This window comes from Solanum lycopersicum, chromosome 10 (assembly GCF_036512215.1).
Source record: "Solanum lycopersicum chromosome 10, SLM_r2.1".
NCBI classification, from domain to species: Eukaryota; Viridiplantae; Streptophyta; class Magnoliopsida; order Solanales; family Solanaceae; genus Solanum; species Solanum lycopersicum.
In genome coordinates this window covers 27336782-27408870 of record NC_090809.1, presented here as the reverse complement: position 1 = coordinate 27408870, position 72089 = coordinate 27336782, and the positions used below count along the sequence as shown (strand labels likewise).

The 72089-nt window shown below is 33.6% G+C and overlaps 3 protein-coding genes and 1 long non-coding RNA gene across 8 annotated transcripts in view; 1 reads left to right on the top strand and 3 right to left on the bottom strand.

The window, feature by feature from the left end:
• Nucleotides 1-26478: 26478 nt before the first annotated feature.
• On the bottom strand, nucleotides 26479-27277 carry LOC138338992 (uncharacterized). Its single transcript, XR_011211927.1, has 2 exons — nucleotides 27169-27277; nucleotides 26479-26733 (listed from the first exon to the last, which is right to left on the bottom strand). It is a non-coding gene; the product is annotated as an uncharacterized lncRNA (long non-coding RNA).
• Nucleotides 27278-29977: 2700 nt separating this feature from the next.
• Nucleotides 29978-42671, bottom strand: LOC101257613 (protein EI24 homolog). 4 transcript variants are annotated; one of them, XR_002028783.3, is made up of 13 exons: nucleotides 42472-42671; nucleotides 42336-42401; nucleotides 39543-39693; nucleotides 36841-36893; nucleotides 35856-35990; nucleotides 35660-35723; nucleotides 35463-35548; nucleotides 35305-35387; nucleotides 34763-34839; nucleotides 32952-33067; nucleotides 32445-32530; nucleotides 31841-32101; nucleotides 29978-30420 (listed from the first exon to the last, which is right to left on the bottom strand). XR_002028783.3 is itself a non-coding variant. In XM_004248788.5 (11 exons), exons 1-11 carry the CDS (start codon nucleotides 42582-42584, stop codon nucleotides 30354-30356), a joined length of 1011 nt encoding a protein of 336 aa, XP_004248836.1. In that variant the 5' UTR covers nucleotides 42585-42671; the 3' UTR covers nucleotides 29978-30353. The 4 variants fall into 4 exon arrangements, 1 of the variants encoding a protein (XP_004248836.1); XR_002028784.3 differs by lacking the exon at nucleotides 31841-32101; XR_011212158.1 differs by lacking the exons at nucleotides 31841-32101; nucleotides 32445-32530 and having other exon boundaries at nucleotides 32952-33886.
• Nucleotides 42672-51934: 9263 nt separating this feature from the next.
• Nucleotides 51935-55007, top strand: LOC138338783 (uncharacterized). The gene is made up of 5 exons (XM_069289870.1): nucleotides 51935-52133; nucleotides 52175-52272; nucleotides 52549-52781; nucleotides 53692-54103; nucleotides 54618-55007. Exons 1-5 carry the CDS (start codon nucleotides 51935-51937, stop codon nucleotides 55005-55007), a joined length of 1332 nt encoding a protein of 443 aa, XP_069145971.1.
• Nucleotides 55008-66535: 11528 nt separating this feature from the next.
• The window catches only part of LOC101257908 (probable ion channel POLLUX), an 8972-nt gene continuing 3418 nt past the window's right edge, over nucleotides 66536-72089 (bottom strand). The window contains exons 4-12 of one of the 2 annotated variants that reach the window (XR_003248353.2): nucleotides 72039-72089; nucleotides 71738-71797; nucleotides 71452-71655; nucleotides 70142-70390; nucleotides 69627-69725; nucleotides 68205-68399; nucleotides 67669-67745; nucleotides 67125-67391; nucleotides 66536-67029 (exon numbers count right to left, since the gene is read on the bottom strand). The exon at nucleotides 72039-72089 is cut by the window's right edge and continues 132 nt beyond it. Coding sequence is in view for 1 of the 2 variants with exons in the window: in XM_004248789.5 (XP_004248837.1) it covers nucleotides 66811-67029; nucleotides 67125-67391; nucleotides 67669-67761; nucleotides 68205-68399; nucleotides 69627-69725; nucleotides 70142-70390; nucleotides 71452-71655; nucleotides 71738-71797; nucleotides 72039-72089 (1437 nt within the window). In the remaining variant the exon portion in view is untranslated. Of the gene's footprint in view, nucleotides 67030-67124; nucleotides 67392-67668; nucleotides 67762-68204; nucleotides 68400-69626; nucleotides 69726-70141; nucleotides 70391-71451; nucleotides 71656-71737; nucleotides 71798-72038 lie in introns of both variants that reach the window. The other variant, XM_004248789.5, reaches the window with a different exon arrangement.

The window sequence follows — 72089 nt, the reverse complement described above, 5'->3', positions numbered from 1 at the left end:
GAAGGTTGAGAAACAAAGATGTCGCTTCAATCAAGGTTCTGTAGAGGAGTCAGTTTGCAAGGGGAGCTACTTGGGAAGTAGAAGACGCCATGAAATCCAAGTATCCTCACCTCATTCCTTACGATTCCACTCTAGCTTGCGGTAATAGTTCCTCTTCAGTTTTTCAGTCATTCATGCGTGAATTCAGTCTTACAATCATGTTCCCTCAATTTATACTTCCATTTTTAGTGTAATTGCATGTTCTTGGAACTCAATTCAGTCAAAAACTCAGTTCTCACTTTTAAGTGGTAGGGATTGCAACTCTTTCCCTTTATTTCAGCTAGTTAAGTTGTAATCCGAGGACGAATGTTCCCAAGGGGGAGATAATGTAACACCCCATATCCAAAACCAGACCAGACTTTAGTTTTTCAGAAATTGGTTGTGTAATCTATGGTCACAATCTATGGACCATAGTTTGATCGACAGCCGGTATTATGGGTCATGGTTCACCATTGTAGCCCCTCCCAAACATATATCAGAATAATAGTCTAAGTCTTGACCCAGGGACAGTGGTCTGTGTCCGTGGATCAAGACTCTTTTTACCCAGCCTCTGACATGAACTATGGACGACCAGCACGGGCCGTCGTTCGATCTACGGTCCGTCGGTCTAACCATAGGTCAAGGTTAGTTGCCAGTTAGGGGGAAATTGCTGGTAGGGTCAACTTCAAAATGGTCATAACTCTTAGAACAAAATGAATTAGTTGTCCTATGACCTATGATATGACAAATACTTGAATCATCTTTCCAAGGCCACTAAGTATGCTAAAATTCAATCTCCGAGTAAAATGTTATGCCTATTTTAGTGAAGGCCTATCGAGCAGACTCAAACGACGGACCGTCGATTGAACGACGGACCGTCGATTGAATGACGACCAATTAGTCAAAGTCCTCGATTTCTTCCATATAATTTATTTCATGGGTCTTTTTGTCTTTTCCTAGTTCATTTAACCCCTAATATACGTCGTTTAAACTTATCATGACATTTTAGTCAGTTTAAGCCTACAAACATAACTAACCTAAGTCAAATCATTAATCAAAACTTAGAAAATTAGAAGCAATAGAGGAGGAACGCATCAAGGTTTCATCAGTTTCAGCCTAAAAATCTAAAGATTTCTCTGTGGATTTCATTACCAGGCATATGGGATTTCACAAGTGGATTCCTTTCACCCATTAGGTCCCTAGTTTTTATCCAATTTCTTGATCCCTGTATCATGACTAGACTTAGGGTTTCTTGAATTTTAGAATTATTGGGTTCTTAGCTATTAGAATGATCCGAATCAGATTATTACATTAATATCTAGTTTATTGCATGAATTTCAGAACCCTAGCTATGTATTTATTTAGTTCGTGAATTAAATATGCTATATTAGATATTAAAGATGTTTAGTTATACATGCCTCAGTTATCAATGCATCATTATCAGATTAATTGTTGCATTTTCAGTTTGCATTATCTAGTATATACAAAAACTCAGTCATAATTAGTTAACTACTTAATTCATTAGGCGTAGCATAATACCTAGATGTACTAGGATTCAGTATACCCAAATAGTCCCAGGACTGCTAGCCAAGTAGGTTATAAGTCCCCTATGTGGGCATCAGTTTAGTGATCACTCCAACATGCCTTTATATGTAAGGGTATATTGGATCCTCTCGATAGGGGGTATACTCGGGCTCCACATTTAGCTCATGTAGTTTTATTAGCGGTCATTGGTATCTTCTATAGTTAAGTCAGATTCCATTGCATTGACCATTTATCAGTATATCTAGTATTCAGTTTCAGTATGTTATAAATTGGTCACTACATTCAGTTATCTCAGCATTCAGTATATCATTTTCATAATATATCATTGCTTTATTGTTTGTTCAGTTATGTATTATTTCAAATTTAGTTTATCCTACATGCTCAGTACCTTCCAAGTATTGACGCATACATGCGCTTTATCTTCTCGTGATGTAGGTTCATGTTCTCAGCATCCAGATCACGCTTAGATCGGTTCCCAATCTCTAGTTCAGCAGAATCAGTGGTGAGTTCTCATTCTCCGAGGACAATAATCATGAGTTTCTTTCCAGTATTTTAGTCCTTTAGTTTCAGATCTTGCTAGATTTAGTTGGGGTTTGTCCCAACATTTCTAGTCACTTAGAGGATTTTCAGACATAGTTAGTTTCAGCTTACTATTGAGTTAATATTTTCTTTGTATTAAACTCATCAGTTACAAATATCTCAGTTATAGTATATGGGTGTTTCCCATCTTTCTATTTTAATTATGAGTTAGCTTCCGCAAGAGTTTATTATCTTTAATGTGCCCATGATTATGCCAGCAGGGTTAGCTTGGAATCACTTGTGGTCCTAGGTCATGTGTCCGCGTCTCGAGTGTAGCTCATGCATGACAACCATGGATAAACTTCAATAATACTAACCTTCTTTTGAACTCAAAGCATCATAGCATTAAATGGCCTTCCCTTCTCATCTATGTGAATCACAAATCAACCCAATACCTTAGCGAAATCTCTTTTTACACCAGATTTTACAATTAGAATTGAACAACAATTTCTTTTTTCGAGCAAACTATCGAAATCATACCTAAAGTGCATGCATCAAGATATTTACCCACAACAATTGGTTCTTTCAAGCATCAATCAAAGATCTAGACTACGATTAAGTTTGCAAACTTAACCCATAAATTAATTTCATGCTAAAAAAACTCAAATACATGGATGAACAACAATAAATTAGACTAAGATACATGATCCATTAAATTAAATTAACACCCAAACTTATAATCACACCCACAGAATTGAGGTTTTAGAGAAGAATCATAAAATGGAAAGGAAGTATAGAAATTGTGGTTTTAACCATTAAAGATTTGAAACTAAACAATAATATTCAACATCCACTTTAGTTTGAACCCTCATTTGTCAATTACAAGATCATTCAAAATATAGAAAAAAACTAAGAATATTTCTGAAAGGGTAAAAGACTAATTAAAATCTCACAACAAGTCTCAAGTAAAATTATGATCAAATTGTTTTCTAAATCTGATACATTTTCTTTCTCCTTTGGAATATTTTAGTTTCCCATAAACTTGTCCAAAATTTCATGGGTGACTACTTCAGCGACATTAGTCAAGCCATCCTAAAAAGTTCGATGGATCGCTATTTTCTCTTTAACTTGCCCTTCTTTTGCTTCAGGCTTTAGGTGTTTGAATTTCTATTAGCAAACTTAGTTTAGTCTACCAACATGCCTGGAGCATTTTTAACTGTGAGCATTATCACATTGCTGCGGTATGGCCTATGACGCGATCCACCCTTGTGGTTAGGAGACCACCCGTAGAGTTTGTTCTCATTTCAATGTTTTTTACCTCTTTTTTATGTAATCATCCTTGTCTTTTTCATATCCTTTAAAGTAGCAAAACACTAAAATATCATTAGATAGGACAAAAATATGCATTGATTACACTAATTATTGAACTAAAATACCTCAAATGAGTGAAATCTACCACTCATAAATTTGACATATGATTTTCTCTCGAACCTTATACAAATATTATAATATTCACTTTATCTTGTATCTATTGATGGTACACTCTGCAAAATGTTGATTTATTAAATAATTATGAATTAAATTTATGGGAAGATGTTTAGTTGAATCTCTCAACCACATACATTTGGAACGTGATAAAGAATTTCATTTTAAAGGAATCATATGTAATACTCATAGATATAGAAATTATTTGAATTATAAAATAAAATTATCATTACTTTTGTAGGGAGAGTGTCCTAGTTTTAGAAAAGGAATGAATTCAGCTAACATGGAGTGCAATAGTCGTATTATTACCATGATTTCATTTTTTTTGTTGGATAAATTTTTTCTAATTACAAGGCTTGAAATATTTCTTCAATAATAAAAGTTTCTCTTTTGAGGTACAATAACATATTAGGCCTAAACACCTAGAATATATCCTAATGTCAAATTCCAAATTTCAAGCTACTCTCTTATTTATGTCACAAAAACTGTAATTCTTCCAGTATTGAGTCCAGTATAACACTTTCCTAAAGTCGCTACCATGGATTCTAAGGCATAATAATCGAAATACCATGTGAGGGGAGTTTACTTACCTTTATGGAGAATTCTGACAAAAAATTGATGAAAATCTCCCTAGGTCACCTCTACGCTTCCCCAAAACGTTCACACGTAAAATTGGTGCTTTTGGAGATTTTTTAAATTTATTTTTAGTGACTTATCTCGCCATAGAGACGTGATCGTATTATAGCATCATCCTTGTAGAGGAAATGCCTGCTATAGCGGGAAATAATTTGTCACTTTACTGGTATGTCACTCTTTATACAAGTGTGCATAAGAAAAAAACTCACAAATTCTTCCAAATAAGCATATTTCTCAACACACTTTAAAACCTTCATATTCCACTAATCCTTTCATGTCAATTTCGATATTAGGAGTTCTACTTATCCGAATTCACTTCTAAAAAGTACTAAATACTTCATGATGTCTTAGTAAAAAAGGTAAACAAACTCAACTCTGATTGATCACTCAATCCTTTCCTTGAAATACCCTAAACTTCATTTTGCTATGTGATTTTGACCAAGCCTAGCCTGGAATTTTCAACTTACGAATCCATAAGTATTCTTTTCCAATCTGTTTCATGATTAGCTCGCCTATAACAACCTGAATGGTTGTTGATACACTAAATTTAACCAAAGCCGAAACATAGTTTAATTGATATTAGGATTTTGATCATATTTTTATGTCAATAAGATGACGTTTGTAGGATTACAAATTATTGCTAGAGGTTTGGGATTACCCACAGCTTAGAAAATTTATAGTTCTTAGTTTTTAGGGTTAAATTGTAATTTTTAAAAAGGTTATTATGGAACAAGAAGACTCCCTCTCAAGAGATGCATTTATCAAAGATGTTTATTTTCTTTTACATTAATGTTCTTAAGTTTAAATTATATTAATTATTACTTACAATCAGTTATGAGTAGCTAACATCATAAATAAGGGTTAATAAACTTAAGGTAGTTATGATGATAATAGATTATATACATTAAAATCTTCACATAAAATTGTGATCATTGTGTATAAAGGTTCTGTTGTATATATTTAAAAATGGTTGCAAATATTACGAAATTGGCCGTATTATGACTTTCTTGATAAAAAAAACATGATTAGAAAAAAAGATTATTAACATGCATATGAGGCTACCAACCATCAGCTGATAACTTGAGCTCAAGAGACTATAGCTAACATGAGCTTTGGATGAATCAACAAATTTATTTGACACACAAGTGTTGATAAGAACTTAGGGTGATGATTTGTTGATTTGGTCGAGAGGCTTAAAGAGACTTAAAAATTTGTCAATTTTTCATAATGAACACACCTGAATCTTTTAATAGTACATTAATTATTTTAATTCCGATATCTTAGAACTATACTGCTAGTTTGTCTCTTATTATATATTAAATTCAACTAGTTAAAATAGATTCAGATTTATTTGGAAACTAGATTTGCTGCCCCTACAAACTCTTCTCTTGATGAACTGATTCGTTAACATTGGTATACTGAATTTACAGTGTCTTTCTAAACTCTTGAACTTAGGAGAGGCTTATTTTCAATCTTTTTAATTCTCTGAAAATTTCTAATTTTCAATAGCAGTTGGCAATTATAATTTTATTAGCAAGATATATAGATTTCTAAAAATCGACCTTTTTAATACGATTTAAGGGTGTGATTTGGATGACAGTTAACTATTTATACAAAAATAATTTTAGTTTTTTAGTGCTACTTTTCTTTTTAAAAGATAAAATTCAAAATAGGAAAAAAATTTATCTCACAGTGTTAAAAACTTTATATATATATATATATATATATATATAAAGTGTATTTCTACTAAATATCATATAAACATATGTTTAATAATTTATCAATAAATGATGTTCGCTTTAGTTCTAATTTTCTTTTAAAAAGTAAAAATTCGAAAGAGAAAAAAATTTATCAAACCGTGAATAAAGTGGATAACATCTGTAAAAAGGAAAAAAATAATAATTTTCATGTTTTGATCAAAGAATTCTCATAGTTGAATATTTTATAGACATATGTTTCATAATTATTGCAAAAATGATTTTAGCTTTTTTATTGCTAATTTTCTTTCTAAAACCAAAATTCAGAAAAGGAAAATCATTTATCTCATCGTATTTAGAAAAAAAACTATAGAAATTAACTAATTTTTCTATATTGACTATTATCTCTAAAAAGGAAAAAGCCTTAATAATTTTATGTTTTGACTGCTGAGTTGTCACTTTAATAAACTTATCTTTATAAGAGAACTGAATTCTACTAGTGTGAAAGTGGGCATTGCACTGACCTATAAATTCTTCATACAATCTTTAGAGCTAAATACCCAATCAAGTCTCGAATCTTTGTGTAGAAAAAGCCATATAGGTGAAGCTAACCTCTTCATAGGAAAAAAGCTTTATTGCTTGACCTCAAAATAATATTTTTGATATTGAATCATCTTCTATTTTGTTCTTTAGAATGTCAATTCATATGAAGTTTCTTCATTGTCCTTATTGTGACAAAATTGTTTGTGGTTATTCAGAACGAGTTTTTGACCAAAATGAACTGTTTTTAAAGTCAATTCACCAAAATAATACGTTTTTAATTTTTTTCACAAAACTAATATAAACGTACTTCATGGTAACGTTTTAGGATATTTTCATTATAAAAATTAAACGGACAAAAAGTTAACGGGTTGGCAACGTTAAACGCATAAACGTAACTTTGAGTAACGTTTTAGGTGTAAAACGTTACTCAAGAGTACGTTTTTGGAGAATCCAATCACGGGCCACTGACTCCAATCCTGCAAAGGCGGAGTCAAATCATTCAACTGTAAAACGTTACTATGAGTAACGTTTTACACCTAAAATGTTACTTTCAGTCCCGTTTCTTAAGAATCCAATCACGGGCCTTCGACTTCTGCAAATTTAGAATATATTTAGCTATAAAACGTTACTCACAGTGACGTTTTACCTTAAAAACATTGTTGTCAATTACAACACTCTGTTAAAGTCATATTCCTCCATTTTTCAAACTGACCAAAGTGACTATAAATAAATGTTGTTGTAATATTTTGCATGTTCAAATATAATTCAGCAAAATTTTTCCTTGTGTAGTCCATTTTAAAAATAATATTCACAAAATTTCATCAGGTATGAATTAAATAAGTGAAGTTTATCATTTGTTATGTTCTTATTATAGCTTTAAAATTATCTTTCTAATTTAATAATATTATTTTAAAAAATATTTTATCTTTATTTGTATGATTAAGATGACGAGCTTTGAACATAATGTGATGGTTGTTTTGTATTGGGTGGAGAAATAATTACGGATATGAACGGATTTAGGTATACTGAATGTGCTAGAACGATTATTAGCATGTTGACTTCAACTACCTATATTGAATTGGTTGGATTGTTGCATGAGAAAATAGGAACATATAGTGAAAATATTCATATGGATATTTCTGGAAAACATCCATGTTCAATTCAAGGTAACAATACAGAGTTCATTGAGTTTAAAATTGAGAATGACCAATCTTTGTTACAATTTCTTTTCATACCTCAAAAATTTGCGGATAAGATTGATATAAATGTTTTGGAGATGTATGTAAAGACTGTATCGACAGATCAAAATGTGTCATTTCAAGTTAGTGGTCATCATGGTTATCACATGAATTTGTTGGCTCAAAATTATGGCCTTACCACGATCAATCAACCTCATTTTGTAGAACTGATTGTTCAACAACCATTTCAACAATTGTTGATGCATGATCATCGATCATTTGGTGAAGTCTCAAGTAGTCAAATGCATATTGATATTAGTCACATGGAATATGAGGCTAGGTAAACAACAAATATTTATTTTATTAAATTTTAGTCTAACAATTTAATAAGATAATTTTATTGTCAGTATACACAAATTATCTCTTATAAATAGAAGAAATAATGTTTTAGAATATTTATTATCGCTTTTAAAACAAGATTGTATATTTATAATTTTGCTAGAATTTGACTAATATTTTTTTTACAGAGATATTGATATCAACGTTGATCTATATAATGATGTAAATGCTGAAATTAGTGATGAAAGTTCGGAGGAAGATGAACCTCCGAAAGATGGTGATGAAAGTGAACCTGATGAAGATATCGATGATATTAGAGATTTTTCTCAAAATGGTGTAAATCTTCATAATCATGATCAGGGTGTGTCTCATGACATACCCTATTTCAGGATATTAGAGAATGAGGAAGACATTTTCATGTCTACATGTGAATCTAAGATGGAATGTTGTTCAGTTTGGTCTGAGCAAGCAAAAAAAAGATTTAAAAAAAGGTATGCTTTTTAGTAGTAAAGAAAAGTTGAAAACGGCTGTAACGATTTGGAGTTTGCACAAAAATAAGGAGTTCAAGGTGGTAACATCTACCAAAAGTCTATGGGTTGTGAGATGTAAGTTTTATAATTTATTGGGTTGCATGTGGTTTCTTCGAGGACGACAAGTTGGAGATAAATTTTGGAAGATAGGAAAATATGTTGTAAACCATAGATGTGAGACTGAGGGGCTTTCTAGCGGCCACGCCAACCTAAATACCAATTTGATTGCATCACTACTTCTAAATCATATTAGAAAAAATCCTAAGTTCTTGGTGGTAGATGTCATTTCAAAGGTTCATGAAAATTTTGGTCACCAAGTGACATGTAGAAAAGCATGGCTTGGACGCCAACACGCATTTGAATTGGTGTATGGTGACTTTAAGAAATCATTTAGTGACCTATCTAAATTTTTTGTAGCTTTTCAACACTTTAACCATGGAACAATTGTGGAATGGAAACACGAAGAGTCTATGAGTTCATCGGAGGTAAAAACTTTTAAATTTGTATTTTGAGATTTCAAGCCATGCATTGATGGATTCCAAACATGTCGCCCAGTTATTTCAGTAGATGGAACTTATATTTATGGAAAATATGAGATCAAATTATTAATTGTTGTTGGAATTGAAGGAAATGACAACATTCTCCCTTTAGCGTTTGATATTATAGACAAAGAATCAAAAGAGGCATGGAAATGATTTTTTAAAAATTTGAGTGCACATGTGATAAAAAGTAGACAAAATGTATGTGTTATATCTGATAGGGCAAAAGGAATCTTAACTAGTTTGCGGGAGCTACGGCGATTTCAAGAGCCTCGAGTCTTCCATCGATTTTGCATAAGACATCTTAAGAGCAACTTTCAATCTAATTTCCAAACAAGGACCTCAGCAGATTGATGTGGAGGGCTGCTTCAGCCCATCAAGTAAGGAAGTTTGAGTCCATGATGTGGAAAATTAAAGAAGAAAATATCGAAGCACATGAATACCTCATGGAAATTTCCTTGGATAAATGGACTGTTAGCCATGATGATGGAAAAGGATGGGGAGTGTTGACAACAAATCTTTCAGAGTTATTCAATGGAGTGTTGAAAAAAGCACGAGGTTTGCCTGTCACTGCTATGATTAGACTTTCATTGGAGCAAACTATTGAACGGTATACCCGTAGGTCTCAAATAGCACACCAACTTGCAGAGCAAAATGAATTATGGACCGGGAGGTTCAAAATAAAGTGGGAGTAGAATTATGAAAGTTCAAAGAGGCACTTTGTTTTTTATTGGAATATACCCATAGGAGTATACGAGGTTAGATCTATACAAGTTGATGGTACTGGTGGTAATCCTCATTGTGTTTCACTAAATGAAAGAAAATGTGATTGTGGAAAATGAGTTAATCTGCACTTCCCGTGTTCACATGTCATGAAGGTAACTAATATAATGGGAAGGCTAGCTAGAAATTTTGTTAGCGAGCATTTCACAATAGCGAATTATGTTGCAACATATTCTGGGTCATTCTCACCAATTGGTCATGAGTCATATTGGTCATCTCCAAGTTTTACAATGAGAAGTAAAGAATTCTATCATCATCCTAATCGGCCAAAGGACAACTAGAATACATAATGAAATGGATCGTAGTTCTACAGTGTATGAGCGAGCTTGTGGATTATGCAGGCAGACAGTGTATAGATCTAACCTCGTAGCTCACTCATAATCCACAAGCTCGCTCATACATGATGAAATTTTGTGAATATTATTTTTAAAATGGACCACAAAGGAAAAATTTTGCTGAATTATATTTGAACATGCAAAATATTACAACAACATTTATTTATAGTCACTTTGGTTAGTTTGAAAAATGGAGGAATATGACTTTAACAGAGTGTTGTAATTGACAGCAACGTTTTTAAGGTAAAATGTCATTGTGAGTAACGTTTTATAGCTAAATATATTCTAAATTTGCAGAAGTCGGAGGCCCGTTATTGGAATCTTAAGAAACGGGACTGAAAGTAACATTTTAGGTGTAAAACGTTACTCATAGTAACATTTTACAGTTGAATGATTTGACTTTGCCTTTGCAGGATTGGAGTCAGTGGCCCGTGATTGGATTCTCCAAAACGTACTCTTGAGTAACGTTTTACACTTAAAACGTTACTCAAAGTTACGTTTATGCGTTTAACGTCGCCAACCCGTTAACTTTTTGTCCGTTGAATTTTTATAATGAAAATATCCTAAAACGTTACCATGAAGTACGTTTATACTAATTTTGTGAAAAAAATTTAAAACGTAATATTTTGGTGAATTAATTTTAAAAATAGCTCATTTTGGTCAAAAACTCTATCAAGAACTATTGACTCATTATTATGGTTACCACTCACTATTCAATTATGTTCAATCTCGTCAAATCAACCAATCAAATGAGATGTACGATGTTGAAGGTTCAGACATACTTAGAATTCAATCATCAAAATCTTCCGAATCAGACATATAAGAAAAAAAGTTGCTTCACAATCAATACAATCTCCACAGTTATTTCATCCCAGGTGGGCTGGCGCTAATGATAGTTATACAAATTTGCATGCAAACAAAGAACTACCACAGCCGCTACCGCTACCGCCGCTATCATCAGATAGTTGGAGTTAGAAATCTTTTTAAGTAAATTTTTTATGTTGTTTGAACTTAACTATTATTTTTTTATCTTCGACCTTTTTTATTTCTTTTAGAATGTCAACTAATCTATCGTTGGTCCATTGTCCTATATGTGATAAAAGTTTTCGCGGGTATCAAGTATTTATGGATCATGTTCTTTATCATCCTCTTGATGATGAAATAGAGATAAACACAGTACAAGGATCAAAAAGTCATCGTGAATTATTACAAACACCTTCAAAATTAGTCCAACATTCAACAACCATGTTGATGTCTACACCCACATCGTCATATGGTGCCCACTTGATTAGAGGTAACGATGATGCCAAAGTCATGCATAAAAAGCTTCAGCTACCAACACCACCCTCATATCGTGCCGGCTCAATAAGACGTAACATTGATGACACAGAACTAACTATAGATTTGCATGCAAACAAAGAACTACCACTGTTGCTACCGTTACAGCCACTATCATCAGATAGGTGAAGTTGTAATCTTTTCAAGTAAATATTTTATATTGTTTGAACTCAAATATTGATTTTTTCTATCTTTCGTCCTTTTCTATTTTTTTCAGAATGTTAAGTAATCTATCGTTGGTCCGTTGTCCTATTCGTGATAAAAGTGTTTGCAGGTATCAAGTATTTATGAATCATCTTCTTTCTCATCCTCTTGACGATTAAAGGGAGATAAACGTAGTACAAAGATCAAATAACCTAAGTGAATCATTACAAACACCTTCAGAATTATTCCAACATTCAAAAACCATGTTGATGTCTACATCCACATCCTCAGATGGTGCCCACTTGATTAGAGGTAATGATGATGACAAAGTAATGCATCAAAATCTTCAGCTACCAACACCACCCTCATATCGTGTAGGCTCAATAAGACGTAACAATTATGACAGAGATGTTAAGAAAAATCAACAACTACTACCACTGCTACCACCATATCGTTCTCTCACACGCATGGGAAATGATAATAACATAGACGTGCAAGCCGATCAGTTACAACGAAATACTTCAAGCAAAAATAAGGAACTACAAACGAGATTTGAATTCAATAGTTATTGATCAAAATGAAACCCCTCATGTGTATTTGAAGGACCACATATAAGAGAGATAATTTCCTATTTTCGATTGATATGATCCATGTTGATTCAAATTCAAACGACACATTTGTGATGATGAAACTAGTGAGGTGGACTATGCTTAATGCTTCAAGGACAATAATATCCATGTCTAAGCATTTGTGTATTTTTATTTTATCCGTAAATTGTTTGAACTGTTAATTATTTGAATATTCTTGTTAATGTTTTCTCCTTACTCACAAAGTTGTATTCCCCTTGAAAATTTTACTATGGTATTTCTTGCAGCCGTTGGTTTATTTTCTGTGTTTTATCACTCTTAACTAAAAACCTAATGCCCTCTCCTCTACATTGGTACCATTCACTCCAAAATTTCACTCTAGAATTTTATGCGTAAGATGGTATATTTTTCTAATATAGAAAAAAAATAATCAAGTAAATTCACATGAATGTCTATGAATGTTACTTTATATAATCATAACTAAAATAAAAGATATACTTGCATTGAACGAAATTGAGTTATAATTTAGCAAATGGCATGAATATTAATGATATTGTTTCAAAATGAAATATTTCATTTTTTTTATGAAGGAACACAAATGACTTACCCTAGGTATTTATTATGTAAACTATTATTATAATCATAGTTCTAAATTAAACTTTATGTATGAACTTAAATGTATTATTAAGTAATAACTAGCATTACAAAATACATGACTTTCCAATTGAATTTGAACCCATAAAAGATTGTCGTGTCAGAAACTTCTGTGATGGACATAAATATTTACTTTTCATATAATTTTTAAATATTTTGTTATACATTTTCATAGTTTTTATCTTTTAATATATTATCAAGCTTAAAATTTAGAATTCTGAAAGGTCCAATAAAGTTTTTAGTTCATAGATGTTAGTAATTTTTATAAAGTTTAAATCATAATCAAATTAATACTAATGCAAAAAAAATCAATTCAACACTAATAATGAAAATAATATTGAATTTTTTTTTATTTTTACATTAGTTTAGACAATCAAAATATAAAATCTAATTTTAATTTTCTTTAAAATTTAGTCATGTAGCTAGTACTTTTAAATTATGATCATTTGCATCATTAATTATTAATTTGCAATAATTTTTTATGCAATTTCATTATTATTTTTTTGTTGGATATTTTAGTGTCATTAATCATATCATATTTTGTGTAATTTTGTTAATAAACCGCTTAGATAGTTGTATTTTGGTAGGATTACCAAAATATTTGAAGTACAAGTAATTATATGTTTGTATGAATACTTTAATGGAAGAACCAAAAAATCCAAATGTAACGACGGGGTTCCGCCGTTATAAAAAAAGCCAATTAGGAAAAAGTTTGGGTTGAAAGACTTTTTAGTAAAAACTTGAAATTTCCCAACCTAGTCCATATTTGGATGAAATCGGAGTCATTAAGGTGTAGATGAATTTGGAAACAATCGGGTGATTTAATTATGATTTTTGTTACATGAGTAGATAGATAAATCATTAAGGAACTGGTACGACTTTACGAGTTTAAATTTGGGCGAGTAAAACTCCCAGAATTGATCTTAGCATGAACGGGTATTTTCTGAGTGTTGTTAGTTGAAGTTGTGTTGAGAAATGAGGGCATTGGATTTATCATAATAGCTCACTTTTCCGTGCAAGTCGTTTTGGCAGTAATTTCTGTCTCCAGGGCAGGGCCGTTGTAGCGGGGAGGGGGCTGCTATGGCAGACCGGGTGCGACTTAATGTCATAAATAAATCTCTAAAATATTTTATTCTGCAATTTTTGAATTTGACAGCTAAGGAACGAACCTATGTCTTTTGTTAATAGTTTTCCATATTTCTTAAGGCTAAAGGTAAGATTTTAAGTCCGTAAATACATTTTTTGATCCGTAGAACGTAGTCTAATGGGTAATTATCAATGAGAGAGGGTTTTGATCTTGAATTTATGATAGAAACATCCCTAATTGGGAGATTGGTATCATGGGTTTGGTCTAGGGCTCATAGAATTGCTAGTAATTTGGGTAATTAGAGATCTTTATTGATTCCCGTGTTATTATGATTGTTTTTACACCAAGAACAAGAGAACCAAATTCGGAAAGGAGAGGATCAAGTTTATTAAGGTTTCAAGCTGGACTCAAGGTAGGTGATGATTGTGATTCTATGATTGTGTGATGTTTATTTATCTTCCGTCATAAGGATACATGTAAGTATGTGAATATTGTATTATTGATCACATTAATTTAAATGAGGAAATATAAATGATGAAAGTCATGAACCATCACTTGATTGTATGATTATGAGAATATACTGTGTGATTGTGATTGTGTCTTGTTGAGTTGATCGGTGTTGAATTCAGACACACTAACTTGGATCGGTTGCCACATACAAACATAATTATGGAATCAATTTCCATGTTCCGGCATAAACATTTGGATCGGGTACCACATTTTGGTATGCTAATTGTTTGGGTTTGAGTTACATGAGAGGACCAATAAGTTGACATAATTGTGTATCTTGAGTAATGTGAAATTGCACCTTGTTCATAAATGTTGATAAAATTGTATATGTTTGATATATACATGTGATATATTGTAGTATTGGCTTATGTATGTGATACGCTCAAATTATACTTTCCTAAATAAGTATAAGCAGTCGTATAAACTAAAGAACTGAATTGTTAGGTTTGGGTCGGTCCCTCGAGGAAACTGGTTTAGACTTAACTTTAAGCTACGATTACGTCTATTTAGTCAAGTCCTTTCCTAAAACAATTAATTAAAGGTGGGGGGGGGGGAGTTTGTAAAACAAAAATGTTTAATTATTTCTAAGTATGACAAATAGCAAGTTTATAACTTTGGTGTTTATCAAGTGATGAGAGAAACTAGGGGTGTAAGTGTTCCCCATAGGTTCATAACGAGGTAATCCTAGCTATAACAATTTTTTTCCTACTGTCTTGCATGAAAAGTGGTAAGTTATGTATCCCTAATTCCTTGGTCCGGCAACTACAGAATTTCACTTTGTACCTTAGTCTGGCTACGTGTGTCTACTTTACATAACCTTACCTTTACCTCATATTAAACATCATATTCGATGTATGGCTAAGTTACTACTTCGAACCAATTGAAACTAACCTATTAGATAGCTTATACTAAATCTATGATGATAACTCTTTTCCTATCAACTACCTCCTTGGTCCGGCAAGTAGAAATAGGGAAAGTTCTAACGCGTGCACTCGTTAAAAAGACTTCTAAACGAAAAAAATACATGCAAGAAACTATTCTAGAATTGTTATTATCTAGTTTTACCTTGTCAATTACTCATGGTCCCCACGTCCCTAGTTGTAGATTTAGTTACCCATGCTTAAAAATACACAATTCATAGTTATTAAACAAGAATTCATGTACTTACTTTGACAAGTTTGAAGAAAATCCAGACATAACATTTGAATTAATGAAAATATCTTGAGAATTGATTCCGGAAACTTGAAGTAATTCCCAAAATCAAAAGTTCAACTTTCAATAACAAAAGTATGAAAAATAATAAAAAGTATAACCCTAAAAATGACGGTTTTAATCCTATTTATAATAATGAAGTCCTAAATTAAAAGGAGTTCTAAATAAGGAAAGTCTGTCCAGAAACGTGTCTTCAATCGACGACACCACTGACTGTCCATCAATGGAACGACGGACTGTCGACTGCCTCCATCGTTTCACACTTAGCATCTTCTTCAAGCCTCCAAATCGCACCTTCTCTGATCTAATCGACGAACCAACAGCACTGTCCGTTGATGTATATATGGTCCATCGGTGCATATCGTCGTTCCATACTTTGCAACTTCTTCAGCCTTCATCCTGGCATATTTTCTGATCCAATCAATGAACCAACATCATGATCTGTCGATAAATCTATGGTCCGTCGATGCCTCTGTTGTTCCATACTTAGTTTTTCTTCAACTTTGGTTTAGGGAAAGACGGGCCGTCGATGGCTTCTTGGGTCACCTCTTCTGCACAAACTTTTGCATTTCTATTTTGGATTACTTTCTTGCAAAACACAGATAAAAACCATTAAAATTACTACAAAAAGGCCCTAGACGCGCACTAAACTTAAGAAAAAAACATTGGAAGTACCGTGAAACCACTATATATCAGTATGTTGCACTGATGAAAAGTTATGACGGTTACCGAAAGTTGCGATTTTTATGAAAAGTTGTGACTTTTATGAACACTTGTGACTTTTATGAAAAGGTGTTCCCTTTACCAAGGGTTGTAACTGTTAGTGAAAAATTACAATATAACAAAGCTACAAGATTACAATTGAATATAAAATGAAGAAATAAAACTCTTCAAGATGAGGCGCGAATATCTCGTTCTCTTTAAGGAGATTTAAGCCTACTGCAACAAATGTTTTTTACCGGTCCAGCACTAGTTCTTCTTGACTTTTCCCCTCCATTATATAACAACCTTAACACAAAGTATAATTCAACAACCTGGACAAGAGTTGAGTCCAAAAATTCACAAAAAGAACACCTCCCTTCGACTAATTAGAACTCTTTTTTTACTAACTTTTTTACTCTATAGTTTTGTTGAAAGTAAACCAAATGAAGACCATCATAAATTATACTGGAAGAAGTCTTCCAAGCAATGAATAGGAAGATAACGGGGTAGCAAATAGATAAAAGATAAATGGTCTAGACGTTACATATGTGACATAGGTTACAAAGAATAATGGAGGATTAAAAAGTGATATAATGAAGATTGAATGGGGGAGAAGTTTTGGCCACCAACAGCAAAAAGAGTAGTGACATATATGCACTAATTTTAGGTGTAATATGCGACAAAAAATATTCTCATTAACATTAGCACATGATGAGAAGTCAACCAATTAGCACATGATGAAAAGTCAACCAACAACAACATTTTAGAATATCAAAATGTCACTTACACTATCAATACCCCACTTATTTAATATTAAACAAAAGAGTATATCAGATGAACTTCATTAATCCTCCACTTAGTGAAACAATAACTTTTATTGCAGAATCCTAGTGATCTCAGACTTGAACTATGACTACTTAAGTTAAATAAAATACTACTTCTCACCAATAATAATCAAAGTGTTAACATATGCTTTAAAGTCATCACGTTATGGCCTTGTGATATCTCGGTTTTATGAGTGCTTTTGATAATAAGCCCAATTCTCATAGGAAGCAACCTATTTCCACACTCACATATGTGATATCTATCGAGAATGCTCTTGTAAGTTTAACATTCCACTCATACGGGCTACAAATTTTCATTAAGAGTTTTGTAAACTCAACCTTCACACATAACTATAAGAAATAATGCACTCACATCATAGGGAGAAAATAAAGAAATAGTGCATTTTTCATAACAAGTTATCATATGAATAGTTTTTCCCTTTTAAACCTAGTTATTGGATCTTTAGTCCCTAGGTTGGGTGTCCTCATATATGACTCAAGGATTTATAGATTTTGGTCTCATCCCCCTCGATGTGCTCCAAACCTCTTCTCTTGTTAAGACCTTAGTAAGTGAATCTGCAAGATTATCACAAGATTTGACATATTCAACATTAATGATAACATTTTCCAAATACGATCTTATATTACAGTGTTTCTGATATGAACTACGAACTGCCTGTTTATCTAAGTTTCTTTTTAAAGAGGATAAAATATATAAGCAGTGTTTATCTATCACAGCTATTGGCAGCAACTATTAGGAAGTTATCTACTATAGTAACTATTTCTGTGTTAGGAGCTATCTTTATGTTTAGTATAAATATATGTATCTAGTAAAGATTCTGTAAGAAGAAGAAAAGTAATATTAAAGTTTTATTTTCATCTTGGTTTCTATGAGTTAGGTATTAGAGCAAATCGATCCAATGTGCTCAATACTAGATCTTCTACTTCTCAAGAAAAAACTTCCAATATTGAAACTCTTGCCCAACAGTGATTTATCATAGCATCAAAACTAAATATTATTGGTTTGTTGCCAGCCGAAGTGGCTACATTGAAAGCCCAAAACGGTTGCACCCAAGAAGGGGATACCTTTCACCACACTCGTATTGGAGAATAATATGTTTGGCGAAAAGAAGAAGAAGACATTTATAACTAAATGTGGCCAAAAGGTCCTTCTTGGAGGCCACACACAAAGATGGAATTTCCTAGATTCGAAGGTGGGTGACTCAGGAGATGGATTTTGAAAGCATAAAAATATTTCTGCTACTATCAAACTCCAGAGGAACACAAATTTGATACCACAACGATATATCTGGAAGGTGATGTTCTTGATCTCTTCTCTTGGATAAATTGTGAGCGTACATTGATTTATTGGGAAGAGATTGTTAAAGCATTGCGGGAAAATTATGGTCCTGTAAAGTTTCAAAATCCTGATGAGCATCTTCGTAGTATTCAACAAAAAGGTTCTATACAAGAGTATCGTCAAGAACTTGACAAATTTTCTTCTAGGGTAACAAAATGGCCAGATCATTCTCTTTAGGGGTGTTCTTGAATGGGCTGAAAGAGGAAATTAAATTTGATGTTAGGATTCACAAGCCCAAAATAGTTTATAGATCCATAAGTTTGGTACTCGAGTTTGAAAATAAATTAGGCATAATTTGCAGCAATGGAGAGTCTAATTGGACCCTAACCAGTAGATCTACTATACAAAACTCATTGCACTCTTCTATTAACACCCAGAACAATATTAAATCTTCACTTCAAAATCAACAGAACAATGCTTCTCCTAATCCATCCACTTCCCAACCTCTTTGAATACAAACATGGGAAACTGAGAAAAGAAATCTAATAGCACAAGCCCTTTGTTATCGTTGCCATGACAAATTTTCACTCGATCATAAAGGTAAATTTGTGAAATTGTCTCTCGTGGAGCTTACATGTGGATATCTATTGGAAGATGTTGATTGGGTTAATGCAAAAGACTATTGGCGACTCTTAAGAAACTGACATTGTTGAAATTTCATTCCATTCCATTTTAGGTCAGTCAGTTGGTTCTACAATGAAACTTCAAGGTGAAATCAACCATAAAAAAGGTTTTAGTACTTGTGAATAGTGGTCCTACACATAATTTTAAGGTTGAATCGATTGTAGAGAAGCATAAGCTCCCAGTACACATAGGTCAAACATTTGGCGTGCAAATAGGGAATGAGAAATTATTCGCTGCAATCAAGTTTGCCAAAATCTTCAAATTCAATTGCCATGTTTTACCATCACTCGGGATTATTATCATTTTGCACTAGAAGGGGTTGATTTTGTTTTTGATATCAACTAATTAGTTTCTCTCAATGCTATTCAAGCTAATTGGAAGGATATGTTCATAATCTCAATTGTAAGGAGAAACGTTAGAAGCTGCAAGGGATGACATCGGTTAGTTCAATGGGTTTACTATCACCTTGAAGAAGCTAGTTGGGAGATCTATTATCTCATTGTAGATTAGGCTCCTTTTTTTTGCCTTAAGGAAAAGGCAACTTTTCAGAGGGGATGCACTAATACAAATTACGAACTACCTATTTATATTAGTTTCTTTTTAAAGAGGATAAAATATATAAGCAGTATTTATCTATAAAAGTTATTGGCAACAGTTATTAGGCAGTTATCTACAAAAATAACTACTTTTGTATTAGGAGCTATCTTTATGTTTACTATAAATATATGTATCTAGAAAAGATTCTGTAAGAAGAAGAAAAGTATTACATTTGTCTTATGTTTGGAGAGTTTTCCACTCCATATAGACTTAGTTATTGGTTGATGAAGTGTTTAAGATTCTTGCACTTAATTTAATCAAGTAATGTTTTATTTTCATCTTGGTTTCTATTAGTTTCCTCCTTATATGTCTAAATTTACTGTTGTAACAACGGTTTTAAACTCTACCAATCGCAGCAGTGCTATCACAATGAATTAAAATAAGAGGAATTGATTTTTCAGTATATAAGGTATTTGAAATAACAAATCTCTTAACCAATTTGTTTCCTCACTAGCTAAAGCTAAAGCTATTAGTTCAGCCTTCATGGTAGAGTTAGCATTTATGGTTTGCTTTTTTGATGTCTTACAAATAGCACCACCACCAAAGAAAAAAACATAACCAACGGTAGAATAGGAATCAAGTAATAAAGTGTTCCAATCCGCATCACAAAAGTCTTCATGTACATCAGGATATTTTTATAGCATGCCAATGTTCATTACCTAGCTTTCTTGTAAACATGTCAAGTAGTCCTACTACGTAAACAATATCAAGGCTAGTGTATTTAGTCATATATATCAAACTTTTGATTATGCTAGCATATTCCTTTTGATTTATTACACCATTTTCACTTTCAGCAGAAAATATGTGAACACTAGACTCAAAAGGAGTTCTAACATGCTTGAAATCATGAAATTTATAATTTTTTCAAAAAAAATTCAACATAATGTGAATGGTCAAGAAACATTCATCACATGTTCTTGTTATTCCAAAAATAAAATTTGTCTCACCAAGATTTTTCATATCAAAATGGCTTCTAAGAATACTTTTAGTTTCATCAATAACATTCATGGTAGAGCCAAAGATCAATAAATCATCAACATATAGGCAGATAATCACATGTGAATTATTCCAAGACTTATGATATATGCACTTATCACACTCATTTGTTTAAAACTACTTTCAATTATGGAGGAATCAAACTTTCATGTCGTTACTTAGGTGCATATTTCAAGCCATATAGGTATTTAGTAAGTTTACATATTTTCCTTTCTTGGTCTACTTCAACAAAACACTCGGATTAATCCATGTAAAGTTTTAAATTTCGGTCTCCATTTTAAAAAGCAGTTTTACATTCATTTGATGAGTTTGCAAATGAAAAATTGCAGTCATAGCAATTTAAAGTCTTATAAATGTAATTCTTGTTACCGGTGAAAAAGTATCAAAGAATTCTACGTTTTCTAGTTATTTAAAATCTTATACAACAAGTATAGACTTATATTTATCAATGGATCCATTTGGTTTCAATTTTTTCATACCACTCATTTGCAACCAATTGTGCTACGACCCGTGGTAAATCAACTCTCTTCCAAATTTTATTAGAAATTAAAGATTTAATTTCATCATTTACTACCTCTTTCCAAAAAATAAAGTCATGTGAAGACAAAACTTCGTTCGAAGTGAGAGCGTCATCTCCAATACTAAACACATAAAAATCAAAACCAAAATCTTTTCCTACTCTTGCTCTTTGGCTTCTTGTTAACTCAAAATTCTAAACTTCTTTATCTTTCAAAGTAGAAGTAGAATAACTAGATAGTGACAAAATATTTTGTTCAAACCTTTGACCCCTACTATTTTTAAAATCAAATGAAAATTTATTTTCATGAAAAATAGTGTCACCAGATTCTATTATAACATTATCTTCAAGATTAAAAAATTTAAAGGTTCTATTTGAAGCATAACCAAAGAAAACAATCTTGGGATCCATTAGCCTCATAAAGGATAGACAAACTCAAACTCTTAGATATCCCAAACTTGGATTGTAACCTTTCATAGTTCAAAAGGTATCAGTTTTGACTTTTTCTAAGGCAAAAGATTCAACACATAACAAGCAGTTAAAATAGTTTAACCCCAAAAATTTAATGGTGCATGTGACTCAAGCATGATATTACTCAATTCAATCAAAGCTCTATTTTCCTTTCCTCTACACCATTAGATGAAGGAGAATAAGGAGAAATAGTTTCATGAACTACACCGAATGATCTAACAAAATAATTAAACTCATTTAACTATATTTACGGTCTCTATAACTTCTAATTCTTTTTATTTTTCTTCCAAACTGATTTTCAACCTCATGGAGATAATTTTAAAATTTTCAAAAGCATCACTTTTATTTTTCATCAAGTAAATGTATGTAAACTTTGAAAAATTATCAGAAAGTGATAAAATATCTATTATCCACGAGTTAAAATTTCGCCAAATTCATAAATATCAGTATGAATTAATTTTAACTAATCATTTTTTCTTTCAACTTGAAAATGAGATCTTTTAGTGATTTTGGCTTTACTACAAGTCTCACACTTTTCAAAATTCTTTTTAACTATTGAGATTAATCCTAATCTACTCATGGTTCCAATAATGATCGTTAATATGACACAAATAAGCATGTCAAAAATTGGTAGTTAAAGCATATACGAAGAAGTGGAAATTTTATTGATTTCGACATGTTTTTTTTACATCTCATCACAAGCATACCACTTTCCCATAGAAATACACTTCTTCACAATTATATATTGATTAGATTCAATAATCTGTTTAAAGACTTCTTTATTAAGAAAAAAACTAGAGGTCAATTTTTTTTCTCATGGGAGGAGTATAAAGTAGATCTTTCAAAGTTAATGCCCTTCCAGAAGTAAAGTACAATTCGACATCTCTCGTTCCAAGCATTTAAGTTATGTAAGAATCACAAAGAATGATAGTTTTGGGCTCCTCAAAATGAGTACATTTTTTAAATCAAACATGTATGTTTGCGGCAGAATCAATCCTCAATCCATCAACAATCTCAAACATGTTTATGTCTGCAATCACCTCCACAAAAGGTTCTTCAGTAATGATTGTTTGAGGATTAGGACCAAGTTTCCGAAATCTATAAAATCGAGCAATATGTAAACTCTTGTCACAAACAAAGTACAGTCCATTTTATTGAACTTGTTCATTTTGTTCTTAGTTATCTTCACTATTATTTTCTAGAATTTTTTCTTCTTAGTCTTCAAAGAAGTATTTTGGTGAGATTCAAGAGTAGCATATTTGAAGTAATAAAACTTACCTTCATTGTGATGTTGATCTCTTTTGTTTGTTAAATTGCATCTTGGCCCCTTGACTCTTCTTCCATGTGAAATTTCATTATCAAGGCTTCAAGGGAGGTCTCTTTTTGTTTGTGACGCATAATTTTTTTAAATTCCTTCCAAGAAGGTGTAAGTTTATCTAATATACCACAAACAATAAGGTTGTCTCCAATTTTTATCTCCTCATACCTAAGCTCTCCAACAATCATTATAAAATCTTGAGTTTGGTCTACCACTTATTTGTTATCCACCATTTGAAAATATAAAAATCTACTAGCCGCATAATTTTTCGCTCCAACCTCTTTGGTATCTTACTCTGCAATAATTTTCAAATTTTCTTTGTACTATAGTAAGTTCTATCATAATAATCATAAAAATTATAAGATAGACAATTAAGAATATAATATTGGCACTTATAGGAATCATCATCGTACTTTTTTATTTTTTCTAAATGAGAAATAGTTTCATCATCATTAATAGAGGTGATGTCTTCTTTATTAGAATTTTTTTTTAGTTTACACATAAGGACATTAAGAAGACTTAAGTAGAAAAGTACTTACCCTTCATCTCTTGAAATGGTTATCATTGAAACGGAATGGCTTGTTAAGGTCTCTCATCTTGACATTCGCGAATTTTTCAATTGTAGTCATGGTGATCTCATTAAAATTGTTACTAAAAAAATTAAAATATAACAACGCTACAAGATTACAATTGAAAATAAAATAAAGTATATAGTCTCTTCAGACTAAGTCGCAGATATTTCACTCTCTTTACGGAAATTCAAGTCCACTGCAGCAAATATTTTTCATCGGTCATGTAGTCCTTCTTGATTCGTCCCCTCCAGGATACCATAGCCTTAACACAAAGTAACTCAACATCTCGAAAGAAGAGTTGAGTCCAAATTTTTATAAAAGAACACCTCCCTTCAACTAATAAAAACTCTTTTCTTGACTAATTCTTTCGCTCTATATTTTTCTTATGTGTAAACCAAATGAAAAACACCATTATGTATAGTAGAAGAAGTCTTATGAGCAATGAATAGAAAGATAATGGGGTAATAAATAGTGAAGAAAAATAGTCTAGAGGTTACATATGTTACATAGGTTACAAAGATTAATGGAGGAATAAAGAGTGAGATAACGAAGATTGAATGGGGTAGAAGTGATGGATACAAACGGCTAAACCATGTTGTCAATTCTGCCAGAAAGAGAGTAGTAATAAATATGCACTAACGTTAGGTGTAATATGTTGCAATCAATATTCTCGTGAACATTAGCACTCGATGAGAAGTCAACCAACCGCAATATTTTAGAGCATTTTAGTATATTAAAATGTCACTTACACTAACAATAATTTTTTTAAAGAGTTGTGACATTTTCGATAAGGCACAATAAATATTTGTTCATTCTTTGTTTTCTATAAATAGAGGGATCTTCTCTCATTTTAAAACAACGAAAATTCTGAACTTCTTCTTCATTTACACAATTAAATAATATTTTTTATATCAATATGATGCTAAATAGAATCATTAATTATATCCTTAGAGGATCTATTCCTTTAAACTTTGCGTACTATTGGGGAAAAAAATTTCAAGGGGACAATGTACACTCGACGAGCTCGACTTTTTCCTTTATGTTTCATTCTATTATTACAAATCCTTGTATGTTTTATACTTTGTTGTTTATGTTTCTGTAAAGTTATTGTTATAAGTATTTGTTGGTACAAATTATAACACACGTTAATTGAATATTCATGTTTTCTCTACTGAAATTGTAGTTTCAAATTGAACTTCATCACACTCAGGTATGTTGATTTTTTAAAAGCACCCGAATAAACTTAATAGTTTTATGTGATATTTTCCCAACAAGTATAATAATAAGTTGAGTTATTGTCCTATATGATACATTCTCCCTTTAATTTTTTATTTTAATAATTATTTATGATACATTTTAATGGGAAACTTTAAAATTATATGTGTAAAGCAAACGGCATGGCAGAACTTTCTACACATTAAAATTAGAATATTTGTTCATTTTTTCAGTCTTTTAAAATTTATTTATCCCTTCTCCAAGGATTATTTATAAATTTCGTAATATTAAATTCCTATGCAAGGTGCGGGTGATTTTATCATACATAGTTGATTTCCGTATTATATTAGTCATGTACTCTCTTGTTGAGTTCCCTATGAGTTGGAAAGAATTTTGAGACTTATCTTTTGTTCTTATGTTGTATTCTCTTTATGTGATATTCATAATATCATGCTTATGTCAACTAGATTATTTAGAGCCTAATGGGGTCCTATCTGTCATGTCACACAAATTCTATAGAAAATGAAGATAGTTATTAAAATATTTGTGATAGATAGTTGTTGCAACAACTATGATAATTTCTAGAGAAATTACAATAGTTGTTTAAGCATCTAAAGCAATTGCTTAAATTGTTAGAACAACTTAAACAATTGCTTGAGCCGTTGCAACAATAATTGATTTATTATAGCAACTTCTGCATAGTTGCTGCTGGAACTTCGACAATTGTTTTATTTTATTTTTTTGTTAGAAAATAAGGTGGAATAGGAACTTGTGAAGGAGATAGTACATGTGACAGAGGAGAAGATTGGTGGTAATGGTGGAAGAAGAGGTAATGATTGTTATGCTTATGGTGAAGGAGGAGAAGGAGGAAGAGGCGGTGGTAGAAGAGGAAAAAATGTGGTGGAGAAGGAGGAGATGATGGTAGTGTCAATGATGGCGTAAGTAGAAAAGGATAGGAATAATGGTAGCGGCAGAGAGGGAGAGGGAGAGGTGGTAAGTATGAGAAAATAGTATCTTTGTGTAAATAATGAAATTAGTGTTATTAACATTAATTTTCTAATTTTTACCTTTACTCAAATAATTAACTTGTACAACGTTTTCTTAGTTTTGAAATTTTTTTGTCACATTTAAACACATTTCTCGAGTTCCTCTAGAAACTTGGGTTATTTGTTGCGCAGACAGATGAAGCGTTTGAGCACAGGAGTTACTGGATTTGTTGACTTATCATCTATTTACATTAAAATAGTAGTAAATTTGGATTGGTTTTCTCAAGGAGCATCATTCAATACGGATGAAAAAATTGCTAGGTGTTTTCGGAGGATTTTGGATCCATTTTTCTTCTTTTTCCATCATTATGGCCCTAGCGTTCTGTCTCCCTTCATTTTTGTTTTGTAGTTTCAATTCTACCTGAGCTTCATCTAATTTTCATCCCCAATTTAAAATTGTCGATCACAATTAATATGGTTAATTATGTTCTTTTCAGTTGCAACTAAGATTTGACGAAATAATAAACAAGACAAAACTATATATATACACACACATACATATATACACACGCATACATACTTGAAAGAAAGGTATGATGTAAGAATGAATGGAACAATTCTTACGGAAATGATTGATTGATATTTTATTGATAACTCAATATTTTTTATAAAAAGGGAGAGTTCGAAATATTGAAGCTAACAATTGTAAACACAAACACAACTTAATGGGCCTTGATTTCCACCAGTGCAAACTCCATTTCCATTATGTTTTTGTAAACATTCACTTTGACACTCAGCCATGGTGCATTCACTGGCCTTCAAAGTTTCAGAACATCTTTGTTGGGTTTTCACTTGTGTACTTGTCATTGCAACTACATCAAAAAAAAAAAAAGATACTAAAAATTATGTGTTAGGTATAACTTTTGATGCGAAAACACCATAACAATGTTTCAACCTTACAAGTGAAGAATTAAGATTTATATGCATATATTGTCATGGTTTTTGAAATCCATGATAGCAATGAGTAAAACTTCATTGCAAATTCTGAAATTTCATCCAAAAAACTATGATGGAATTTCACTTTCTCTATTTTTATGATAAAGTCATGAATTCCCAAAAGAAAGAGAGACTATTTTTAATGGTTTTTTTAATTTGTTGCTATTTTTCAACTAAATTCTAAAAATTGTCATTTTAAAAATTTTATCAAAAATATTAGCACTGTTATCTTTTATCATAAACACAACCATAAAAATAGAAAAAACAATTTGGATAATAATTAAATTTTTTTAAAAAGAAAAAAAACAAACCTGAAATGATGCGAAAGAAGAAAATGATAAGAGTTCAAAAACTTGGCCATATTGCTTATAGAATTTGATAAACTCAAATGTTTAAAGAAATTTCTAGAGTTGTGTGTTTTGGTAGAGGAAGGTTAAAAGGGCTTTTATAGTGTGAATTTTCTAGATCTATAATATACAAATTATTGGACAATTGAAATAAAAGAAATCATTAATGAAATACAATTACATTAATCAACTTTCAAGATTATGATGTTGCTTCCATAAATGCTCTATTATTAATGCATAAAAATGAGCATTTTTGTTCCTTTTCTTCTTCTTTTTTTTTATGTTCAGCTAAAAATTGTTCAGATTATAGATTTTTCAATTATATTAGTGCAAAACTTTTTTAAAAGAAATTAAAATATCATCATTTTGAGGTGAAAATATTGAATAATATATTTTTTAAAATATTACATTATATTTAAAAAGAAATATAAATATTAGATATTTAATTAATTGCATTATATGTGAATAATATGCTCATTATAAAATAATACATATAATGTTAAATAATGAAATAGAGAGATTAATAGTAGTTCTCCCAATTTGAAGAACTTTATTCACCCCTCTATAAGTAGTAGTAATTTTTTATGAAGAAAAGTCTTTCTTTATAGTAAATAATGAAATAGAGAGGTGAATAGTAGTTCTCCCAATTTGAAGAACTTTATTCACCCCTCTATAAGTAGTAGTAATTTTTTATGAAGAAAAGTCTTTCTTTATGTATAGTAAAAGTTCTTTTAAAATTATATTTAAGCAATCATATCATATATTTATATAAAAGGGAATCCTAGGCCCGCCTACGTGGCGTCACCACAAGCTAGAATCTCCTTTTAAATTTTGATTATTTTCAAAAATAATCTTCCCCTTTCATGAAGAGATGTGGCTTTTATGAATAGCTATGACTTTTATGAAGAGTTGCGATTTTTATGAATAGTGACTCAAAAATAGTTCTCTTTTCATGATAAGATGTGACTTTTATGAAAATTGACTTTTATGAAGAGTTACAATTTTTATGACGAATTACAACTTGTAGGAATATGGCCATAATGCTTTTGTGAACGAATACTCTAGAAAGGATAGTGTGAACGTTCTAGAAATTTCATATTGCTTATAGAACTTGGCCATAATGCTTTTGTGCCTTATCGATGAGTTTTCACCTTTTCGATAAGGCACAAAAGTATTCTTTCACACTATCCTTTCTTGAGGGATTTCCTCTCGTTTTAAAATAACGAGAATTCTGAACTGTTACTTCTTGTTTTTTTTCTGCACAATTAAATATTCAAGTATTTTGCTCGTGTTGAATGACTCAGAAACCATTGTTTCTCTATCAATATAAAAAAATCGGTCCATCTTGAAAGGATCTATTCCATTAAACCTCGAGTATCATAGTGCCGGCCACGACCAGGGTGTAGGCTCGGAGCGTGATAGAAGAGTTGTGACTTTTACATCAAAAATTTTTACTTATGTAAAAAGTTGTGACTTTTATAAAACGTAATATAAATATATTGTAAAGATTAATAACAATATCATGAACTTGATAAATGTCGTTGAAATTCTTGATTGCCAAAGATAAATAAATAATAATGTTTTAATTGAAACAAGTAATAGAAAGTATAATTGCGGTAAGGAAATTATTTTTCACTCATAAGCAGGGAGATTATTTTTCTTCTTTCATTATATTAATTACAAAAAATAAATAACAATCTTTAAATACGTGATGAATATTTTTAAGTATAGCAGCAAAAGAATTCATGACCCCATCTCTACTTTGGAGTGTGGTTTGAAGTTCTGTAAAGGGAATAGTGTTAAATAACATATACTTGAAGATAGGCGTGTATAAAATTGAATCGAAAATTGAGTTAAATTGGAAAAAGTTGACTAGTAGTTTAGTTTGACTTGGTTTGATATTGGAAAAAAAAATCCGACTATATATGGATTGGATTGGTTTTAACAAAAAAAAATAATTCGAGACCAAACCAACCCGACATTATATATGCAATTTTAAAATTTTATTGTATACATAAAAATATCTGATTTGATATAATTTTAGAATATTTCTTATAGATTTCATAGTTTTTATCTTTTATTATACTATTTCATGTTTAAAATTTAGAATTCGAAATGATCTAATAGAGATTATAGTACATACATATTGATAATTATAATAAAACTTTAATCAAAATCAAATTAATACTACTGTAAAAATGAAATCAATTCAACGCTAATAATGACAATAATATTGAATATATATTCTTTAATTTTACATTGGTTTAGACGATTAAAATATGTCATTTAATTTTAATTTTCCTTGAATATTTAGTAATGTAATCAATATTTATTAAACTTATTTTAGTATGACTTAGTACTTTTAAGTTATGGTTATTTTAGTTATGACTTTACAACATTTATTTTCTATGATAATTTCATTATTATTTTTTGATAAATATTTTTGTATCATCAATACTCATCTCATATTGTTATTTACTTAAAAAAAACACATTAGATAATTGTATTTTGGTTGGACTAAAGAAATATTTGGAGCACAAATTAATTATATGTTAGTATGCAAACTTAACCGAAAAAATCCAAAAATCTGAAAAAATTAGAGGTTTATTAGTTTGATTTGATTTATAAATTTAAAAGTTCGACAAAATGGTTTGATTTGGTATTTGAAAAACCCGACCAACCCAAGGTTGAAAAATCCGAATTTTATTAATTTGGTTTGATATAAAAACTTAATCAACCTGGTCATGTACACCCTACTTGAGGATAAGTAATATATGAGAATAATATGATTAAACCATAAATTAAAGTGTTCGTGTGACAAAAAATTAATCAGCTATGACAAAATTAATAACTTAATACATAGAGATATGTTCATATGAAAGAATGACCAAACCAGTTACAAATTACTCTGTACATAAGATACAGAAGGAATCACCATAAGTTGCTATCTTCCATTTGTGATAGCAGCAAATCTGGATTTACTTCTTCCTCTCTTCCCAAAAAAATGATAACGAGCACATGTTCATATTGTGATCGTGGATAAATTAGGAACATCGTTGACCCATACAAATATAAATTTCATAAATAAGATACAGAGGTTATGCATGGATATGGAGCGTTGGGAGTAGATCAGACATGTTCATTCTATTTTAGAGTGCCTTGTTCACATTAATTTGCTGGTGCGATTTTGAAGAAAATAATTTTAAGACTCGCATTCTGCAAAAGAAGACAACAAACAGAATTAGTTTTAACACATAAAGAGGTAACCAGTATGACTCGGGCTGAAAGCAGAATAGCTGGCATGAGAAAATTATGACTCTAGCGTTCCTATGCTTGCTTGTAACTTGTAAGTACAGTTGTTTCTCGAATTCCAGAAAGAAGAAGGTTCGAGTATTCACTTTCAGATCAACTCTTCAGAGATGGAAGATAGGGAGCATCCTGCCCTTGCAGAAGAAGAAAAAAGGGCAGAAATGTGGATTGCAGGATTTTTGGTCAAACATTGTAACCATGTCTCAGCCTGCTACTTCATCCACCAATTCTCACTCTCACAATACTCACAAGAATACACTACTAAACAATGCCTTCAAGATACGTGCAATGCCTTCACTACTAAGCAATGGTGGAACATCAAGGTCGGAAACTCTCAATGGAAAGATTTCTTTTGGGCGAAATATTGCCAAAGAATAAAACCAGTAAGATCAAGGTATGGTGTTCTGGTCAATCTCAAGCTTGGAATGCAATTTGTAAAATCAAGAGCCAAGTAGATACGTGTATCTTTTGGAAGATTGGTAAGGGTGATATCGATGCTGGGTATGATAATTGGTCAGAATTAGGCCCATTGTGGAAATATCTTCCTCCTGGTAGTAAACCAAGAATGCTAAAGCTCAAAGATGCTATTCTAGACAACCATAGAAATTGGGATGGCTGGGATATTTATCTACCTGATTATGTTAGAATCAAGATCAACTCCATGATAATTGTTATTAGGGAAGATATCCTTTATAGAGCAATTTGGACTATGAACACAAGAGGAATTTTCACTATTGCTTCTGCTTGGCAACTTTTAAGCCAAAAAAAGCAAAAAAATTGGATTGATTCAATGACTTGGCAAAAAGCTGTCCCCTCAAAATGAACTTTATCGTTTGGAGGGCTTTGAGAGATGGGCTCCCCACTGATGCTAGAGTAGTTAAAATGGGAATCACTATTAAAACTACTTGTTGCTGTAGGATCTCTACTTTTGAATCTACTGACCATCTTTTTTGCAGGGGAAATTATGCTCTAGATGTCTGGAAAGTCATTTGTGGTACATTTGGAATTCCTTCCAAGGACATACTCCTCAGACAACTCTTAATCAATTGGTGGAGACAAAATACGTCTAATCCAGTGTATAGTATCATTGTCAAATATCTCCCTGCTCTTACCATATGGGAGATTTGGAAATCAAGATGTGAGGCCAAGTATGGCTCACAAAAGATAAATGTGAACAAATCCATTTCTCAGATTGCTTTCAATATTTCCCAACTAGTAAACCACTTCTTAGGCTCTAATAAGATGAAAGCTAGTTGGGAGGAGGTCTTAAAAATCATTTCAAGCAATGTTTACTTTTAAGAAATTACTTTCATCAAGTGGAACAAACCTTCTCTCTTTTTTGTTAAACTTAACACTGATGGTAGTTGCAGGAACGGTAGCTGTGGAGGAGGAGGTATTGTGAGAGACCACGAAGGCAAACTCATCATAGCTTTCTCATTGGAATTAGGACAAGGCACTAACAACTGGGCGGAAGCAGTAGCTTTACACTTTGGAATGTCGTGGTGCAAAAACAATGGCTACCAAAATGTGCAGGCAGAGAGTGATACCAAGTTGTTGGTGGATTGCATCAAGAAGAAGTCTACACCACCTTGGACAATAGCAAATGAAGTCAAAAGGCTGCAGGACCTATTAAATCCAAGTGAATACTCTATAACACATTGCTATAGGGAGATTAATCAAGTGGCCGACAAGCTAGCTTCTCTCAGTCACAAGTACAACACCAACATTTTATACTCTAAGACTGGTGAACTCCCCTCCCAAATCAAAGGGCTCATAACAACTGATTGTTGGAGTCTTCCGATTATAAGAGTCTCCAACAGAATGAAGAAGGATTTTACTTTCAATCCGCCGTGACAAATTCATATATAGGATCCTCCCATATATGTGTATAATGGGATTAGTCACACTAAATACCTACCTTAGGCATTTACCTTTTCATCTCAACTGTAATAGGTAGATCATCCCATATTCCACACGGAGGGAAGAATTGGACTGTGTTTCTTCTGCCTCAAATCAACTGTTATGGTGTGTTTTGGAAGATGAATAAAATTGTTAGTAAAAAAAAAACTCACAAAAAGAAACAGAGAAAACTTTTCCATACAAACCACCCCATTCAGGCAATCCCTCTGACGCCTTTAACTTTCCCACAACATTTTACCTTTTCCTCAGGACCACTGGCCTTCAACCACTATAAACCCACCTTGACTGCAACAATACTGCTGTAACTGATTTAGGAGCTTAATTATATGGAGCTCTGGCATTGGTATTGGTGATTTGAGAAATATTGGTATGGAATGTCTTCCAACAAGATGATGATGACAAGATTACCAAAATTCAATAATGACACCCAATCGACATATATTATAGTTTAAAAGTTACAACATCAATACTAACAAGAATATCCAAAACATCCAAAAGGCAAAATCCAGAAAACTTACGACATGTAATCGGCAATGAAAAATATTGGTACCCTTCCTAATTCAGCACCTCTCCATTTTCTTCTAGGTAAGGCAACAATTTTGTCAGCTTCCGAGCCTGTTGCGGTCAAAACAAACTACGGGAGATAACAGTTAGCATGAGACAAGAACCTACAGGGACAAGCATAACCATCATAGCTGATACTAACTTAAATTGTATGAATCAAAGAAACATGAAACCATGAGCAGATAATTTTCTCAAGAATGTACATATGCAAGCTAATTTGTGGCGATTTAGAATCATAACATGAATTATATTCATATTAGCCCTGAAGTATTGCATCCTTCTATAAGCTACATTCATATACAGACGGCAAGAGAATTCAAGCATAGTGAAAGCCAAAACACAAGCATAACCATCATAGCTGATACTAACTTAAATCATATGTATCAAAGAAACATGAAACTAGTAACAGAGAGTTTTCTCAAGCATGTACATATGCAAGATAATTTGTGGCTCAGTTAGAATCATAAAATGAATACCCCCTCCCAAGTGTTTAAGTATATTTTGGAACCAGTCTCTCCCGTATCACTATTGGAAAGAGGAAAAACGCATTATTAGGAAAGGGGATGCAACAAAGCTTCGACCATTTATCTAAATCTAGCCTGTTGGGATACAACAGGCTTATAATGAGCATGAATTTAATGCACTATGAGACAAGAAAAATACTTGAAAAAGAAGCTTAAAAGAAAACATTTACATCAACTTCATGTTAAGAAACACTTTTAAGAATTGCAGAGGTATGTTCCTAAGCAAAATTTATTAGGTGACTCAAAAAGGCTTCCTTTCTTCCTATGCAGTACATCACATCCAGCTCAAAAGTGTCAAGCCCACAAATGATCTGTCACGTCAAAGTTCATGAAGTGCAACCTTGTAAATGAGCTACCTCTTCAACCTATTCGAGAAATCTGTTAGAATAGGAGTAGTGACAAGAATAGTATATGAAATCCTACTAGGGAAGGGAAGGGAAGGGAAGGGAATGTCCTATTTGTAAATGGAATGTAATGTAGTGTCCTAGTTGGAAAAGGAGTCTACTGTAGTGTCTATAAATAGTGTATCAATGTGATAGTATATAATAATATTTCTCTTATAATTCTCATATGGCAACAGAGACTATGATCTTGGTAGAGAATTTTTTTTAAAAAAAAAGTTCCAGCAGCTGATGGGAGGTTATAACTCATATAGCCGCTCATCTAGCCAACGATTATGTTAGCAAAAGTTGGGGCACATAATTAAAAAAATTCGGATAACTGAGAAATCATCAAAGAGCAGTGGCGTACAGTTTGAAACCCCATGGTTAATGGGCCTGCCTCTCTACTCTTCTCCATTTAAGAAATTGTAGAGTTCAAAACCTAATTTAAGAAATTATTCCAAAACTAGAACTTGTCATATGATCCATATTTCTGCATGTTTCGCAATTGAAACTATCTTCAGACAGCTAACCAAAAGCTATGACCCTCAACAAGTACTATAAGAAGCAATTTTGGATGCACTTTTTCCTGTGTGTTGGGAGTTCTCTAGCAGTTCTTCAAAATTTCCATTTTTTATTCCTTTCCCAGTCAAAAGTAAAGCACACAAGGATTTTGCGTTCATCACCTCCTATGATGACATGATGCAGTAAGATTCATGCAAAAAGGTAGAAAGTTGCGAGCAGATACAGAAAGAGTAAAAATAACAAATAACAGCTTACAATTTTAATCATCATCATGCAAACCTTGTTATAAGCAAAAGAATTAGACAAGAAATAACAGGAATTGGAACTTGTATTTACCAGTGGAAACAGTATAGCCAGAAACCCACAGCTCACTAGTGGAGAGAAAAGAAACATTGCCAGTACACATGGATTTCCTGGATAGTTAAAAGATATATTAACTTTTGCAAGAAAGATGATCCATGTAACTTAAAAGAAAATTCTGAAAATGTTCAGCACTACTTGGTGTTGAAACGGAAAAATGTCACAGAAGATCTAAGAAAAAAATAGAAACTCTAAACGACAATGTGACAGCAGGACCACTCAAATTGTTGATTTGACTCAGGAGAACTTCTCTTTTTAAATGTTTACTAATGATATAAACAGGAGCTGACAACTATCAGAATGTTATTCGACACCAAAAGGTCAATTTTGTGTTAATGAGTTCACAAGCAATTAAGTCCCAGATACCAATCTCAGGAAAATAATGTAAAAATTTGGGAATGACAAAGAGCGCTCATGAGGTTTCTAAGAGACTAAGACAACTACATCATATCTTTGAACATAAACTGATAAAACAAACCATTGCAAAGAATAGAAATCGATATAAAGAAATATAGTACCAAAACCAGCAAAAAATGCCCAGTTTGATTCAAAGAAGTCCAGCCTCTTGTCTAAGCTTAGTCCAGACAGATTCCACTTATACCTGGAAAGATATGCAATTTTTAATGAACATCCATATCAACTTACTAGCAATATCAAGCTAAAAAGAAGCACTTACTCAAAACAATAGTATGCATACAACCATGACAGAAGCATAAAATTTAGAGCTTTTCCTATGTAGGGGATAAATCCAGTAACATAAACCTGCACAGTATTGAGAACCAATGGACTTTGAAGTTAGAAATTGAGGAGACGGATAAGCAAGGACATGTAAAGCAGTTCACCTCATTCGAAAAGAGAAAAAAAAAGGATCACCTCCATCAAGAAGAAAGTCAGCAAGAGGACCGAATAAAGCTGCTCCGCTATACTGATCATAACCCTGCATAAGATAAACAGCAAAATAGAACTCTCACAACTGTGAAGACACATAGCTCTGTATGGAACATATTGTTTTAAGCAAGAAAATATTGCTGTAGTGTACAACATTAACCAGAGAAAAACAGAACAATACCCTTCAAGATCAGTTGATTTTTCCCTTTGAACGGTGTTTTGCGAAGTTTGGGGCTCCTTTTGATCAGATAACTTTGTATCATGATCCCCATAATTCTCCAAAGCAAAAAACCCATATTTAGCAATATCATTGTACCTGAGTTAAAACACCGGAGGAATAAATCGTTTCAAACATAGAAGATCTAGACAGTGTCCTAAGTAAGAATGTATGCATTGTAAACATGGATGTTGATGTACGCTAACCTTGGTCGTGATCACATATTTATACCTTTACATGCTCAAGTAAGAATGTATGCATAGTAAACATGGATGTTCATGTATGCTTACCATGGTCGTGATCGCATATTTTTATACCTTTACATGCTCAATCACGAATCTTGGTTTGTTCTTTTTTGCTAAAGGATATTCTACATATTGATCGCTTACCCTTCAAGAGTCCTTTATTTTAGGTTAGATACTAGTATTTTCATGTAGCTATCAACGGTGAGTTTATAGAAATCCTATTTGTGTCGCAACACAAATTATTTACTATTGAAATAAATTGGATTTAAATAGAATATGATGGACACAGAGGGTTCATATAACTGACTCCACTATCTTAAATTGAAGATAGATTGATTATTGACACTACTATAACCCCTCCCAGACACTAAGGCAATCTTAAGTGCAACTTTAGAGACCTTGACATGCAGGGGCGTCTATAGTTTCTGTGTATTTGTATTTAAAAATCACTTAATATATATGAATAATTTATCAAGAACCTAGTGAACCGTCTTTTCTAGAATCAAGAACCCACAAACTCAATGTAATATCCTGACTCTGCCTCTATTGAAGGCTAAATACGCCTAAGATAAATCTCAATGTGATATACGTTCTCTAAATATTTTGGTAGTATTGACCCAAAATGAAAAGGCTATATATATATATATATATATATATATATATATATATATATATATATATGAAAAGGTAAAGGAAACTATTACCAGATATTGCTGAGAATAAGGCTGAATATGTACAAGGGGTAAAACCACAAAACCTGAAAGTTACGATGAAACAGAGATATTAGGCAAACACCAGTGCATAATACAGATGAAACACTGAACACGATTTTTTGTATAAATTAGCTAGCCATATTAGGCAAACACCAGTGAGTAATGAGACCTTCGTCTTCTTCAGCAGCTTGTCATGATTATTAGCATATTAGCATTAACTTTGGTTTTACGCCCCCCACCCCACCACCACCCCTTACCCACCCTCAGCATGTAGAGATGAACACTTGAAAATGGAAAAGTAACACACCTGAGTTAACTCATTTGATATTGACTTCTAATTTTCACCTTTATTCCCCACTATCATGTTAATTTATTTTTTTCAATCTATTTATAATCATTATAACATATTCTATTTAGGCTATTCAGAGTACAAGTAAATGTTATTGCCCATAGATCAATTCTGAAGCGTGAAATTTTTAATGAATGACTACAAAAGGTGTGCAAATAAGGAAGATGTGGGAACTCAATCCCATGTCAGAAAACTGCAATATTTTAAATATCTATCAAATTAGTAAAGAAAAAAATAGAATAACACGACTCACCCTAATTATTTATATTTTTAAGGGAAAAATCCATTTTTCTGTTCTAACTCGACATATGTCAATTTCTCAAAGCATAGTCAGTTTCAAATAGGGATAATTTTTGTTCAAATAATTTACGCCTAAACCCAAAAAAAGAACAAAAATATAAGTTAGGTGTCTTCCCCTCCCTCAAACACACCTCATCTTCATCCCTACATCCCATAATAATTGTTTAGATTGTATACAAATATTTTGAAAATAATATTTTTTACTTACCAAACACAATATTTTTCAAGAAATCATTTTTCATGGCAAAGCATATATATTCCATCATACCGAACACATAATTAATCATAAGTCAAACACCCCATATTTTAAAATATTCAAGTGTCATATATGTACATGGGTAACTCTTTGTTTTATTGTTGCTACGTATAATGTTGATAATAATAACATGTTATTCTTCTCATTAGAGAACATCAAGTACATGTAAAAGGTCTATCAACCTTCAATAAAATTCTAAATAATATACTAATAATAAGAAGTATTTTCATGTATCTCAAATTACTAAAAAAAACTTTCTAATCCATTTTTCCATTCATGAAAAGTACTCATATATATCATTTTCGTGATCTTAAGATAATTGACAAGTATTAATGTAAGTCTATTTCATGTTTTTATAACCTTGAAAATAATTTCACATCCGTTAAGCTACCAAATTGTATATCAACTGAATGTTTTTATATCAATTGAATGTTTTTATTTGGTCAAACGAATAAAAAAGTATCCTCAAGCATATGTTACTCCTAATCATGGATATAATTTAATATATACAATATGAGATCATCAAACAATAAGTATATACCATAATAAATGTAGTTTCTCATTTTATAAATCACATAGTGCAGAAAAATTAAAGAATGAGTAGAAAAAGTAGACTCCAATTTAGTGTCACTTTCTCATTGATATGGCTTTGGTATTGTATTCTGCCAACCTGTAGTCAATATTATTATTATGATAAATGATATTCCACCAATATCACGCAAAATCAGCATGAAAACTTAAAAATTCTTATTTTTAACATGTATGTGATGGTTAATGCATTGAAGTGTTTGTGCCTCTTCATTTTCTTCTTTTGTTTGCACAGATCATGGATTTAATATAATTTGCTTTGTAAATCCTGTTTCTCTCAACATATTAATATCTAGAGGGTTTAAATTTTATTATACTAAATAGATCCTCCATCTGGAAGAAATTTGAGTCCTATTTGTCTATGTATTTTTTTTTCCAAGAAAGGGCACTTTTTCATGTCTTTGAATTATCCGTATGGTGTGGTTGTGACGACGTACCAAACCTCTGGAGAGCCTAACAGGTTTGGTTAATCATGAAGAGTTGTGATTTGTGATGGTAATTTTCTTGGGGTTTTAATTAGAATATTTGGGACGATTAAGGTATTTAATTATTTATAAGGGTGTTTAGGTAATATAACTTCTAAGTAGGTAGTTCATGCTTTTAATATAACAAAAAATATTTACACCTCCGCAGCTGCTATAAGCCATTAGAGGACTGATCAAGACTTGTATCCGGATTCAGTCTTCCTTCACTGGAGTGGAGCTCCAACAATATACTGCTATTAAAATGTTTAGATTTCCCAAAGAAAATACACCGTAAATTTCGTCTTTGAACTCAAACCGCATCCATCTAAATTCTGTAGTGAAATTTAGTACGTAAAGGATGTCAATTTAATCTAATCCAGTTCACACTTGGGTAGCACAGATATCAGTAAAGAGTTCTTCATTCCTCTAAGCACAGATTTGGGTTTTGTTAAGCTTCTGGTAAATTTAATTAGCATGTCTACACAACTAGTTGCGTGGACTCTTGACTTTTGATGCCACACCCGTCTCGGATTCTTCAAAGATACACTACTTTTGGCGAATCCGACACGTACCGGTTGGCATATTTGAAGAGTCCGAGCAACATAGTTAACAAAAGTAGGCAACTACATTTTCAATTTTTTCATAGAAAAAATGATCTAAAACGGAAAAAGAATCCATGTTGATCACGTGATTAATGAAGAGGTCACTAGGCTCACATTGAGAAGAGTATACTCACATATATAAGTTGTACAAGTCCAACGCGTAAGAATCGATAAAACTCCAAAATACTGCTAAATGAACATGGCTGTTGTGAATTGATTAGTCGGCTATGACCAGGTAATATCCATTCCAATGCAGGGATGATAACTGATTTCAGAACAAAGATACTGCAAATGGAAAATATATTATATATCTCAAGGTTAACACTAAATTGTGCATCTTAAATTGATTTTTATAAGCCAGCATAAAAACTATAACATGATGAAAGAAAACAATGTCATTCATTCTCATATCAGAGCATACTCAAAATGTCAGGGTTGATGCACATTGAGTTAAGTGGTGTCGTCCGACACCGCTTTGTCGAAAATTTCATCAAATGTACCTATGTACATAATTCGTGGGGGAAACATATATAATATTGAATGATACCATTTGACAAGTGTATATTCCAAGATCCAGCGTACAAGCTGTTTTGTTACTTCAGAGAGGTGATATTCGAACCTCCCACGTGAATTTCTTCAGAACTCCATGACCTTATCCCCTTCTTTCAACTAAAGGCATGTAAACTTTTGTCTCCATGATTTTCTTCTTCTTTTGCCTAATTCTTGAAGTTCAAAGGGAAGTGTGATTTTCTCATGTTTCTCCTGCTGTGTTAGAGGCCTATTTTCAGCAATACTGTCAATTACAGCAAAGCTCCCCAAAATTATTATTTATTTAGTTTTGGGAGAGGTACGATATACTATTAATCTTTTAGCACAAGGGTAGTAGTGAACCCATATTTACAGTTCCAGAAAATTACCAAACATAAAAGCCTGTTTGGATTGACTTATAAGCCAAAAGTCATAATTTAGAACTGGCTTATTTTTTCTTATTTTGTCTCAACTACAAGTGCTTATAAAAACTTATTTTATGTTATTCAAACACTAAAAACTGCTTAAAAGCATCTAAAATAAGTCAATCCGAACAGGTTCATAATCCATTCTTTTTTCAATTCTACCAAATATCTCCTTATTCCCCAAGCCTTGATATCCCTTTTTAAACATTCTGCACTAAAATGTAGTCAAGACTGCCATTTTACATTATAACTCTAGTATTCTACTTTATCAATAAAACCATCTACTTGTTAACACATATTGTAAATTTGAAAGATGATGTGATTGTCTCCCAATTTATATTCAGCAAGATGGGCCTGTGATCTAATAAAACTTAGAGCAGGGTGATTAGTTTTATTCTTCTGAAGGCTTCACTCCACTCCCCTGATCTGAGAAATTTGTCAATGCGAGAGGCTTGGTCAATGTTCCCATCCCTTGACCACATGTATCTTGCCCCTTACTATGGTGAGTCTACCAAGGATGGCTCGTATTAGATTACAGAACATCAACATTACCCATGACCTACAACTGCAATTTTTCCTTCACCTCCAGACCTTGTTACATTAAAATCTCCACCTATTACCCATGGGATATCCCATAAGCTTTTCACCGCTGGTAAATTGAAATCCATAAGTCCTTCGCTTATTGTTATTATGTGGACCATAAATACCTGTGAAAATTTTTCTCCATAAAGCCTTCCAGTACTACACACATCAAACAGAATAGGCGGCATACTAATAGTCGACGCCCTTCCATGAACTTTTTCCTGTAATACTAGAATGTAACCTTAACTACACAAGCTCAATCTGCCCATTTGTTCCCGCATATATTTTTTATTATTGTTTCTGTCGATTCTTTCCACGTATGCCTGTTGAAAACACCAGATATCCGCCTTCAATTTATGCATGATTAATTTGATAACTCTGCACTTATTACTAACATTAAGGCCCCTTACATTTACAGATCCCTTCTTTGCAACCCAACTTCCTTCCATATAACAAAATTATGATTCTCAAAGATAATTCCACTGAACAATTAAGTACTTGAGAAACAGTTTACCTGTCGTCATGCAATGTTTATAATATTTTCAAATATCTAGGTGACATAAGTGCATTTGAAACCTAATATATAGTATTGTCACCACATAGAATCATCAAGACCTTTTGATTTCTCCCCTTGCATTTGTACATTGCAAGCACACAACTTTTCTAAGAGGAAACCTTTTTTTATCATTATCATGTTTGTGAGCATCATATTTCAGTCAATCAGCAAATTAGATTGAGTGGGCTATTCAAATAGAGTGTATCGATCGAAATCAACTTCATTATAATATAAACCCTGGTAGCAAACTACTAATATATTTTACTAAAACTCACGTATGGACATGCATAATACTTTTAATGAATAGTCAATAGTGAAGCTCTTTAGAAACTTGCATAAAATCATTGTATAATTATTATCAGGAAACCCAACTTTTTGGTTTTTCAATAATAATGGTGTCGGGGTATTCCACGGGTACCTCACAGTCAATGGTGGAGCTAGAATTTTCATAAGGGGTGTCAATGGTTGTAGTAACAAATATAATTATGAGGCTAGCAAGGCTTGAACACGTCACTTAAAGAATTTTCACAACACCTTAATTACTAGACTAAGCCTTTGTGTCAACAGATGTCAATATTTGTGTATATATATATATGTATGTATATATATTAAACCAAAATTTGACCTATGTAATTTTCCGGCTAATAGTGTACCCTTGGGCAAGCATGGCCCTGCCTTTGCTAACAGTTACCAAACTTTTTGGTCTCTGTGGGGGGTCTGAATCAGAATCTCCCTTGGTCTTCCTTATTGATAGACCACTAGAAAGCTAGCATTGAATTAATAACCGATTCCCAACCCAAAACAAGAGTACAATTTGAGAGAGAGCGAGAAAGAACCTTCCTAAGAAGATGAATCCATTCAACAAAAAACACTGACCGGTACGGATGGCAAGCTGTTTTGACCTACAAAATAAGCACAAGGAAAATCAAAACAATGAATAGATACGATTGAGTAATTGAAAAGGGATCGTACCTGAGAGAGTAGATGATCACACGATGGAGACAGCAAGCTTCTCTTACGCCGTTCACCCACTGCACCAACGCTTGCTTTGACTGGTTTTGAACTCTCTCCACTAATGGGCCCATGCTTTCCAATCACACGAGACGAGTCCCCAACTGATCTCACCAACCATTAGCAAGTTTTGTTATATATATAACTACAAGACCAATTTTACCTTGTATAATTATATTATAAAACTTACTAATATAAAAAAATATACCGTCAAATTAACAATTTCCCCCGTATCAATTACTAGTAACCAGTAAAGGGGCCAACAATATTTTGTTAAATATGTAAAATATAAATTTATTTCATTATTAAAATGGTCATAATTTTATTGGTCAAAATTACTATCTAGAGGTTAAAGGGTCAAAAGAAAGTTAACCTTTCACTTAAGTTGCATAAATTATAATGGTTAAAAAAAAAAAAAAAACTCTTAAACTTGTATGTGTTGGTAATCTATTTCTTATTATAGCATCCAGTGTAGTACCACTTATATAAAAAAAAACTTATTTTATAAAATTAATTACTAAAGGTATTTGATAAGTTTTTTTTATCTTTTTCATGTCAATTAGACTTTATTTTTTAGCCTCTTTTTTTTTTTGGTTGGATAGATATTTTAAGTTATTAATTATTGTAATTTATTGTACTTGTTATGTAATTCTTAAATAACATATGTTATTTTTCATATTCCAATTTATATGACGTTGACAGAATTTTAAGGGTTCCCGATCTTTTTATATGTCTTTAAAATATTTTTAAGTTGTCAATTTTTGAGATTTATAGTAAGTTTATTTCATTTTCAAATAACATATGTTATTTATGTTATTTGAGGCATGATAGAATTTTGAGAATCAACTAGATTTTTATGTCTATTAAATATTTCAAATTATCAATTATTGTAATTTGTAGTATTATTTAAGTCAAGCCCAGTGGCTATCCCCTGAACATAAGCACGGGACCTAGGATCACGAGTTACCCCAAGCTAACCCTGAGTTGACATATCATAAGCATACTTACACAACTGAACAAAAGATACTATGTTGAAGCTTAAAACATGAGATAAGCTGAACCAATGGGGGATACACAATAAGTTTGAATATATAAATATTGAGCAAGAGTTTGAGATACTGAACTATAACTTAAACAACAAAGTTGATTATATCTATGTCTGATATAAGCCTCTATCTGACTAAAGATTTTGGAACATGCCCCAGCTAACTCTAGCAAAACTGAAATTAAAATGAAAAGTCTGAATGTAAAAGAACATGTCTATCATCATCAAAGAATGAGAAATCGCCATTAATACTGTTGAATATGGATCGGGGACCAATGTACACGTGATATGAACGTTGAGGACCTGAACCTACATTACGAAAAGATATAGCATTGAGTATGCATCAATACTTGAAAGGTATTGAGCATGCATGATAGGATAATGTTGAACAAACATATAATTGAACAAAGCATATTGTTCAATAGTATAATCTGAACATGATAAAGATACTGAGATATACTGAAAATGAGCTAAACTGAATGCAATGACCAAGTGCATAACATGCTGAGACTAGCTAATGAAAATGTAATTGGTAACCTGATAAATACACTAGAATCTCACTGTGAGAGCTACTATTAACCGACCTTAAATCACGTGAGCTAAACGTGGAGTCGAATGTATACGCCCCATTGAAAGGACCCAATATACCTTGCTAGGGATATACATGCATGACTAGCATGAATACTAAAATGATTCCCAACATAAAGGACTTATAAACCTACGGGGGCACGTATTTTTTGGAGTATAAGAGTGACTGACCCTAGTCCAACTCGGTGTTAAGCCTACTCTCAATAGGAATTGTTTTCAATACAAAATAACTGAAATATATTGGATAGCTCAATATTCTGACATGCTAACTAGAAATGCAACATTAAAGTGTTGATAATTAAACATTTGAAAACTGAGACATGTTTATCTGTTTATCTGTCCTAGCTAGTGTAATTCATGAACTAAACAAATCTACATCACTAGGGTTTTAAATTTCATGCAAGGAACTAAGCAACATTGTTGAGAGAACATGATAATCTGATTAAGAATACACTATAACAATTACATGAAATTCTAGAAGCCCTATGTCTAAGCAATATTCAGGGAATCAAGATTCTGACTGAAATCTAGAAACTTAGTGGATGAAAGGAATCCATTAGTAAAGTCCCACATACCTAGTGACAATATTCATGGAGAAATCTTTTGATTTTGGGTCTGGAATTGGAGAAACGTTGGTGTGTTCTTGAGAAAGCTGTCACCTGATTTTTCCTTTTTGCTTTAAGTCTGATGATTTTTTGGTGAATGAATCGCTTAGGGTAAGTTCTGACTAAGTTACTAGGCTCAAACTGATCAAAATCATGTAGTTTAGGGGTTAAACGATGTTGTTTAAGTGTTCAACGCATAGTGAAAAAGACCAAACAACCCCTGACTTAAATCTTTCAAGGCGAACCACAACTTCAGTAAATGGATCTTCTTCTAAACTTGAAATTGATTATTGATTATGATTAATCGCGATTTCCTATGACTAATTAAGTATAGATTGTTGAGTAATTGATGTTGATTAATGGTGATTTCGTTTGATTCATGTCCTTTCCCCAATGCCCCCAAATCTTGGATCTTTCTCATAAATTGGTGGGAATTGATGAATGTATTGATTAATAGACTTGTTTAATCTATCTAATTCGTTCATGGACGGCCTAGGGTAATGTATTGTTTGGACTAGATCTATTTCTTGAAGAATTTGGGATGAACCCTTTCCCCTTAACCATAGGTTATGAATTGAAGTTAATTGGGATAGTGATGATGCAATTGACCTAGTTAGTGCATTAATTATTATTGGATGATGTTACTACCTATTATTGGATGAAGTTGGTTGGTTGATGGTAAGACCATGATGATTGCTTTTAAAGGAGATGAGGTAAGTCTTTATTATCCTAAACCTCTACTTCAATTATGATGGTTGTACTTGGTGATGAAGTTCAATTGAAGTATATCTTGTGATTAGATTAAGTAGGTTTGGTATGATGATGAAATTGAAATGTATTGATTATATGATTATGAGATTATGCTTAAGATGAAATGATATAAGGTTGGTTATGAAGTACCTATGTGCCTTATTATATTATGGTGATGTTAATGTGCTAATCTCAAATGTGAAGGGTTGTATTGAAAAGATTTCTCTTACAATTCTTATTGAGTTAACGACATGACTATATAAGAAGCTATTCTCCTATGACTTAAACTAAGTTATGATTGTTAAAAAAAAAGATATTTCAAAAGGGACTCTAGATTAGCACTAACTGAAATAGTAGTGAGGAGTGTCCTATCCGAAGTAAGGAAGGTAGGTTCACTATTGAACTTATGAGATTGGAGACTATAATGCATGTATCATAAAGAGGGTCCCAAAAACATCTCCTAGTTTTTGAACTATGTTGTCCCCATAGGAATACAAGCTAGTGGATCCACATCGATGCTATTTTCATCTTTTGGTACTACCTTGGAAGTAGTCCACCTTCATTCGGTGTGGGGTTCCATGACACGAATTCCACATTAGCTCATGTGGTCTATGTCGATTAAGGAAAGATGTTCCCAAATGTAAAATGAAGTAATAAAGTGAACTATAACTAGGAGGACTTAAGGGGTTTAACTTAGTCTAGGTAGAGGTATGAGACTCTACCTATACATTGCACTAGTTGCCCTTGAGGGAAATCCTAGGAATTGATTCTTATGTGTTATGCTCTTAAGAGATAAATGTTATGCTTATGTTTATTCTTCATGTTAATGATCTATATTGCTAAATGTGAGGAAGAATACTTATAATGATATGATATGTGAAGTTGGATATTATTCATGATCCTTTGGCTAGTTTGCTTGGTTGAGTGAGGTTATGGGGCTTCACTTGACCATTACACAAGTAGAATTGGTGAAGGTTTATGTATAATGGTTTTACTTATGTTGTAATGTTATGGACTCATGAATATACTTAGTCGTTATGACATGATGTTAGAGTTACTTTGGTTATGAATTCTATTATGCTATGTACATGATGACTTGGCTTAACTTGAATAGGTTGTTCTTGTGTTGAATATGTTTGTATCATAAGGAATATGTTATTATTGTCTTATATGTGATCTTGGGTTGTGCATAAGGCTTTTAAAAGTAAAATGGCATGGTTTTATCAAATGTCCCTTTTTAGCATGATTTCTACGTTGTGTGCGCATATGTTTCCATAATTTGTACGAATGATGTGCTAACCCTATTTCTCCCTTTTTCCCCAACATTTTAGGTTCCGATCTTTGAAGGGTCCGTGACAATTTTTGAAGGAAGGCTTGGATCATTTCTCCAAGTGTGAGTATGTCCTCAAGTTCCGAGGATGATGTCATTTCTTACTCTATCTATGTAGCATTGTTATAGTCTAATGAAGATCATTCACTCTTGTTGTTTCAAGATATTATTGTAAGCCCTAAGTGTCATTTATACATTGTGTAAGGGCTATGCTCATATTGTGCTATTCCGTAGATGGTTTAATATGAGACATTCCTTTTAAGACTATATTGTGTATCTTATATATGTGTGTGTGTGTGTGTGTGTGTGTGTTCCATAAAAGTAGAAGACTATGTAATCTTCTTATACGAGGAGTCTATGTAAACTTGCTACGAATATATTTTGTGTAAGCGATACGCCTATGTAAACCTCATAAACTAGATGTAGATGAAAAATTTTAAATTTTCTGCACTTTTAACCATTGAATGTAATGATGAATGCTAAGATGCTAGTCTTAGTCGTCTCCGAGGACGATGACGCCAATTATGTCTAGGGGGTGCTCCCCAGATGTGACATTCTATCCTTCTACCACGAGAACCTGTAGGGCTCGTGTAGTGGTGCACGGCCCGTGAAGGGTCCCTTGGTCCACCTTTCTTGGGTTGGGTGTGAACCTCTAAAAGTTCGATGGACTGTGGTTCCATTCACAATTCGCGAACCCTGTCGTGGTTCACCCATTTTTCTAGTGTTCTAGCCTGATAAGTTTTGAGGTGTTACAATTTGTGTATTCGCAAATTTATAAAAAAAATATAAGACAAAAAATTAAAATGGAAAATAAAAAATAACAAAATTAAACGTCTAAAGAAAGCAATAGAGTTGTTCCATAACAATGAAAGGGACTTGCATTCTTATATCACTACTATTACTCTTGATTATTAACTAATGTCAGTTATTGTTTTTTTTTTCCTTTCCTTGGATGTGCATTATTTTTGGTAGACTTTTTCTTTCCTTTAATCTCTTTTATGGTCCTTTTAAACTTTTCCTTTGCTTAAGCTCACTTGTAAAGTGGGAACTTGTTCCTCTCTTGTATGCTATGCTTAGTTAACCTTAATCATGTCATCAAGTAACAAAGTAGATCATACGATTGTCTCATAAATCTACCTTGGACTAACTAATAAGCCACACTTTATTGACCGAATCAAGGTTTCAATATAAGTATTGCAACATGTAATTGTCTAAAACCTCATGCATTTGTACATTGCAGAACCAACTTCTTAAACCTCAACCACGTCTTATGTAAAGGTTCACCTCTAATGTGTTTGAAATTTGAGATCCGGGTTTAAAGTTTAACCATCTTCAAGGGTGGAAAGAATCTTTCTAAGAAGGCATCATTTATCTCTTCCCATGAAGTGATTGAATCATCTATCTACTCTTCCAACCGTCTTGTAGACTCTCCCGTTAAAGAAAACGAGAATAATTTCAACCTTATGGAATTTCGATATATATTCTTGAACACGAAGGGTTCACATAACTCCATAAATTTCCTAAGATATTCATGATGATCCTTATGAGCTAGGCCCCCAAAATTTCCTTTCATCTTGAGAAATCGTATCATAGTTCCGGTGATGTGAAACATAAGCCTGCCGATAGTGAGAGGTATCTGAAATCCTCCCGTGATTTGAATGACATTAATGTTAATATAGTTCAAATAACTTATATTATTGTTTTGACCATAATGACTATTGTTGTTCACTTCCATGGTCACTCATTACATAAACCTACAAATCAGACAACTTACCAAACAACAAATCTACTAAAAATAAACAAAATTAAATTCTAATTTCTCAATTGGAATTTTCATCTAACATTCCCCTGCACCGACACCATTTTTGATAACTCTCGAATCACTCTGGTAAACTAATCAAATGAGTGAGATATTATAGTCAATAAATATTCAATGAGTATTCTGGATCAATTCCCATAGATAAAGGTATATCATGGAGAATTTCTATCAAGAGATTTGGATTTTAAGATCATTCATTTGCAATAGTAATAACAAGTGGGTGGACACTTCCACCAAGTTTATGTAAAAAAATTGGTTATTAATTATCACAAAACTAAAATGTCTAAAATTCAAGAGTTAACAAGCAATCAAGAGGTGTGGGGATTGCAAATCGATGTCACATAGGGGTAATTGTTTTACTTTATGATGATGAACATTCATGAATAGACTAAGTTATCTTCATTGACACTGATCATATTTCAATCTCAAAACATCTAAGCATATAATCTTCTTTATGTATCATATAAATCAATCAAAACAACTCAATACCTTACTCTATTATATCGTTTAAAAACATGGAAAATATGTAACACCCTAACTTTTCAAAACGTCTAAGTTGACTCGTATCTTCGTGGAAAGTCCACGAGGATGGTTAATAAAGTAAGGATGATGTTTTATGTGATATTTTACGTTTTTAAGGGTTGTATCTCAAGGTTTGAAGTTAGGAAGGTGCCAAAATAGAAGTTGGTGAAAGTTACCGTAAATTCCATTTTAAGATTTGTCTGAAATTTAAGTAAAATGTCTTAGAGTTTTTATACAATATATAATGATTTAAGATCCCCAGTTCCTATTAAGCTGTAGGTCTACGAGTCTAGTTTTCAATGCATCACCCCGTTCGTTCATACGACTTCAGAATGGATAGATATTTGCGTTATCGCAAGACTGCGCAAGCAGGTAGGTAAGGTGGGTCCCCTTGGTTCGTAGAACTTTATATATGTCATATTCTTCGACTTCTCTTTATTTTTTCTTTATTTTTCTCAATGAATAACCAGAAAACTGACAAAACCCACTTCTAAAATCAACCAAGTTAAATATTTTCATGACTTAAGTCCTTGACAAAAGTTGTTCTACGTGTTGAGCTCGTCAATATGGTATAATTTGTTTTATCAATTTCCTAGAATATCATACTTCTCTGTGTGAAAAATGGGGATTTGCACATATTGTAAAATTTTGAGGTGTACAAACTTATAGTCAAGGTAAGACCATTTTTTCATCTTTGATAAGTCACAAATAGCAATTTATGATGAAAATACATATCTTTCATCAGATTATTATGGTATATTCTATTCTTTTTGTTGATTATGGTCTCGCCTTATTTTAGTATCGAGATGGGTTTTGAGTAAAGCTGTTAGGCAACACGAATTTAGAAAAAAGGTATGTTAAGGTTATTCCCTACTTATGACATATTTCCTTAAAGCTTCAAAACAATGTAATCGGGTTGTTATCTTTGTTATACTTGTAGCCATATTCTTGATTGTTGGATGCTCAAGTTGGTTTAATCATCCCTTGTCGAGATTCCTATTCAGTTTGTAGTGTCCTTATGTTGGACACAACTGAGAGGCTATTTGTATAGGCTGCTTATAACTACATTGCTCGCTTTTAGCGATTAGATTATTATTGTTGTCCTTGGGGCTATTGTGGTTAGCTGTTTGAATGTGGGCTATTGTGGTTAGCTGTTTGAATGTGATCTATGCCTAGAAGGTCTATGTTCAGCCAACAGGGCTATATGGATGCCTAAAAGATCTATGAGTTGCCTACAGGGCTATATTGATGTCTAGAAGAGCAATGGGTTTTCCACAGGGCCATATTGATGACTAAGAAGACTATGTGCTTCATACAGGGCCATGTTGTTGCCTAAGAGGGCTATGGGTTGTCTATAATAATGCCTAAGAGAGATATGTGCTACCTATGGGGCTATATTAATGCCTAATAGGGCTATTTGACTGCCTACGGATCTATGGGGACTACCGATAGAAGTATATAACCTTCTGAGCTTATAGGGGCTTGAGTAGGTGGTCTTGTGTGTTGTTTGTACCGACCGAGCTTATGGGAGCTTGGTTAGGTTGTTGTTTTATTATTATTGATAAGTTTAGATTTAGGAGCACGTTAGTACACTTATCTTATCCTTGATTTATTCGTCGGATTATTCTAGTATATTAAGATACTTGATCATAGCCTATTACCTTTCATACTCTGTACATTATTTCATATTGATGACCCATTACATGGGGGTGCTGCATTCATGCACGCATGAAGCACCCCTAAAATCCAATGACCTAATCTAGAGCCTCATATTATGAATAATGACTCAAAATGGTTAAAACGATGTTTCTAGACCTAAACTAATGTGATTAACTTGGTTTGGAAGTGTTATTACCAAAACATCAAGAAACGACCATAGCGTCCCGAAAATAGTGAAATTGAACTAATAGGTGTTCTAGGGTCTAGTGAAGCTTGGGAGTGTACGATGGTTAAATCTTGTAGAAATACTTTAAACAGGTAAAACACTATGTTTAGGATTTGAACATATGGGTACGACCCCCAATGAACACCCTAGGGGTCCTTGAGGAGGACCAAAACTTTTGAGTACAAAGTTGTAATTTGCAGCAGCCACCCACGAGACCCATTGATGGTTCGTCAATGGATTGACGGGGCTTGGGTGGGGTTCGTGAGTTGATACGTAGTCTCCTTACCAAAGCCTTTCCAAGACCACTCTCTAAATCAAAGGACAACCTTCAAGACCGGGCGTCACACCATCTACAGTCCGTAGATGGTGTCTGTCAATGGTGCCAGGTATGTAGACTTTTAGTTTAAGTCAAGGGTCTTATTTTTAGTGGGTAGTAGGGGTTAAGGGGTGGTTAGTGGTTAATTATCTAACTAAAACTAACTTTAAGACCCCAACCCCATTAACCAACTCATTCTTACTCAACTCAAAAAAACAATCAAAACATAAACTCTCTAAACTCAAGACTCCATTAAAGAGGAAAAACAAGCTTCAAGTTGGGTTAAAAAATAATACTTTTCTCAAGGACTACTTAAGAGGTGTTACTTAGTGTAGGTAAGGGTATGTGAATTTACCTATACATTGCACAAGTGGACCTTGATGGGAATTCTAGGATGGGTTCACTATGTGTGTTTAAGAAGAGATTCTCCAACCAAGTTTCTTCTCATTTCTCAAGGGCTAAAAAGGATGGGGTACCTAACCCTAAGCCTCAAGGGGAAAAAGGTGGTGGTTCACAAAGTGAGAAACCTAATTGTGTCAAATGTGGCAAAAAGCACATGGGTCAATGTCTAGTGGGCACGAACAATCGTTTTGGTTGTGGAAAGAGTGGTACATGGTGAGGGATTGCCCCATGGACAAGACTCAAATAAGGGAGAGTAACCAAACACAAGAAAGTGGTCTTAATTCTGATGCTCTTAAGAAGAACCGTTTCTATGCTCTCAAATATAGGGGTGATCAAGAGGATTCTCCCGATGTTGTTACTGGTATATTGCAAGTTTTTTCAATTAAGTTTATGCCTTACTAGATCACGATGCAACTTTATGTTCTGTAACTCCTTTTGTGGTCATGAAGTTTGATGTTCTCTCTGATGTCTTAGATGAACCCTTTTCGGTTTCTACCTTGGTGGGTGATTGCGTGGTTGCTAAAAGAGTTTATAGGATTTGTCCCATATAATGTCCAATGGAGTCACATTGGTTGACTTGTTTAAACATGATATGTTGGACTTTGATATCATTTTGGGGATGGATGTTTATATACATATTTTTCTTCAATTGATTGTAGAGAAAGGGTAGTTAATATCCAATTTCCTAATGAACCCGTTTTAGAATGGAAGGGGTGAACTCAATTCCTAGAGGTCAAATTATTTCATGTCTAAAATCTTGTAAGATGATTTCTAAGGGATGTCACTATCATATTCTGAGGGTCAAGGACCTTGGGTCTAAGTCTCCTCCTTTAGAGTCGGTTCCCATAGTGAAGGATTTTCTGGAAGTCTTCCCCGATGACTTACCCGGAATTCCTCCTGAATGGGAAATAGATTTTGTCATAGATTTGTTGTCGGATACTCAACCCATATCATTTCCTCCTTACCAGATGGCTCTGACCGAGTTGAAAGAATTGAAAGCTCAACTCAAGTATTTGCTATATAAGGGTTATATTCAACCAAGAATATCTCCATGGAGAGCTCCAGAATTATTTGTGAAAAATAAAGATGGGCCTCTTAGATACTCTCCCTAGGATTGATGATTTGTTTCACCAACTCCAAGGGGTGAGTTACTTCTCAAAAACTGATTTGAGGTTGGGGTATCACCAACTTAGAGTTGAGGAGTTGAAATTCCTAAAACGGCTTTTCGAACAAGGTATGGTCATTACAAGTTCCTAGTTATGTCCTTTGGTCTAACTAATGTGCCGACGACTTTTATGGACCTTATGAATAGGTTGTTTCATAATTATTTTGATTTGTTTGTAATTGTAATTATAGATGAAAACTTGGTATGTTCAAGAAGTGAAAATGACCATATGAACCACTTGAGGATAGCTTTTCAAGTCCACAAGGATAACCAACTATTTTTGCTAAGTTCAATAAGTGTGAGTTTTGGCTAAGCTCGGTGGCTTTTCTTAGTCACATTATTTTAAGTGAGGGTATAGAGGTCAAACCTAATAAGAAGAAAGTGGTTAAGAATTGGACTATACCCCTAAGTCCTACCAACATTCGAAGCTTTTTGTGTTTAGCCAGGTATTACAGGAGGTTTGTAGATGGTCTTTCATCTATTGCTTTCCCATTGACTAATCTAAACCAAAAGAAAGTTATTTTTGAAGGGACAAAAGCTTGTGAGAAAGGCTTTCAAAAGTTGAAGGATAATCTTACCTCCACTCTGGTATTGACCTTACCGAAGGATATTGAAGGCTTTGTGGTATACTGTGACGGTTGTGTTCTCATGCAACATGGTAAGTTATCGCTCATGCCTCCAGGCAACTAAGGTACACGAAAAGAATTATCCAACTTATGACCTTGATCTAGCTGTTGTGGTGCTTTCTTTGAAGATATGGAGATGTGTTCATTCCTCAAAAGAGTATCCAATATGTGTTCACCCAAAAAGCATTAAACCTCCGACGAAGAAGGTGGATAGAGCTTTTGAAAGAATATGATATGAGTGTCCTCTACCATCCCAGCAAGGCCAATATAGCTGCAGATGCCTTGAGTCGTATGTCCATGGGTAGTGTTACTCATGTAGAATATGAGAAAAAGGAGTTAGTCCACGATGTACATAGATTGGCTCGGTTGGGAGTTCAATTAGTAGATTCTCCTAAGGGTGGTGTCATGATCCAACATGGCTCCGAGTCCTCGTTAGTTATTCATGTGAAATCCAAGCAACACCTTGATCCTATTTTGATGGAGTTGAAAAAATTCGTACTTAAGAAATCTGTTGAAGATTTCTCCCAAGGGGGATATTGGGTACTTAGGTACCAAGGTATAGTGTGTGTGTGTGTGTGTGTGAGTGTGTCGGATATAGATGGCTTAAGGGAGAAAAATTGGAAGAGTCTCATGGTTCCCGATATTCCATTTATCCATGCCACCAAAATGTATCGTGATCTACAAGAAATCTATTGGTGGAATGGTTTGAAGAGGGATATAGCGGAGTTTGTGGTCAAATGTCCTAACTGTCTATAAGTCAAGGCCGGCATCAAAGACTGGAGGTTTTTCTCAAGATATATCTATCCCCGCTTGGAAGTGGGAAGATGTCAATATGGATTTCGTTGTTGGTTTGCCTCGTAGGTGAAGGCAACATGTTTCGATTTGGGTTATTATTTATAGGATGACCAAATCAGCCCATTTTATTCCTTTCAAGACTATATATTCAGTGGAGGATTATGCTAAATTGTATCTGAATAAAATTCTGAGTATGCATGGAGTTCCCTTGTCTATCATTCCGGATAAGGGTACTCAATTTACTTCTCATTTTTGGAAGGCGTTCCAAATTGGATTTGGTACCAAGGTGAAACTTAGTATCGCATTTCATCTACAAACGGATGGTTTGGCGGAACGTACCATCCAAATCATAGATGATATGTTGAGGGCATTTGTAATTGACTTCAAGGGTAATTGGGATGACCATCTACCATTGATTGAGTTTGCCTGCAATAATAGCTATCACTCAAGTATCGTCATGGCTCCATTTCAGGCTCTCTACGGGAGAAGATGTAGATCTTCGATTGGTTGGCTTGAGATAGGTGAGTTTGCTCTAATAGATCCCGAAGTAGTTTATGAGGCCGTGGAGAAAGTACGAATCATAAGGGATAGATTGAAGACGGCCCAAATTCGGCAAAAATCTTATGCCGACAATAGAGAAGGACCTTGAGTTTATGTTAGGTGACTTGGTCTATTTGAAGATATCACCCATGAAAGGGGTGATGAGATTTGGTAAAAAATGGAAAACTAAGCACCCATTATGTGGGGACATATGAGATTTTAAAACGCATCAGAAGTGTTTCCTATGAGTTGAAATTACCTATATAGTTGTCTCTCCGGTGCATCTGGTGTTCCATGTATCAATGCTCAAAAAATGTATAGGTAACCCGGTGTCTATTCTCCCTTTAGAAGGTTTAGAGGTGAATGAGAACCTTTTTTATGAAGAGGTTCCGGTTGAGATCATCGTCAATTTAATAAAGTGAGGAATAAAGAGGTTGCCTCCGTAAAATTCCTATGAAGAATCCATCTAGTTGAGGGTGCAACATGGGAGGCCGAGGCCGAGATAATGTCCCGTTATCCTCAACTTTTTGTTCTTAGTCCTAGCCAAAGTTGAGGTTAGTAGTTCCTCTTAATGGGAGTTATGAATAATGTTGAACTTATCATGGTTTTCTAAGATGTGCATATTCTTGTGGAAATTCATGTTTAAATTGTATTTGAGTTTTCATGAATTATGTATCTCATGGTTGACTTGCACTTATATGTATTGTGTTATAGTTTCTTCATTAAAGTTGTAATGAGCATGCTTGATGTTGTCTTGATAAATAAATGTCATGTTGGGTGCTTAATGTACATATTGATGGTCATTGAATATTGAGAAGGTAGTTTTTCCTATACTTATATGAAGTAATGAGTTTTGAGCATAATGATGTTGTGGATTAAATTACTATGTAATATGATGTGTTGATGTTGTATTGATGTTTTTTGTTGTCTAGCTGGTAGTCTTGGGTCAATTAGCGTCCTTAGAGAAAGGTCTTAGTGTTATTCGAGGATGAATGTTCCCGGGGGAGTATTGAAACACCCAAGAAATCCAATGACCTAAGCTAGAGCCTCATATTATGAATAATGACTAAAAAATGGCTAAAATGATGTTTCTAGACCAAAACTAATGTGATTAACTTGGTTTTGAAGTGTTAGTACCTAACCGTCGAGAAATGATCGTGACATCCGAAAAATAGTGAAATTGAATTAGTAGATGTTCTAGGGTCTAGTGAAGGCTTGGGAGTGTCGTATGATGGTTAAATCTTGTAGAAATACTTTTAAGTAGATAAAACACTATGTTTAGGATAAAAAAATCTGGTACGACCCCTCAAGTACAATCCTAGAGGTCCTTGAGGAGGACCAAATCTTTGGAGCATGAATTTGCTATTTAAAGCAACCACCAACGAGACCCATTGACGTCAATGGATTGACGGGGCGTGGGTGGGATTCGTTAGTTGAGAATTATTCTCCTCACCAAATCCATCCAATACCACTTTCTAAATCAAAGGACAATAGGAGGTGTAGTTCATCTAAACATTCATCTATAACAAGAATACTTGCGGGACGGGGTGTCACACCACCTACGGTACATAGATGGGTTTCGTCAATGGTGCTAGGTAAGTCGACTTTTAGTTTAAGTCAAGGGTCTTATTTTTAGTTGGTCGTTTTATTAGGGGTTAAGGGTTGTGATTGATGGGTTAATAACCTAACTATAAGACCCCCATTAGCCCAACTCATTCTAACTCAAGACACAAAAAGATCAAAACATAAACTCTCTCAACTCAAGACTCCATTAAAGAGAAAGAACAAGCTTCAAGTAGGGTTCAAGAACAAGACTTTTCTCCATTAATCCTTAAGGATTGACAATGTATGAGAACTCTTCACTCTTGGGACTCATTTCCCCAAGAGGTTCCTTCAAATTGATTTTTAATGTTCTTCCAAATTTCTAGATTTCACTCAATATCGTGAGTCACCTTTAAACATGAGTTATTTGATCTAGAATTGATTAATAATAATTGATTATGAATGTTTATGAATGATGTGATGTAGTATCTTAGGTTTTTGACCTAATTCCCTAAAGACCCACGATTGTCCCTATTCTCTTAACCCTAACTCTTGAATTATGTTGAATAATTATTAGAGGTGGTTTAATTGAGCATGCTCTTGTATAATTGACTATTTTGGGATTATGATAATGGATTTGATGGATTAATGTTATGGATTTGTGATAAAGTCTTGAAATGGTATCTTGAAGACCATTAGTAAGACTTTCAAGGCTATGAACAATCGATTTTAGTATTGTTGGTTTATCCTTAGTAGTGTTGATTACTTGAAGTATGAATGATAAGTTTTATGAATGTTTCATCATGGTATGAATGTGAAGATTGAGCGATAATGGGGGTATTACTATGTGTAATTGAAGGTAACTTCTATACACATCCTATGACTATGTTATGAAGTAATGTTCTCACATGATGTTAGGTTTGTGATGAAACAATTTTCTCATCCTAAAACCTATTAGCTATGTACATTTTATATGAGTGGTTACACTCCTAAGACTTATGTTATGAATTAATGTTAATAAAGGCTTAAAGACACTTCAAAAAAGGAACTTAGCTTAGCATCGAGTGAACTTGACAATGAGAGGTGTTCCTTCACAAAGGAAGAAAGGTTCACACTATGTTCTCTCATGAGGTGGAAACTACAGTGCTAATTATCATAAAGAAGGTTTCTAGTAACAACCTCCTAGTTCCTTAACTATGTGCCCCCATAGGAACCTTAGCTGGTGGATCCACCTAGATGCTATACGATTGTTTATGTCTTAACTTGGCAAGTAAGACACCCACCTGTCGGTGTGAGGGGATGGCACTGGATTCCATGTAGCTCATATGGTCTATATCAGTTATGGCAAAGTTTCACGAATGTTAAAATGAATGTAAGTAAGAAGATGAACACTAACTAGGACTACTTAAGAGGTGTTACTTAGTGTAGGCAAGGGTTTGAGACTTTACCTATACATTGAACAAGTTGACCTTGAGGGAAATTATAGGGTGGATTCTTTATATATATATATATACTATGAATGATATGCATGAAGTTGGTCTCATATGATATGCATGATGTTGGTGTCACTTGATATACATGATATTGGTCTCACTCTGTATGCATGTGGTTGACTATACTTGTTATGATGACGTATGAGTTAAATAGCAATGCTTGTGACCTTGTTGTTTGCTTGATTTGTGTGGGTTTATGGGGCTTCACGTAAATATCGCACTAGTAGACTTGAATTAGGGTTATGAGTACAGTCTTGTGATGTATGTATCAAATGAACTCTAAATATGGAATGTTGGTTATGGATTTATCATGAGGTTACTTATGGTATGAACTTGTATATTATTCTTGGAATGTGCATAAAGTCTTTAAAAATAAATATAGTATGCTTATAAACAAAATGTCCCTTTTTGCATGTTTTCAAATGTTTTACTTGCATATGTTTCCATACTTAGTACATGTGGTTTGTACTAACCCATATTTCTCTTATTTTCAATACAAACTGTAGGTTAGTGCCATTGAGGTAATTCTACTCCTTTCTTGAAGAAACATGGATTGATATTCCCAAGTTGGTGAGTCCTCAAGTCCGAGGATAGAGATGCTTCATTCTAATTCTAGTTCCACTTTCCTTATTGAAAAACTATGCTGCAATTCATATTATAAGACTTGTTGCCGATGTAAAGTCTATGTCCCAATTTTCATACTCTTATATCTAAATGCAAATGTGATACAAGTTAGTTTCTATTTTGATATGTGAAGTAACTTCAAATAAAAAGTTTTAAATTTTTCTGTTTTTGTTCTATCCAATATGCAATGATGATTGCTAAGGCCTTGTTTAATACCTCTTCGAGGTTGACGACGCCAGTTAAGAAAAGGGGGTGCTCTCAAGTCGTGATAATGTAGGTCCCGGCAGACGACCCAGTAGACCTCCTTAGGAGCAGGATCGATATCTACTTGATTGGCTAGCCCCTTTTCTCCGAAGCTGCCAGAGTTGGGAGGTTTGTCAGCTTTTGTTGTATATATATATACACACACATATATATATATATATGCATATACATTGTTGCTTATTATTGTTGTTGTAAATGTATATTTGCTCGCACTGTTATTGCAGAGCTATAGTGCTTTGCTATTTATGTCATCCTGTGAGACGCCTAGGTTAGAATTTTTGCATTTCATGTTCCTGGATAGTCACATTTACAAAAGATATTCTACCTTATATATTATACTCCTAAGGACTTAACCGCGTGACTCGGATTTTTCATTTGAGGATGAATGTTTCTAAAAGGGGAAGGATGTAACACCCCGACTTTTCGAAACGTCTAAGTTAATTCATATCTTCGTGGAAAGACCAGGAGGGTGAGTAATAAATTAAGGATGATTTTTTATGTGATATTTTAAGTTTTCAAGGGTTGTATCTCAGTTTTTGAAGCTAGGTAAGTGGCAAAATTAAAGTTGGTGAAAGTTACCGCAAATTCCTTTTTTATGATTTTCTGAAATTTGGGTAAAATGTCTCAGAGGTTTTCTCCCAAATATATAATAAGTTATAGTTCCCACAACCTTTGAAATCGAAGGTGTACAAGTCTAGTTTCCAACGCATCAACCAGACGCCGCAAGCAATCAGATGAGGTGGGTCCCCTAGGTCTGTGGAACTTTATAAATACCATCTTTTTCGACTTTTCTTCATTTTTCTTCATTTTTCTTAATGAATAGACAGAAAACTCACAAAACCCATTTCTAGGATCAGACAAGTTACAAACTTTCGGGACTTAAGTCCTTAACAAAAGTTGTTCTATGCGTTGATCTCGTCTACATGTTATAATTTGTTTTATCGAATTTCTAGCATATCGTACTTTGATGTGTAGATAGTAGGGGTTTGGGCATATTATAATATTTTGAGGTTTATTATGAACTTATAGTCAAGGTAAGACCCTTGTTTCATCGACTCTAGCTTTGATAAGTCGAAAATAGAAATTTATGATAAATATATATCTTTTATCGCATTGTTATGGTATCTTCTATTCTTTTGTGTTGATTAAGGTCCTTCCTTGTTGCAGTATCATGGAGGGGAGTAAAGTTTCTAAGCCACGTGAATTCAGCGAAAAAGGTATGTTAGGGATAGTCCCTACTTATGGCATGTTTGCTTAGAGCTTCGGAACAATGTAATTGGTTTGTTATTGTTGCATTCAAATAGAACACGCAACTGCACGTGATCGTATAAGCAATAAAGTGGCTATTGTTAGAGAGTCCGGTATCGTACCCACATAGACTTAAGTCTGGACTCTATCAATTTCTCCAATTTGTAACTCAACATAAGTTCAATTTCCAGATTTTATAACAGTTGTAAACTACTTAATTCTATGTAAACTAAAATGTAACTATTGTGGTTTGATTCCATAAGTCTCAAACAATGAAGAAGGAAAGATCTAGGATTGCGACTTTTAGAGGAATTATGTAATCAATATCTTTTGATAAAGGTTTTCTTGAAAATAACTCATCGCTGAACCACAGGGTTAGATGTATGATCAGGGTCTCTCGACCTCTTATCGCCTCCAATAGATATCGCCCTAACTACATCACTGAGCGGGGATAGAGTGAATAAAAATTGAGCATTAAGATATCTTCCTGTATGATGGTCCAAGCAAGGTTTCTAGGTATATCTCTATCCCAGAAACGAATCAACCCTAGCTATTTAGAGGTAATAAAACTTCTTATATTCCATGTTCTATCCCCTTATTCCTCTCTCGAGTATTATTTGGACAATATATTTATTTTTATGGTGATCAAGCATGAGATACAAAGAGCAAGAACATAAGAACGAGTCATAGATAACTCATAATAAAACCCTTAACAAACTCAACATATTCCATTCATCCTATAGCCACAACCCTAGAACTAGGGTATTTAGGTACTCATAATCATCCAGTCAATCTTCCAATGTATATGAATCATTCAAAGAAAATTGAAAGATGAAGAAAAAGAGTATAACTAAAACTTCAAAGTGTCTCTTGTTTCTCCCCGTTCGAAAGTTAGAAATAGAACAATAATAAAACTAAAATAGAACCCTATTTATACTAAACTTGAAGTCACCAATTTTGGTCTTCAGGCGTGAAGCCACATTCGATTCTTGGATCTAATCGGAGAAACCTTCTGCGCGATTAGTTATCCTTGTTAAACTTGTAGCCATTATTGTTGATTGTTGGCTGCTCGAGTTGATATAATCCTACCTTGACTGGATTCTTATTCATTTAGTAGATTCCTTTTATTGGACACGACTTAGAGACTATTTGTATAGGTTGCTTATAACTACATTGCTCGCTTTCAGCGATTGGATTGTTATTGTTGCCCTTGGGACTATTGTGGTTAACTGCTGGAATCTGATTTAAGCCTAGAAGGGCTATGTTCTGCCTACGGGGCTATATGGATGCCTAAAAGGGCTATGATTTGCCTACAGGACTATATTGATGCCTAGAAGGACTACGAGTTGCCTACATGACTATATTAACGCCTAAGAAGGCTATGTGCTTCCTACAGGGCCATGTTGTTGCCTAAGAGGGCTATGGATTGTCTATAAGCTATTTTTATGCCTAAGAGAGATATGTGCTTCCTATTGGGCTATATTAATGCCTAAGAGATCTATCTGACTACCTACGGAGCTAGGGGACTACCGATATAGGTATATAGACTAATTGGCACCTTCTGGGCTTATGGGGGCTGAGTAAGTGGTCTTGTGTGTTGTTTGTACCTACCAAGCTTATGGGGGCTTGGTTAGGTTGTTGTCTTATTATTTTTTATAAGCTTAGATTTAGGAGCAGGTTAGTACACGAATCTTATCCTTGATTTATTCGTCGGATTATTTTAGTATATTTGGATACTTGATCATACTCTATTGCCTTTCATACTCTGAACATTATTTCTTATTGATGCCCCATTGCCTGAGGGTGTTGCTTTAGTAAGTGCAGGTCCTGACAGACTACCCAGTATACCTCCTCTAGAGCAGGATTGACAGCTATCTGATTGGATAACCCATTTCCTCCAAACCTGCCAGAGTTGGGAGGTTTGTGAGCTTTAGTTGTATATATCTTTATGGATAGACCGGGGCCCTGTCCTGCCAATCTTTTCTACTCTAAGAGGCTTGCAGACTAGTGTGTGGGATGTATAGCTACATTATGGCCATTCTAGCCTAGTTTGTTGGTTTGCTGAAGTTTGTGAGGTTTTTGGTGTATTTTCTTGATATATACATGTTTTATGTTTTGGTATAGATATCATGGTGGCCTCGACGGCCCAATCATGACTTTTTCTGCTAGTGTGCTATTTACGCATATGGACTCTTAGGAGTAGTTGTTTTTTCTATGGATCTATTAACAGGGGCCTTGTCGATAGAGTGCTTAATTTTAAGCCGAGATATACTTGTTTGTTTTCTTGATTGCATGCGGCTTCTATGCGCTAGTAGCAAATGGTTCAGTAGGGTTGGCTCGGCCCTGACTTTTGGCATTATGAGCTAGTTGCACCCCTTGAGTTTGGGGCGTGACAAACTATATCAGACCCATAACCTCTATTTTCAATCAAGTTTCAGACATCAAATCTAAATTGCTAGTATCAAATTACCCATTCCAATCAATTCTTTTAAGCATCAACTGGTGATCGAAAGTAGGAATTGAGTCTGCAACCCTAACCTATAAATTAAATCCATGCTAATTATACCAAATTCATATATGAACAACAACAAAACAAATCATAGCACAATCTCCACTAAATGAAATCAACACCCAATCCCATAATTGCACCCTTAGATCTTGGGGTTTTAGCCACCCATCACAAAAGTGAAAAGATTATACCTTCCATGAAAGCAACCATGGGTATCATCAAATTAATCAATTACAAGTAAATTCACTTAGGATTCAACTTCAATTCTTCAATTTCAAGCTCAAAGTTATAAAACTCCAAAGCTAGAAAAGTGTTCTTCAAAGGTAAAGTATTTTCTCTCTCTAAAATCTTCACACACTGTGATATTTTCTACTCTATGTCATCTTATATATTATTTCTCTCTCCTTTGGACTATTTATATTTTCCCAAAATTAGGCCCTAAATTTCACTTTATGTCTCAATAAACGACATTAGTCGGGTTCGCTAAACATGTTTGTCGCGTCACCTCTTGCTCCACAACTCGCCTTTTAATGCTCTAGGCTTCAGTTGTTTTAAACCTCAGTTGGTGAACTTGATTGAGTCAACCTTTCTTTTTCATCGAATCGGTGAGTACTATCTTGGTTCGCCTATTTAGCATTTAATCTTTTCTTTCAATATTGTCATTTTGGGTGATGCTCATCAAGGTTGTCTTTCTCGTTCGACGCATCGCCTTCTCCACTAGAATTCGCCGATCTGATTTGATAGACTCAAGTGTTATGCACTGTCATTTTGGGTGACATCATGCTCAATCGACAATCTGCTCTTCCTGCTAGGTTACCCACAATATATGATTTGCACTTCTTTTTGCACTTTTGGCTTTTTCAAACATCAATCCCCGCCTTGTCCAATTTCCTTCATAGCAACATTTAATTTGAATATAACAATATTAGGCATTGAGGACACCAATTATTAACCTAAACAGACCTTAAATGAGTGAAAATCTATCCTTCATCACAACCTCGCCTTTTTTTTTAGCTTAGGTGCCTTCATTTCTTAAACTTACAAGGAAGAAAGTGCTTTTAGTAGTAGATGTGGTAATGACCCTCTTGGTCATTTCCTTGCTTTTTGTGTGTTTTCACTATTTTGTCCCTTAGTGTAGCTTGCATGTTGTGTGTTTAGTGTTTTGGTTGTGTCACACTTCCTAAGGTGGTCATGTTGAAAGAGTTAACTTTGGTCAACACTTAGAGAATTTGTTGTCATATTAAATTTATGTCAGTTCCATCAGCTTCAGAATGTCCATGATTTAGTAGCATTGTTACTCGTGCTCCAAGCCTTAAATGTGAGTTTAAGCAACTAGGCAAGATGTCGGAAAATTTAGATAAGGGTTGACTTCAGTCAATATTTTTGATAAATGGGCTCGGATGAGATTTTGGTCAGTGTCTTAGCTTTGAAATGTTGAGTTTGGTCTAGAATGACCTGTATTTGGATTCGAAGGTCATCAGATGATTTTGTGGTGTTTGCAAAGTACTTGTTTTAGTTGTTTTTGTGTGAGTTGATCTGGGTCAACATTTTATCAAATGACCTTCGGTTGATTGTTTTGTCAATTCCGTTGAGTTTAGAATGTTAATTTTGATGTGGTAACATAGTTTGTTTTTGTGCATGGGGTTCCAAAAAGAGTAACTTTCACATATAGCCACTTAAAAATAATTAATTACTCTCTATAGCTATAGTTTGATAATTACAATTTGTAACTACGTGTTATATGGAGGAGAGAGGCGAGCGAGAGAGAGGCGAGAGAGAGGAGAGAGGCGAGAGAGAGGGGGAAAAGAGTGGGAGAAAGGTGAATTGTATATGTATATTGGTTAGATAATTTATATTATATATATGTATTTGTATGTATGGCAAGAGAGATTGGGAGAGGGAGGAGAGAGGCGAGCGAGATTGAGAGAGGGAGGAGAGACGCGAGCTAGATCAAGAGAGGAAGGAGAGAGGTAAGCGAGAGAGGATAGAGAGTGGGAGAGAGGTGAATTGTATATGCATATAATTGTATATTATACATATGCATTTGTATATATGGCAAGCAAGATTGGGAGAGGGAGGAGAGAGGTGAGCGATATTGAGAGAGGGAGGAGAGAGTTGAGGGAGAGAGGGCAGAGAGTGGGAAAGAGTTGAATTGTATATGTATATAGGTTAAATAATTGTATATTATACATATGTATTTGTATATCCTGGCGAATTATACATATACAAACGTGACTAGTTATACAACTCGAAGTCACCCCACGTAATTAATGTATAATATTAGTCGCGAGTGATAACTATAGTAAACTATGACTATGATGAGTAATTAAATAGTATAAGTTTGCTTAGCCGCATAATTTTTTCTTCCAAAAATGAGATGAGGATTTGATGTTAAAATGTCGATTTGAGCCAATGTATTACATGCATAGTTTGATAAGTCGATCGGTATGAAAATCGAATGTGATTTACTAAGATGATTAAGTCTGTTGAGATGGAGATCGAATGTGAATTACTAAGATGATTTTTGGGATATAATTCTGTACCATTGAAATTACTTAACTGGGTCTATTAGATTTTCATATTAGGAAGATAGCAAGAATAAAGTGTTTGATGTGGATCTGTGTAAGAAAAATTAATAAGAATCTATTGTTAGCATAGGTGAAATTTTATTAGAGGAAGACACGAAATTGAAGCATTGTAATGTAATTATCGCTTCTTTGTTTGCTAAATAAGATTTACCTTCATTATTTTAAGGAACCTTATTTGTTTTTCTTTTTCCTTTTATTTTATAAACTAGTTTCTGACGTGTGTTCCATGTGAATTTTTGTAGATACGTTTGAATGACTAAAATTTAATGGAAATATATATGTAAATTTAATGAATAATAAAATGTAACAATTACAAAATAAGAATAAAAACTTACGCAATATAACATTCATAGAAAACTAAATAAAGAAGTATAAAGGAGAAAAAAAAAGATAAAAAGAAACAGATTTAAGAAAAAATATAATGTAGACATGAAAAAATCAGTACATAACTCTCTAAGTTTTTATCGACTCCTTCCATATCCTATCAAAATTCAAGAGGCTTCTTCATCTACTTTAACTATAGAATAAAAATGACAGCCTAATAATCTTGGTAGGAGTTTCATGAGATAAAGATGTTGAATTTATATAGATAGAATAGAAGGAATATCAAAAGAAATCTTAAAGTTTTAGTTTAAATATTTGAAGGTTATGAATATGAAAAAATGATAGTTATGAATATTAAGAGTATAAAAGTGAATAAGTAATTAACAAATAATAATAAATAAATGAAGAATATGAAAAAGAAAATTAAAATTAGCAAACCATGTAGAAAGAACAATTAAAGTTCTTATCACGTAATAAGTGTTAATGAATTTAGATTTGTGAAGATAGAGTCATTCTTTAATAATAATCAAGAGGACAGTATCAATGTGTGTCTCCATTTTGCAGATTTACAACCTTTAAATTATTGAATTTCGTTATTTATCATTAAGGATAATACTTTATCTACATGAATTATATTATTCATGAGAGGGGTTAAGGAAAAAATTATGAGAAGAGGAAAAATAAAGCAATTTAGGTAGAAACCATTTTTAAAAAAAATTATAATTATTATATACATATAGATTATAAATGATAAATATTAATTAATTAGATATTTAATTAGAAATTAATCTTAAAAAATCTAAAAGTCATTAACATTTTAATTAAATTTATACAATCAAATATTTAAATATTTTATAACAATTTAATTTATAGAAGGGGTAAAATAATAATTCAACTTTTAACTTTTTTTGGTTCATGCTTTTAGTAACATATGATGAATGCATTATTTGATAATGTGTATGCAATGTATAAGAAATCTTTGAATTAAAGCACTATTTGATAACTAAACTGCTCCAAGAGAGGATGCCAATGAAACAAAAAAAACTGATTGTCTAATGATGGTAAATTTTCATTCTTCATTTCCCCGATTTGTATTGCAAAATGTGAAAAATGAAAAATGAAAAAAGAAAAAAGACAAAAAAGGGAATTAACAGCTAGCTCTCCCCTCCTTTCCTACTACGCAGACCAGTTCTTACCTCTCTCTTGCTATTATTTTCTACCTAATCTGCTGGTTAAAGTTTACCTCATTTGCCTCTTTTGTAGTGACCCTGTGAGTGTTGCTTGTCGGGACAGAGTTTGTGATGATTAATATAAAGGTCTTCAGTCACCTGAGGAAATAACCACAAAAACATCATCAAGGGACCACTTTCTTTGCTTTGACTTGCCTGCTGGGTTAATCACAGCACGTTCTGCAGCTGCAATGCGGTATCCAATCACTATCTCCCGTCTTTGACGACCCCTTCTCATGATATCATAGAAGCACACTTCTTCCTGATCATACAGATAAAACTCTGCCGGCTTGATGCATAATTCATTTCCCTGTATTTCATGCTCTCGCATTAAACTCATCTACAGTCGTCTAAACATATCACACATTGCACTCAGTATATAAGTAAATAAGGAAAAACCAATACCTCTTCCGCAAACAGTTCTTCTAGAACACGATTAATCTGTTTGTCTTCTGCTACCATTGCAAGTGCCATGCTCACCAGTTCATTTGACAGCACGTAATCACTTATCCTAGACACTGACACAAGATTTCTTGTCCTAGAGTCCAATATCTCACTTATTATTATTGATCTGTCTGAAGCCTGCTGCATTTCACGAATCCAGGAGCTCTGAGAAAACACTGAATGCCGTAGAGAAACAGACCTAGAGTCTTTATTAGGAAGACGCTTCGACTGCATTAAATAACAATTCAGCAATTTCAATCACTATTGGAGGATTAATGACATCCATTTTACCATTGTGACTTGCGAAATTAAAAAGGCAGGCCAGAGGGAGAGGAAGTGAGATCATTAGTACTGGAAGGGAGGAAAAGGTAAAATGAAGTGAAAAGAAATTGAGGGCAAAAATGAAAAGTTGCAGACTTCTTCAAACAAGAAATGCTTCTCAGAAACAAGTATTCCAGTGAAAAACTTCGTTTATATGCCTCAATCGGAAGTTAGCAAAAATGACCTGGATATCTCGGATGAGAAGGAGGGTGGCAAGAGAGCGTGAATCAGAGTGAACAATGGAGTCTTCGACGGATTCATCTGCAAGAATCAAAATCTATTCTCTTAGAGTTAGTAAACAGTGCATCAACAAAAATATGAATTGACATGATAAAATACTATCCTCTGTTATACAGTTTTAACTTTTAAATCATAATGATTCTCGTCTTTGCTTAATTCTACTCTCAGGAAAATCAAGAGCAACTAGCCCACTGCATTCAGATCCTTTAGTAGCAAGACAAAGATAAAACATTTTTCCTGAATTCAGAAGCGTGAAAAAATTACCAAAAGGATTCACCAGCTACCTAGCGCTATGCTAACAACATATCCAGAAATCATTTGTTTTGCCCACAGGAACTTTAAAATAAATAAGCATCTTCCGTGCAAACAAACATGACCATATTTTTCTCCAAACCTTGTTGAGATATGACTTCATTTATTTTCAGTTTTCTTTTAGGAGAGTATTAAAGATATCAAAGTATGAGCACAACTTGAACTTACCGAATCAAATGTCTCCAAAGGAAGACCCTCTAAATGACGTCTAATCACTGCATTTCCCACACGATGGACAAGTTTTATGTTATCTAGTCCTGATATATCAAGACCCCCATCAGTCAACTTTTTTTCTCTATCTTTCTCGGGCACCTCATTAAACATCCACAATTCAGACCCTGGAGCCAATAATGCCTCCAGTACCTAACAAACAAGACGTGAAGAAGCCTCTGAAACACATGAATATGAATAGTATATATTCTCATCGTTATTGTAGGTTTCTGAAATGATGGTACAGCAAAAAGAGGTTGGAAGAAAGATTGAAAATATTTCTCAATAATTTGTTAAGCATAAAAGACTTATATATAGTCAACCTGAAAACAGAATCTGGAGAACAAAATTCAAAAAAAAAACTAAATTAGATCAACTAGACTAATCTAACAAAATTCAAATTTAAACAGAGACTTCTACTGCAACTAAACTACTAATTATTCTAGTAATTTAGCAGTAACAGAAGCAAACATTCAACATTTTAGAATTGACACTGTATTTCATTCTTAAAAAGCTTTGAACACAAAAATTTCAACACAAGGATTTTTAAAGAAGATCACATTATAACTGGAATAAAAAAGAGAAAAAAAAGGAAGAGACTAGTAATTATAAGCATGAAAGACAAATATATGAACAAATATATTGTTTAGTGTAGGCTCTTCAGAAGAGACTCATTGGCAAGTAGAAGTATGCCTTGGAATGACACCATGGAAAACACATATTAAGCAAGGCAAGCGCTCTACACATTTTGACCCTTGCTTTAGGGCTCAAGCACGATTAAATAACACTGGTTCTCGGGGCGTGGTCTCAGGCAGGAGCTAGGAGCAGGGGTGGTAAGTGGGTTATGGAAGCTGGAACGCTAAGAGTGGGATCTTGGAACATAAGGTCGTTAACTGGAAAATCCATAGAGCTACTGAAGATTATCAACAAGAGGACAACACTGAAGCATATATTAAGCAAGGTGAAGCGCTCAACACATTTGAGACTCGCTTCAGAGCTTAAGTACGCTTAAATAATAGTGCTTCTCGGGCGTGGTCTCAGGCAGGTGCAGTGGTGGGAAGTGGGTTATATGAGCTCCAAGGCTAAGAATGTGATCTAGGAACATAGGGTCGTTAACAGGGAACTCCATAGAGCTAGTTAAATTATCGAGAAGAGGATGACACTGAAGCTGTTGAAGCACATCTTAAGCAAGGTGAAGCTCTCAACACATTTTGAGCATCGGTTCAGGGCTTAAGCACGCTTAAACAACACAGGTTCTCAGGCATGGTCTCAGGCAGGGCAGGGAGCTGGGGTGGTTTCTTTATTAGTCACATATTCAGACACAGACATGCAAACACACACAGATTGAAAGGAGAAATAGGTGATACAGATGTACAGTACCATAATCATATCATCAATATCACGTCTCCAGCCACAGAATAAGATTCTTTCTGGATATTTTGGAGGATCAGTTATCCTAGGGAATAGGCCTTTATTTACCTGCAATAAGCAAGCCACTATTTAAGCAAATACAGAAACTGAGGCAATATCCACCATGCATTAGTTGAAATATCACCAGACAAGGATCAGAAATATTGACCTATGGAAGTAGATTCACAAAATTCAAATATACAAGTAATGGTGATACACGACTCAGACTCAATTTCTGTCTTTGTTTGATTATTTCGAAGAACTATCAACTATATTGCCTGCCAGTGACGGAGAATAGAACTAATGTTTTACCATTCTCTTTCTCACACAAGATAAATGCCTTAAGTTCAAAAAAGGAAATAGAATACTGGAGAGCACCCTAATTTGATGCTAAAAGCTACAATAACCTACACTAGTAAAAATACCTTAACAGAAAAAAAACCAATACTAGCAAAAATAAAACCAATACAGAGAAGAAAATTGACCTCTGGTAAGAGACCTGGCGCATAGGTATCATCATCCTCAGCTATAACAAGGACTTCATCACCTTCTTTTAGAACATATCTATCATCAGGATTTATGATAATCTTGCCCCCATAAGCAGCAACCTTAACACCGCAAGGAATAGCCTCCGGAAATGATACCAGTACGTCTTCAAAGGGTACACCATCCAGTTGAGGCCACCGTTTGATATAAAATTCTGCATTTTCAAACCCCAAAATGTCTTCCCAAATCTGTCATATTGGACCAGACAGGGTATTAACAAGAAAATAGATATTACTACTACCCAGAAACTGACAGCTACCAAAAACAGGATCAAGCACAAATTGAGAAATCTATACTATTTCGACATTCAATCAGTAGGTACCTCGATATTATTGTAATCCATACTATTTCGATATTCAATCAGTAGGTACCTCGATATTATTGTTGTCTACAATGAGTTCGCTCATCCATCATGTGGGTATCATTATGGTTTCAAGTACAATTTGGTAAATGGTTAAAATTGCCTTTCATTTTATATTCCATCTGAATCTTGTGTATCAACTAAGATCAGATTATCATTCAATACAGCTTGGGAAAGCATGTGCCCAAATAAATCCCTCAAGGAAAGATGAGTCTTAACCTTATACTGGATCTTCAGTCCAAAACAGATTGTGCATCAGTTTCAGGAGTATCAACTGCAGAGCAGTATTAAATAGCAACAGAATTGTTTATCTATGAGATTATGATCACATGTAATGGATCAAAATGTTCACATCAAAATCAATCTTGAAATTCTCTCCACACATTTTTTGGGTAAATATAGGTAAAGATTAAAAAGGACGTCAACTTCGCCACTATGAGCATACATGGCTGGATGCTGGTCCAAAGAGGGTTACGGAAGGTTGAAGGCCAGCAATAAACAAGCTAACTTATGAATTTTCATAACACTGAAGTTGTATTGGAGTTGAACAGGTATTAAAAGGAGCAAAATGGGTATTGAGGATTACAAGAGACCGGAAGTAGTTTGAAAGGCATTGTTTGTTGTTATATCATCAAGAAGGAACTCAAAAGGAAGATAATTTTTCTGGTCCAAACTTGCAAGGTTTTCCGGACATGTAAGGCACAAGTATACAGTCTCTTGATAAACGCACTCATTGAATTTAAAACTAATGATTATAGCCAATAGATATAAGAGGAACCAGATGGACCACATTATGTCCAGACGACAACATAAGTAGTAAAAAGCTGCCAAAACAAGGAAGAGAAAGACAAATGAAAAAATAATGCAACAGAACTATGTATAACTTACCTGAGCAAGGCCAGGCTGCAAAGCACATTGTATCATCAACCTCCCAATCACATCATGCGCAACAACTGTTTCAATAAGTTCACCACCAACAAGTTTCACTAACGGTTCGTTGTCAAGATCACTCATCTCCACAACAACATGACCTCTCAACCCCTCTCTTACTCCAGTTAGGCTAAGTACAACCCTTAGAGCACGCGCATCACTCTAATAAGAAGAAAAACATTAGAATAATTAGTGGAATTATCTGGTTGTTCAGAGATTGAAGATTCATTTGTGAAAAAAGCACCTGATCAGCATTCTCATCAGATGCTAAGACAATGATTGCACGTGCTTTAGAGACTGATACCTGCATGCGTCATAGAAGAACAAAAACGAAAAGCAAAAACTATGATAAAGAAAGAATAAGGCAGGGTAAAGAGAATTCAAGAAGCGTATAAGATCAAGTTGAATCCAAAGATAATAGTTACTTTTACTTCACAGAATAAATTAGAATATTAGGATAATGACGAAAGGAAAACTGACTAAAGGATAAGACGGAGAATCAAGGTCAACAAGGGAAAGAAAAAAGATACACTCACAAGTCACACCTTTTTTAGATCAGCAAGTATCAGTGGACTGCCACTTCTGCAGATAACTGA

Bases quoted from the DNA above. Each gene is read 5' to 3' on its own strand.
- LOC101257613 (XM_004248788.5), bottom strand. From the start codon at position 42,584: ATGGGCCCATTAGTGGAGAGAGTTCAAAACCAGTCAAAGCAAGCGTTG. The intron at 36,894-39,542 runs GTGAGTATACTC...CGTAACTTTCAG, and splicing joins GACTTGTACAACTTATATAT to GTTTTGTGGTTTTACCCCTT. The intron at 35,991-36,840 runs GTAATAGTTTCC...GTTTTAACTCAG, and splicing joins CTTATTCTCAGCAATATCTG to GTACAATGATATTGCTAAAT.
- LOC138338783 (XM_069289870.1), top strand. From the start codon at position 51,935: ATGTCTAGTGGGCACGAACAATCGTTTTGGTTGTGGAAAGAGTGGTAC. The intron at 52,273-52,548 runs GTGGGTGATTGC...ATGATTTCTAAG, and splicing joins CCTTTTCGGTTTCTACCTTG to GGATGTCACTATCATATTCT. The intron at 54,104-54,617 runs GTACTTAGGTAC...CATTTTTGGAAG, and splicing joins TCTCCCAAGGGGGATATTGG to GCGTTCCAAATTGGATTTGG.